Source organism: Spea bombifrons, chromosome 10, assembly GCF_027358695.1.
Source record: "Spea bombifrons isolate aSpeBom1 chromosome 10, aSpeBom1.2.pri, whole genome shotgun sequence".
Taxonomy (NCBI): domain Eukaryota; kingdom Metazoa; phylum Chordata; class Amphibia; order Anura; family Pelobatidae; genus Spea; species Spea bombifrons.
Genome location: NC_071096.1, coordinates 25,872,416 through 25,944,504, shown reverse-complemented (window position 1 = coordinate 25,944,504; position 72,089 = coordinate 25,872,416). Strand labels below are relative to the sequence as shown.

Below are 72,089 nucleotides of genomic sequence, written 5' to 3'. Positions count from 1 at the left end.
AATAAATGAAAATTATTCTGAATGTATGTTATTGGTCAGCTATCTGTGCATAAATTAAAGGATTTTACAGACTGTCCAGTTTGTAAAAAAACTAACCATGATCATAGATTTCTATCTTAAATTGGGTGCGTAGGACAATAAAATTAGAAGTTCCCACTGTAGACTGAACATCGTAACTTTTATGATTGATGATAAAATCAAGGGTTATATGAAAGCCAGCACTCTAATGACTCGAGCTCTTCTGTCTTAAAGTGCAATTGTGTAAAGGTGATAGTCCCCGTTTGACTAATGAAACTAATTGTTCTCCTTACGCTAATTAAGACTGACCAAGTTCATCCATCTTAAAAATATTCAATAATAGGCAACCCATTGAGGAAGTGTGTGTGTTATGTATAAAGAGATTTAATGTCCACATGCCACAGGAGACGAACAAAGCTTGAATATTTAAATCTACCAATTCAAGAGAACAATTGTATTTTTATCCAATAGAGCCCCTTATATTTAACCCAGCATTATATTTATTGGATTGACACACAAACGTGTGTCTGAATCTGGGCATAATATAGCACCATTATAACACCGTTAATCACCATTAATCACTATAAATGCACGTAGGAACCTTAATTAACGTGATCTTGCTTGCTAAGGATATGCCATTTTCTTGCCCTAGGCGTTCATTACTATAAAACTATCGATAAGGATCTCAAAACCTTACCCCAGCCATTGTTGACTGAAGTGATGGAAAATACTTCTAGGCAATCCAGGTATTTTTTTCTTTAGCTCAAGATGTCAGTAATCTAGTAAAAGCAAAATAAAAAAAGTAAAAAAGGGTTAATGTAAGTCAGGTTAGGGATATCAAAGAAACAGAAAATGATTACTGAAACAATGGAGGAAAAATTACAAAAATGGTAGCGGAAAGATACAAAAAATGTTAGAAATTAAAAAAAGAGAAACACAATTAGAAGAATGGATACGAATGAGATAGAAAACAATGGTATGGGAGGTTGAAAGGGTCAGACAACAAGAAGAATAAATCCTTCTTGCAAGGAGACAAGGGTGGAAGAAATAATCCTGACTCAACCATCCATCCACCCACAAGTCCCCTAACCTCTCATTTACTTCCTACCTCCCCCAAATAGTGTTTACCTCCTCTGCTGTCTTGCAGGGGAATACAGAATTCTGCTTCTATACCCCACTGCCAACCTTTGTCTCAATGCCTTCCATTACCTCTCTCCTCTCCGCTTTTCATTTTCTACAAACTCCCTTTGCCCTCTTCTGAGCTCCCTTTCTTCCCACCCGCTCTACACTGTGACTGAGGGAACAATCTGTTGCTGAGACTCCAAGTGTCTTTGCAGGGTGGAAGTCCTGCAATGTTATTGCCCTTTTGTTCCCAACCTAACCTCACCCCCTGCACCTCCTTAACATCCCACCACCGGCGACAACCTCCTTTCTCCCACCCCTGGAATTGAAGCATCTTTTGGGTCCATTGAAATGTCTTCTTCCATAGCAACAGCAGTGTGTGTGTGTGTGTGTGTGTGTGTGTGTGAGAGAGAGAGCTGTAGAACGCAGCTACACCTCCCTCCCTTTCTCTCTCCTCCCTCTATCAGCCCCTTTATTTCACTATGTGTTCCTTTCATCCAACCAGCAGTCAGTCCGTCTGTCCATTTGCTTGTCTGTGTCTCCATCCAACTATATTCCCTTGCTTCTCCTTGTCTTTCATTGTCTACGCTTCATCCTGTTTCAGTGATTTCACCTGTCTGCCTCCCTGCTGCAGTGATAAAATATACACAACGCACACTGCCTCTGCATTTTAATAACATTACAAACATCAGGCTCTAGGGTTACCCTATTCAGAATCCATTTCAATGTACAGGCTTCCATGAAATCAAGGATCAGGCTACCCAGAATGCGAATAATGACAATATTTAACTACTCACCTTAAATGTCCAATTATAACAATGACCCTCTCTTGCCTCAAACTTTGACACACATTTCCCCTCCTCTGTCCTCCCCAGCCCTCGATTACATCAAAAGGTCTATTTCACAATCCATATGTGTCAACATTTCCAGCTGAATTTTGAAAAACCTTAACCCTTCCATCATTTTTTTTTTGCTGCAAATATAAAATTGACACCTGTGGATGAAGAGACAACAAACCTTTAGGTCTAAACATCAAATACGCGGTACCGGTACTGCACCTCTAGATCTGTACTGGTTCTGAAACTGATCATCTCTAATACAATATACATAATCCTGGTAAACCATCACACATAGGTAGGGCTTGGCACATTATGCATGAAGTGCTGGAGAAAAAAGGTTGGACAGATAGACCTATCATAGTCTTCTGCTTGGGTCAGATTCAATGAAAAAATAGTCCTATGTCTGTCAGTCTCACATGGTCCTTCAATACCTTGGGTTTTAGATTTCTAAATAGTTCTTTGGGGTCACTCAGCATGTGGGAAAGCCAAAAAACAATCACAATTGACTCTTGATTTTGGTTTTATTTTGTTCTGCAAGACATGCAAGTCCTCAGAGCTATAATCTTTTGTTACTCTCTAGTGGCTGAGATAGACTCATAGCTGTCGCCTATCTACGTCATTGTCATTCTTAAGTAAAACCGTATGGTCCCTTCTCCCCATTCTGCTGTGACGCTGTGTGGGAGGTGCAGACAGGCACCGTGTCTGCCTCTGTAATATATACTATTACTGAAAAGGAGGAACACATAGCTTCTTTCTCTCAATGAAAGGACACTCGGCTACATAGGCTCATAAATTGATATGTTGTTGTTGGGCTATATGGCTATGAAAACAAGTCACCTAGCTTCTTGTTCTGCTGTTTACTGCTGACATATGTATAACAAAACAGATAGTAAAATGCATAAAGCAGCACTAGTAAGAAAACTATCATTAACAACTTACACAATACACGTTGGGTACAGCCAGACTCTTTATGATATGGAATGACAATAATTCCAGAAGGTGTTAGATACGCTACCTATGGCCCACACCTTGGCATGGCTGATAAAATAAAGAACTAAAATTAAATGAGCTTAGATCTGATGAAGCATAATATATAATCAAAGCAAACATAAAGCAGGCAACATATACTGTGGCAATTGCAGTCACTTTATTTTCTATATAACAAGTATATTAAAATATGAATCGCTGGGGTCAAAACCTAATGTGACCCCAGCAGCTGAGTCACACTTGCATGGGCTTAAGGGTCAGCCTAGAATGTCTTCTAGCTTTTCTCCCCACCCCACTCAGCTTCTGGTATGAGAGCTTCACAGGGACATTACAGTAGATGTATCCTGGTTTACAATGCTCCTCCTCAGTGATAGCTCAGATTTTGGTGCCCATCGCCAAATCCCATTCTCGGAAAGATTGTATGGCCACAGCTAGGCCTTGCCATACAATCAATGCCTGCTTCTGGCCAAAAACCAAAACCAAACTGGGTATTATTTGTTGCTAACCTAGGGTGAAAGGAAGACTGCATTACCTCCCATTACAACCCAATGGACAACACTGTCCATTCCAAGGCTTCAATGACAGTTATGGGTCACCCTCTCATGTTTCTCATCCTAACTAATGGGGGTTTTGAAAGCCTAATATTCAGGCTACCAGATGACTTCAGGAGGTCTTGGGGGCTACGCATCTTAATGGTACACATTTCCATGCAGCCCATCACTATTTTTGTGTCAGTGTAACTGTGTGAGCGAGGAAATATGTCTACATACAGCAGTGGGTTGTATGTCCACATGGATGTTCCAGGCAAGTTGATCAACGCTCATACACATGACGCCATTCTTATACAGTTGTATAAAATAGACTTGGTTCACATAAATAGAGGCATTATGATGTAGGCAGAGTTATTTATACCAACAGAAAAGGGCAACAATGTTACCAATATTAATATAACCAGTTAACAGTAGGGCATCCCAGGCTAAATGACAAAGTAACATAGCTGTTCAGAATAGATTTGACAGACGACATACTCACCATCCACAATCTTGGCATTTCCAAGAACATGGTCTGCATAGAAGTACCTGGAGCAAAGACTGGATCCAGTACAACTGTAAATGCTGCCTTGTTACTCCACACACCCAGTTAGCTATGTTAGAAAAATAAAGTAAAACGGCTAATAATGGTAGCAGTACTTAGGCTGGAGTCTTAAGAAAATGCAATAACCGTGCCAAACAGAAACCAGCCATGGGCATCTCAATCTGCGGTGGGGAAATCTGGTCCACATGGAACGGTTTCTTTGTGTACACAGAATATTTCCTTGTTGATTGGTACACCTATACGGAGTATACACTGAGGTAACAGTGTCTCCCCCTCCTTTCACTGCTCTCGCTCTCCCGTCTCTGCTCCCCTCCCCTACATATTCTCTCCTCCTACTCTTACAGTTTGGATTAAATCCCTTTATTTCACAATTAGTCACTTTGTTTTGTGTGTTAACCCTTCCTGACAATAATGAATGCTAGGTTTTTTTTTTATGGTCCATTACCGTTACTTTTTCTTTCCTACTAGAATAATCCTGAACACATCAATTATATGTGCAAGACATGGCACAAGTGGCTATCTGGGCCTATCGTGATAACTAATGTAGCCCCACTTTCATTATCATTCATTTGTGCACAGAAGTCCTTGGATTTTCTAATTAATTTCTTGGAAATAACAGCCCATGAAAAGTAAATACATATTTTAGATGTCATTTTCAGAAACCAACTGATTTCAAGCCAATACTCAAATATTTAATAATTTGAATCACTATTCAGATGGAAATACTAAATCGGGGACACCAGAAAGACGTCAAAAAGCAGAATAGTTCTTCTCGGGACTGAGTGAACCTCTGAATTAGCCCATGCACAATTACCCCAAAACTGCAGCCAAGGCTCTGATCTCTTAATGCTGACACTAGGGGGCGATATAGACCCATTTTTTTATCCATCCAATCATATAAGTGGACTCATTTTTGGAATATTTTCTGCAGCAGTTCAGGGCAATGGAAGGGCAAACACTTACATTTAACAATGTAAACGCGTTCATATGTATACCGTATCTCATACTTCCATGAAAGATTCAGAAGGTAACGTGAGGCTTTTTGAATATCAAGGGAGTTGAGCACAGCTTCTAATGTAGATTTATCAGTGTGCAAAAACACTAACAAATTATTATATATGTAAGTATATTACACAGATAATCAATGTATATATCAATATACATTCATATGAAACATCTACACCTCTTCTCACCACTTTTCCCAAATTCACTCGATCCCCCAGGCTGTATGATGCATTGCTTTATTATGTGGGAGGTGATCATTCTTGTTAACCACCATTGTTCTACAATTTCCTTATCTGCGATCATTGCCAGGAACGTGCAATCTTTGTCACCCCAAGCGTTGCGTATAACAACTTCAAGTCAGAATCCATAACAGCCGAAGAAATTAAAGAAACGTTGCAAGTAATCACTTACCCACAATGCCTTTTAAAATGCTATAATTCTAATTGCAAAATACATAAGAAATATAAAAATAACAGTTCAGAGACCGGATATGTCTTCTAATGAAGTCTCATAGTTGAAAGGGCTAATGGTACATAGGGTTGTATAAAACTACTATAATATGAAAAGCTGAAATAGTGTGTAAGCACACTGGTAGCGGCGCTATGAAGACCCAAGCAATTGTGTCACTTTATTAGTGTAACGTTACATCTCCATAACATGTTAGTTAGATCCCTCTCTTGTCTCACAGATGGGTTCCTTTAAAGCCCTTTTCTCTGGGCCCAGAAAAACCTACACCCGCTTTCAGAAAATATCAGAGAGGAAAGTGCCCCATTACGCTACAGTATTGTTCTCATATAGAACTATAGATTTGGCACCCTCATCTTCAACACACTGAGCAACAATGAACATGAGTTCAACACAAATGGTCTTGTCTTTCTTCATTTTAGGTGAATAGTAGCACAAAACCTATAGTCCTCTTGTGAAAAAACCTTAATTACATAGATCAATAATAAAAACTGCCTACCTTGGTAACAGCTAGGGGGTCTTCAACATATATAACATATATAACATACATGTAAATATAAATGTAGTTTGGAGACGCTTAGACCATCTAGCTGGCAATGCTACAGGAAGAAATGGAATAGGTGGGCAACCTTTGTGGCTCCAGATTCTCAGCTGAATAGTCTTACCAATTTGCTTTGTTACGTTTAAATTCTTCTAGGGCGTTCCCCAAGCCAGAATCAAAATGGCTTTATTAGCAAGTTCTTTGTATAGCAAATTAAAGGATTTAGTGGATCACACAAGGAGGCTTGTGATTGTAAAAGTTATGAAAGGTTGGCGGATTTCCAATGGGACAGATAGGGACAAGAGGCAACCATGAAAATCACAAAAGCTGGTTCAACTGTATTAAAAGATGTTTGTGTAGATAATTATGAAACCACATTATTCGTGACAGCTTTTACGCTAGCATTCCAAAAAGTCAGTGAACTGGTTTCCCCAGCAAAGAGTGCAACATCATATGGCCTACTCTTTAGATATATTCAATTGTCGGAGAATTGTTGTTTCAACTCCCTCATTTCACTATTCATTATGCAGGGCCAATGCTGGCAGGTTTCTCAAGTGTGAAGGGCTGAGCTTCCTCTCAATAATGTATAATTCAACTTTGAAGGAATTTCACTAACTTAACTATACATTACACGGGGCCAGCCATGTGCTTCTTGCAGCAGAAGCTCACTCTTGGTGTTCAGTTTCACCATGATCATGATTAGGCTGTGTTTCACAGGAACATTACGGCTTCTCATTTAGTTTACCAGTAACTTCTGCCTGCGTCCTGATGGGCAACAGCTCTTGGACTATGTATGCTGAGGCATTTGGGTGTGGGTTCTTGCACTCTCCTAGCGGAACATTGAGGGTGGAACCCTGGTGCCATTTGTCTGTCTCAATAACGTGCCATCAATCTAAAAGGGAGGATGCAAAGTGGCTTTGTGTAATCTTTCAAACAGAAACACATTGTTGAACATGAGGAGTTGAGAGGTACTGTTAGATCTAAAATAAAGAAGAATTACAGGACTAACCTATTCCTTTAAATTAACTAGTTGGGTCACCAGGTCAGCACGGATCACCAGCTTTAAAATAATTTACAATGCATTTTGTGGGACTTTTATGAAGACCTGTAGAGTTAATTTACCATAAATGTTCATAAAATGCCCTGTTTTGTCAGTTCTGTATAATCTAATCACATCTCTTGGTTTCAAAATGCATTTATCTAAATTCACATACAGCGGATTGTAAGGATTTCTACCCCAGAGTTAGTAAAGCGGTCACTGAAAATGGAATCATATTGCACTGCGTTGTACACTGAAGCCCACGGGGGCCAGAATGGACTAGAGTGGGCCCTGACAGAGTGCTGAGCAGGGCTAGGCCAAGGCAGGAATTGTGGATTTTAAGGGAGGAGTTTTGGTAGGAGGATATTTAAGTTTGGTGATCACAGGTGTAAGGATCCATTTTGTTTAACCCTCCCTCTCCTTATGTGGTTGAGTTTGTGGAGTGGTGTTGCTGCATTAGTCACAGTCGTGGGCGGTAGCTTGCCAGGTATCCAAGGGGTTAATGTGGTTGTATGATCATTGGTCGTCATAACCGGTGGGAGGTTCCTTGCAAGGAGTGGTGCTCGGAACCTCAGGTCCGGGTTGGGGCATCCTGGTATGTCCCCTCCCAAAATTGGTGTGTGGTATGGTACCTGGATAACTTGGCAAGCTAGGTTGGTTTTGGTTACGTCATTGTCTCTGTTAACGCATCTATGTTTATTATTTCAGGTTTTACAGGACAATGACTGTTAAATAAAACGGCTGTGGCCTTTTCAAACCCATCTTGCATGTTGGTGTTTTATTTAATTGAGCAACTGAGCTGAGCCTGGCCCGTGAGTCGAAGCTACATCATGCTGTATGTGTGCATCTGTATATACACGTGTGCTGACAACCGCTTTGTGTTTGTCACATGTCCTGTGTTTATGTATCTCTACTCCACCTTTTTTGTTTGTGGCGGTGTTCATTTACTAAACGTATAACGACACACACTATTTAGTGAATCCACCCATCTTTCTTAGTATATTATTTCTCTTACCTTGTTTAGGTCCATTTTCCTACACCGGCAGTTTCTCTTTGCTCTGCATTTCCAGCCAGTTTCCAAGTTAGTCTAAAAATTCAAAGATGGCAGCTACCAGTAGCACCTGTGATGTCATCAAACTGCAACTTCTGGGAATTCACCATTAATTATACATTTTTGAATTGCTAACCCTGGTGATGTTCTGCCACACTAAAGGTGAAAGTGGCATGCATAGTTACATCTCTGATGTAATATTGAGTAATTTAGAAGAAACTCTTTCCTCTGGCTAGGTCTAAGATTAACCCTTCCTGTACCAGTTTTTTTGGCCATTTTCATCATATGTTGACTTAATCAAAATACTCCTTTTCTGTGTTTGAAGTACCCACACAAACTATACATCCTTTTTTAGGATCAAAAGTGGTCTAAGGAAGGAAAAGCAGTGAATCAGCAACAGGGTCATTGGCGGCCAAAGCACGTAGGGGGCACCTAGGGGGCAAAGGACGGCCTGTGTGGTAAAAACCAACAGACGAGCAACTGTTATGCTGGTTCTAATAGAAAGGTGACAGAACACACAGTGCATCGCAGTTTGTTGTGTATGGGGCTGTGTAGCCGCAGACCAGTCAGGGTGCCCATGCTGAACCCAGTGTACTGCAGAAACGCCTACAATGGACACGTCAGCATGAGAACTGGACCACGAAGCAATGGAAGAAGGTGCCCTGGTCTGATGAATCACCTTTTCTTTCACATCATGTGGATGGCCGGGTGCGTTACCTGGAGAACATCTGGCACCAGGATAAACTATTGGAATAAGGCAAGCCGGCGGAGGCACTGAGACGCTTTGGGCAATGTTCTGTTGGGTTCCGGCCATTCATGTGGATGTTACATTGACATGTACCACCTACCTAAGCATTGCTGTACCATGTACACTCTTTCATGAACATGGTATTCCATGATGGTATCAACCTCTTTCAGCATGATAATGCACCCTGCCACAAAGCAAAAATGGTTCAGGAATGGTTTGAGGAACCCAACGAGTTTAAGGTGTTGACACACACCGATCAGCTGTATCATGTGCTGTGTTATCTGGCACTTAGAACTTCTGCAGGTATAGGTGCCACTGAACAATGACACAATTTGGCAACATCCCCTTATTACAGACATACCCCACATACATATTTTTATCTTCTACAGGGCCACATCTATCCCTTACATAGTACTCCTGATTAATACTTCTGCTCCTGCTCCATAGCCTTGCATTGCCCGAGGGAGATGTCCCTGCCACTGTGAAAAATACATGCATACAGGTACATCCTAAGCCTAAGGGTAACCTGTATGTTTATAGAGCAACGAAAGGGTTAAATATTTTACCCTACTTTAAAGCACATTCAACTTCAGCTGAGAATAGTCCCCACTAAATGCCTAAATAATAGAATCTCTATTTTGTTCATATTACTGATGTGACTTAATCTTCGCTACTGGCCTGTGCTTCTATTTGATATGCGGTGTGTTATGTCCCCCAACTCTTCCCCCGCTACAGTCCGAAGTAGTGTGCACGAAACATATACACCAGGAAACTGCACGCTAAAGCAACGCGGTTGTGGGACTGGGTCCTTTTTAGGGACTATTGAGATATCAGTTTAAAGGGGAATTCACATCATGAACTGATTTATATGCCACACTTCTGACATTAAGGGGCCACAGTAGCCTGAGCTGATGTCGCAAGTGCTAGATGTGAAGCCAGAGTATTTTGCTATTTTTGCGACAATACGTAGTTGGACACCATATGCAATATATTTACATGAGTATGCAGTGTGCTTTGCCAAGTATGACGCAACTGATCGTTGTCCTCTAAGACACTGACGTGAAAATTATAAAGTTACTATTTATGCAGCAATTATTATATATTTCTTACAGTCACAGGACAAAAAACCCCACTTTTGCTCAGTGCAGTGTGTCTAATCCCAAAATGATGTGAGCTATCTTGAGATTTGCTCGAGCAGATCAGAGTAGATGAGTACTTGTGTTAAGCTTGCATGGAACCAAGGCTACCACAATACCACGTGTGAGTTCAGATTGTGGAATTTAAGGAAAATTGCTCTTTGTTGACATTGCAAAACTATCTACAAGAATGGTAAACACCACTCACGCTTTGGATGATGCGCAGTAATGTAAAAATGTATTTCTGTGGCTATATGTTAATTAAAGAAATACAAAAACCCTGGAAGGATTACAGCCCCGAGGACAGGTTCGATCATGACAGCACTACATGATGTTTTGCTTCAGCCAAGTGTGCAGCGCTTGTCTGGAATGGTTAATTGTATTTGGCAGTGTGATCAGGACTATTATGAAGTTAATTAACTTCCAATATTAAGCACATCCATTGTAACCTTACAGAGAAGGCATTGTTACATAACCATCTTGCATTATGCAGATTTTTTTTTACACAATTAAAAACAATGAGTGAAAACAAATACTTGCTACATCACGAAATCATATAATGATACTTGAGAACTTGCCAACGTTGACCCAGAATCTCCAAGTAAAACTCTGGGTCTCCAGACAGGTTCCACCTGTGACCTCAGCAATCCCTACCTTGACATGTATCTAAACCTACACCTTTTCTCCTGCCTCTGATGACTTTGTATCTTTTTGTGACCCTGTTGGTTTTGGACTTTCTATATTCATCTTAAATATATGCTAATTTAACAAATCCCTACAGTATATCAAAAATGCATTATGTATTTGGTTTTTAACTTGAACCCATTATTTTCTTAAATTAGATCATAAGGATCTAGCACAAACCCTTACTGTGACCGTATTATTACTTGAGGTTTTAAAATAATGGTAATCACAGTAATAACAAAAGTAATAATAATTGAATTCCGTTCTTCAGCTTCTCCTCTCCTTTGTTAGATCCTCAGACTTTCTGAATGCAGCACTGAAATAAAACAAGAAAAGTAATTACCAAGGCATATTAACAATAGAACGATGTGACACGTTACATGTCATACTGCTGGGCTACATGGATTACCGCAGCCCTGTGAACTCTTTCCATGCGCAGCTGATTACAAGGTTGTGTTAATCACATAATTGGATTATTTGTATGTGTTTTATCGTTTGTATAACTGCCACTGTTAAATAATTTCATGTGTGTCGCCATAATAATTAACATTCTTATCCCACAAGCTACCCCGAAAGAGACAATATGAGGACATAAGGAGAAGAATGGCATAATAAACAAAGGCAGAAGTAGCTAAAAACCGTGCTCGATGAAGGCTGCTAGGGACCCTAGGCTTGATTAAGGATCCAGTGCTCACATATCTGCCACCCTTCCAACCCCAAGGGTTGGTGGGTTTCTAGATCCTTACTGTACAGAGCATTGTATATATAGTTTTATACAAGGTTATGGGTAAATATTGGTATGTTCTTGCTGTCAGACACTCCTTATATGCATACCTGGAAGCCTAGGTTTGACCACGAGTCTCAGGGATTTTGCCCCAATCTCAGGGTGAATGGGGAGATTCCCCGGGTCACGCTGTCTGGAACTGACTCCTTCCTGTTCTACACTGCTGTAATGATATATAAGACTCCCAACGGGTGCTTTTGCTACAAGTATGTTATGGTTGATAACCCTGCTTGAATACAGGCGACTCAATTAAATGAATCTTCTAAATAACCACAAGTCAAACGTTCCATGATGCCCAGTATTAGATTAATAGATCTGCCAAGTCAATACATTGAATATTCACAGTGGCTGTAAGAATGGTCAAAGTTTTATGCCATTTTATGTAAACTTACAGAAATTCCACAACAGAAGCAGGAAATGACGCCAGAAATGATTCCGATTCCAATTCCTATGTATTGTATGATGAGAATAGAGAAGGCAAACAGATACATGTTGTTGTGGCACATCCTTGGGCTTGAGCTGTATATCCTGAACACCCACACGCTACCTGTAAAATCCAAAAGATATTCCCGGACATAAAATATATGCGTGGAGAAAAATATGGGCATCAAGCAGAGCCGTTCCTTACGGTCAAGTGCTAAGAATAAAACAAACAGGTTTCATACATGTAAATGTCTCTGGCATTCATAGCTGTCTCACTTGAATCTGGCTTTATGTGACAGTAACACACATGTATTGTATATGAATAACACCAAGCGAGGGCTGGCACACTGGGCAGGGGATTAACCAAAATCTCAAAGATTTAACATAGTATCAAAGTTTTTTGTTTTATTTTTTATTGGATGAATACATTTCTTTATTTCTTTTTTTTCTTTTATTTTACTTGCAAAAACATAATTTTCATGGATATCATTTTTAAATTATGGGGAAATAGGTTTTTGATCCAAGGAGAGATCTGACTGCCATTCTGGGGTCAAGAAGGATTTTTTTCCCCCTAGTTTGTTGCAAAGTTGGAAACAGCCACAAACTGGATATTTTTTGCCTTCTTTTGGATTAACAGCAATTAACACATGTGGGAAAGGTTGAACAATGATAGACGCATGTCTTTTTTCAGCCTATGTAACTATATGTAACTATGCACATACAGCTAATTATTTGGGGTTCCTAGTGTACAAAGCCCAATTTACACTATAACTGGATCCTGTCTAGGCCTCTTATTTGCAGTCATTTTTGCTGATAGTTTTCTGTACGGGGATGCATGTAGGTTGTGTTGATTATGTTGGCTGCCATATGGTTTGTGGGCCATTAAAGTACTGAATGACCTACAATCCTACAGTGGTTAGAAGAGTTGCAAGATCGAGTATCCTCATGGGAGGGGGCATGTAATAATGAATTGTGCCGGGATATTGGGAATTATTTTGCTGGTGCGGTATGTACACAAATGGGGTTTCTAAACCTTGTTATTGGATGCAGCTTAACCTAATATTAAATTATAATGAGTGCAGCATCACATCTTGCTTGTTATGTCGTTTTTCTTACCTGCAATAAACCATGCAAAGCAAAAGAGACCAATAAGACCACTCAGGGTTTTTCTCAAAGTAGGAAAATAGAACTCCAGAGGCAGCAGAACCCAGAACGAAAAGCTGAACGCTCCAGCCACAATCATATATATGGGGATGTAAGGTTCAGCAGGACACTCGTTTATATGCATGGCACCTATAAATAACAATAAAAGTTAAACTATATATTTGAAAAGAGACATTAACATAAAGCGCATCAGAGATTTGCTTAGTGCGTCGCTCCCAATATTTAAAAGTTCATCTGGATAGTGGATGTGGATTTAGGACCTATTAAAAAAAATGATTTGTGTAACTGGGTAGGCATTTAGAAGAAAAATATGGAATCGTCACAAAACATTTGAATTCAATTGCCTCGTAGAAGCCACCAGTTTTTGAGTTTTGTTTTGATGTTTGACTTACCGACCACAATCATAGCAATGCCAATGGCTGTCCATGCTAGACCAAAAATGATCTGCACCGCTAAAATACAAAATATAACAATTAATTCACTGTTCTAAATCTAAATCAAAAAGCTGCACAGATATTCACTCGCTCATGCGGATTACAAAATAATATATGATGCAATAATGATGTCAATTATTAATGTACATACAAGACTAATGCTGTTTGCTACATGCCATCCAAACAGAAGGACTCTTAAATTATTTTAACAGTACATCGTCAGCAATTATATTTTACAAACTTGTTTTTTTTTTATCAAAGGCATGTGTTAACACCAAAAAGGCTGATTAGTGGAGCCGTAACTGGCGATTCTAACTAAATAATAATTTTGTATATTTTATGCATTGCTTATTTTATACTTTTCTTATTTATTAAGGTGTATGTACAGTATATACAATGGCCAATCCATGTTAATACAGAGTACAAATGCAAATAATAGAAATAATCATCTCAAATAATGCTACTTTTAATAAGATACTTACTTAGCGAACAACATTGAGTGATGCCTGTAAAATCAAAATAAGACAAGGTTGAATAATTGCTCACTAATGTCACTTATGTTTAGTAATATAACCTCTTTTAATGCATTAACTCTATTTTATGATTCTTTGTATAATCCCTATTGCACTCTTCCAGATACGCTTAAATAATTGATTTATTAATAGAAAAACATTCAGTTTTACCCACTATGTCCTCACTCCTTGAAGTTTCACCACAGCTTAGGAAACTTTCGTTAAATATATACTTACTTTCAGTTATTTTTTGTGTGGTAGCTCCCGACATCTTGTTGCCAATTCGTCAGCAATTTTGTGTTGTATCTGGTGGAAACATTAAAATGTTAATTGCATCAAGCGTAATACTTGGGCGTATATGCATGTAGAACTTCAGCTTTCTCCCCCTTTTTGATTTTAGTACAATTTAATCTATGAGTTCTTTGGCTTAAAACTTTTTAAGGGAGCAAAGTCAGTATTTCTCTATGATTCATAGACAGAATTTGTGGCTTTAAATTAACATTTCAATGTTATCGTTCATCATGTTCCCAACATTTTTGGGTTAATCCGGTATCGGACACCACTGTTATTCCCGTTCTTAGTTTGCTATGTATATGAGGGGTGTCCAACCTGCGGCCCTCCAGCTGCTGCAGGACTACATCTCCCACAATGCTCTGCTAAGGGGCTGGCTGAGGAGTACGGGAGATGTAGTCCTGCAGCAGCTGGAGGGCCGCAGGTTGGACACCCCTGGTGTATATGAATAGGGTGTGGGTAATAGTCAACCCTTTGGGTTTTTGAAAAGTCATTCAAAAAGTTGATGGCCTTTCACCTTGTGGTGCAACCTGCAATGGTGTTGTCTGGTGATCCCTCATCCCATTTGATTTGAATATTTGCACACTTTTGTACGTAATTTATGTTGTCTGTACATTCAATTTTCATTCTGTGAATATTACAAGTTGAGTTTTATGGTAGACACACACTGGAAATCATCTACTGTAAATATTGTTAGATTAGTTCATTGTTCTAAATATAAATCAAAATGTTATTCTTTCGCTCATGAGATATACGGTGAAATAATTGTGTTAATTATTAATGTAAATACAAGACTGATGCAGCTTGCTACACGTTAAAGCTATCCAAACAGAAGGACTAAAACTATTATAGTATACCGCCAACAATTATATTTTACAAACTTGTTTTTCTTATTATACCACATTCTTATGTTGACAAAGGCATGTGCTAACGCCAAAAAGTCTGATTAGTGTAGCCGTAACTGGTGATTCTCAGTAAATAATAACTGGGTATATTTTATGGAATGCCTTTATTTGACATTTATCTTATTTTTAAGGTGTATGCATATACAAAGTAAATGTCCCGTTTTCTTTAAATGTCATTATTCTGATAAAACAAAGGACAGTTTTAGTAAATAAACTGATGATAGTGCTCTGGATTAGACAGAGTTGACCATTGTTATGGACAAGTTCACAAATGCAAAATATTTTTTACAATTACAGAATTTGATCATTAAATATATAGATATATATATATATATATATAATCCTAACCCACATGAGAGGTGCAAACATAGACTTTTTGTTTTAAAGCAGTATGTATAAGGCAAGAAATGTTATCTTGGTTTGTCTGTAGAGGACATTTCCAGCTGTCCTCAACGGTGGAACTTTTAAAAACTGTGTTTACATATGAGTTTAATTTCATAGTATATTTTCTTTTATTAGGGATTTATTGCCTAATGTAGAATCTAGTTCCACTAGTCTGCTTACTGCATCATCTTAAGTAATGTTATTTTGTCTTTATTACTCAACATGACCTTATCATCAACCTAAATGACTGCAAAAGTATCTTAGACCAATATAGATGCCGGATTCCCTGCAACTGTGATATATTATTATTTTTTTTCTCTAAAAATGTATATGTTAAAATCGAGATAAAATGTAATCCTATTTATTCCAGTCTAATTTTGCAATCATACAAATCCTGATCAAAATAAGCTACCTGTCTTCGATAATACAAAGTATTTATCATTTATATATAGAGAGTTTAAAGAAAACCAAAAAGTATTTTTTTCCACGATACATCTTGTAAATGGACCATCAAAACCTATAAATGACCGTGTCTCCTTAAGAAAGGTTAGTAGACAATAGAAATCACATCGGCCAGTTGGGAATATGGATTCCAAAACATTAATGTCTTGTAGCGTTATATATTATATATATATTAGATAGATAGATAGATAGATAGATAGATATACACACACGGTACACAAGATACAAAAACACCTAATTTTAATAAGAATTATAGGATTCTTTCTGTTCTGTGTTAAAACACCTATTTGGAAGCTTGACACGAACGTTTGTTCCGCTACTAATGTATTCACAGCATGTCAATCTACAGAGTACAATGTTTCTCTAGAGTATAAATTAGAGCCAAAATCAAATAAAGTCAATACCTTTTCTGCTCAAAATTGTAAAAGTCCTGGACACGGCAGTAAAGCACACCACTGGCAGTCTGGCATCATGCAATAGTAAAGAACTCGCTTCTATTTATATTACTCCAACAATTATCATTCTACTAACATAGCAAGGCGTAGTCACCATTATGGCATGATAACTAGTGTTTCAGGAATTAAAATAATTCCTGGATTGTTTACTTTTATTTCAAGTAAATTATGCCGTGAATTCCGTACTTATAATAATAAATAAAATACTAGTTTATACAGTCACCTGAGGATATCATATGGACATGGGTAGATAATAAGTATGACTTCATTTTCAACAGCTTGAGTGAGGCTATAATAAAACGAAAGAGAGCTTTGGCTTAAGCTAATGAAAGTCACGCATTATCTGGATGGCATTGATTGGAATATTTTGAGTCTGCGTTTTTCTTTCAGGTGTGATATTGAACTATAGTGGTCTGTCCATACACTTAAAAATAACAAACTAAAGACTGGAACGTAGGATTGCGCAACCCGTTAATAAAACGGCACTGATCTACATTGATTCCTCCAACAGAATGAAGCCTACAGTCAGGAGTCAGCTGCTCCACAAACCAAACCTCTAAGTTGTCTAAATACTTAGAAGCGCCAACTATGAATCCAGAACTGACCGGTTTATTCACCTATTCGAGTTCAAAGTAAGCTGAGAATGAAATGGACCAAACACAAGTCAGTAAGTTGTACATATTTTTGTTGTGACCATTTACAAACAGTTCATGAGTTGCCTTTATGGTACGCATTTATATCCTGGCTCATACTCTACTTCCTACTCTACCCAAAGAGTATATTATTCTGTTCTTGGGTGCTCCATGTTGTTTTTGTATTAGTAAGCATCAAACCCAACATATCATTATGAACTGTCTCTACAATTCTGGAGGTGAGTGGTTATTTTCTTTACTTTTTACTCCTCGTCTCTATAGGAGTGTTTTATAGAGGTCCTTTTGAGTATTTTTACTTTATGTTTATCACTTTGATTAAATTATTTGAGTATATATTTTTTGTTTTGTGTATAATTATTGTGTTAATTATTGTTTACTTTTGTATTGTATTGTTTTTTTATTGTGTTGTGTATATTTATTTATGTATTTATTAAAATGATCTATTTTTATATATTATGTCTTTTGAGTGCTTTTTTGCTTTTATAGGTTCTCCCTATTTTCTAGGGAGTTTCTTATTTTCAGGATTAGCTGCTTTGCTCTATACTGGTTGTTATCCATCTTTAAAGTCCAATTTCCTTCCTTTTGTATTGTTGGTAATTATAGTTTTTTTTTTGTTTTTTATACTTCACATATAATAATTGATTATTGTATATTTTTTTGGTGTTTTTCTGTTCACATTTAAGCGCTGTATCTTCATTTCTCTCTCAGGCCCTGGTTTTTCAACCCTATTCTAGAATCCACAATCCAGTTCTCCCTTTGGCGATCATAACACTCCACCTGGATAATCATCATAAATCAGAAAGTCCAGTGCCATCAAAAAATTGAATTACGGGCCTGCTGTCTACAATGAACGAAATACGCTGAGAACAACATTTCTCAAGATACACCTCCAGCCAAGTACGAGAAGTCATCAGCCATGGTAATATTATTCCATGTAGCAGAATGGGAATACTGACACGTGCTTTTGGTTATATGGATTAAAGTATTAAGATATTAAGGTATGGATCAAAAATAAAACAGGTCTTGCTTGTATTTATATAATGTGAAAACAATGTTGAGTGAAATATTTTTGGGCTGGTAACAAAAAGAAGTTGTAACGTTAGAAGTAGAATATATGTTTCCCTCTTTTTTCATTCCCTCTTTCTGTTATTCTCAATACTAAACAGAAGAAAACAATCTTAGCAATTCTTGCTACTTATGATTACGTACCTGCCTTGACTGATGTCTTTATTCCATGGGTGTAGATATTTCATTTTCACCTCAGACCATAGCTAGGGACACTTAAAATTAGGACAGTCAAAATGTTAAATCCATACGGCCTACAGACACGCATGCTTTTCATTATTTTTTCACAGAAATGTTACATAAAACCCCAGGCAAGATAACCATCATGGGATTTATATTTCAACAAAAAGCAACAAGTTTTCCTTAAACTGGGGCCTAGTCGTCTTGTAGAAATCCTTTGTAAAGGGAAAAAATAAAGCATAAGTGTTTTATTTCCCAAGGACATGTATTCTATTAATATTTGATTTTCATAATGCCTTTGAAGGGCAAACTGATTTTTCTCGTGCTTTCGCATAGCTGCACTGATCTGTGTGGATCATATTTGGATTGTGGTTTTTTTTTGAAGTGATAGTAACTAAAAGTTTGAAAAATGGTTATAGCAACCAATAGTGACATATTCAAACACGAAGAAATAATGTTTTCGAATATAGAAGGAAGTAACTAAAACCCAATACATTTTTCTTGTATATCATCCTGGATTAAGTTTGAAAATCCCTTTGCTGATAACAATGCTGGCTCCTTAATTTAGATAATCCACCATATCAAATCAACGATTAAGAATTTATCAACGCTCTTAATATGACATCTGCAATACTTAAAGGATTTCATGTAATATGATTAGCTTGCATTCCTTAGCTGTTTGTTCCGCTATATTAATGTATTTTTGGAATTTTCATTTTCAACTTTTTGGCAAAAGATTCCAAGAGAAATCTAGGTTTTCAGCAATTATAGCTAATTACAACTAATATATGGCAGCCTATAAGGCACCAACGTAAAATGTGCAAATGGCTCAAGATAGACTCAAGTCATCGCTGGCTTTTCAAGATATTTTGTTTGTTGTGTACTAGAAGGTTTTTTTTAGACCTTTTATTTAACACAGTTTCTGAAATAGTATAGATTAATAGTGTGAAATCCCACAATAGTTTCCAAACAAAGGCTCTCTTTTAAATAAAGTGAAAATGACATGAATCCATAAATTCAGCCAATCTGAGATATTATCCCTATTTGCATTGCCCTGTATTAGAAAAAAACCTTTTAAGCCCATGGCATGTTTGTCCAAAAAGGAGGGACAGTTCTTCATTTTAAACACACATATCTGAAAAAGAATAATTAACAAGAGTTGTGATCTCCGAAGAAGGTTGGTAGCTTTTAATATAACTAATATCTCTTTCTGATCATGTGATATAACTCTTGAAATATTACCCCTTTAATAGCCCATCATGATGACTCTGTGTAGTGACTTTTTAATGGCTCTAACACTGCTCCTCATTGAAACATTGGCTTGTCGTTATTTAAAGATACACTTAACAATTAAGCCCACTATTCTGCCCATTTTTCCACCTGTAAAGACTGAAACCTTAATCAGTCCTTACTCTTGTCTTACATTCAGGATAGTCATATGCCTATCCCATGCATGTTTAAAATCACTGTACTAACCTCTACAACTGCTGGAAGGCTTTTACACTTAACTTTTACCCTCCCAATAATGTAAAACTTCCTTACATTACATCTAAGCCTCCGATCTTCTAGCTTTAGACTATGACTTCTTGTTCTAACATTTCTTCTCTATCAAATTGAATTTCCCTTCTGTACTTAAATTCTTAGGAAATGAGATGTTACATCCCCATCTCCATTCCATTCTCAAAGCTATACTTATAGAGATTGCTTAGCCCCTTCAGGGTTAATTGATGTTTTGACCAGATAATCAGGAAGCATGAAGTCATTTGTATAATGACAGGGTCTACCAGATCATATAAGTGACCTGCAGCTGATTAGGTGCAAACCCAGTTGAGAGGGTACCAGGTGCCACATTTCTGACCAAGCTGATGTTGGCGCCATCTGGCTTTGCTCCATATTGTGATCTTGAACCAAGCCAGTTTAAAATCCTCTTCACTGGCTGGCATGTCGGAAGAGAGGACATTTAAGTGCTCATCTGTTATTGTAACTATTTTTTCCTGCTCTATTGATTTATGTCAATATTTTTGTTTATGTAGCAGCATTATTTTGAGGCTATTATGATACTTAATATGTTTTCATTGAATGTAATTGCAATGTTATCCCCTATAATCCACCTTTATACATGAATGCCAAATGCAGGTGAGATGAAGCAACCAGGTGTCAATACCCCAATCCATGTGGTGTATTGGTATGTAGAAACGCAAAACTTGTGAACTCCGCTGGCAACATACTTTTGGTCATATAATGTACAGTCCAGACGGTAAAACATTGTCTTAAATATGCAATCAGTTTGGCTGTACAAAAATAAGTACAGGTATCAGTGCAAAAATATATGTACATTCACAAAACGTATTGTAACTGGCTGGTTAGGTATTTGTAGTAAACACAAAACATAAAGTAGTAATGAAAGATGTAAATAATTAAAACACAGTCGCTCCCGAATGCTGTTTATATTGTAAATCGGATTTTAAAACCTGGTAGAAATGCATGAACAGCAGGCTAATCTGACAGGGGGAACATACTATGTTGTGCCATAGAAAAACCAGGAGAGTTGGCAGATATGTTCCTTATTTACATACTGTGTTCAATCCAAAATGTTGTTGTTGGGATGTTTGTGACGTGTTCCCTTATTCTCCGAACAATGATCTCATTGTATCAGTTTTAGCAGCCGGATGGGTGTAATCTAATTAATGCTAAGCGTTTGTGTTATTAATAAACTGATTAAGCTTTATCCTTTTTTCTGCATTAACTGTAAGAAAATGATTTTCATGAGTCACATGAATTATTAAAAACGGGGTGAAACGCACAAGAGAGGCCCTCGGTTTATATCGTCACACTTACAGTATACCTCATGTTACATCGTGGCATACTCACTAAACATGGAGGCTCTGATCACAGGGAAGTCATTTAAGATATCGTCACCCATTCAAATAGTTTTAGGAAAGACCACATCCTTGTATTCCAGGCTGAGGCCATTCACGAATGGTGAATAACTCATTCCAATTTGCACAGAGTACCTCGTGTCGTGTTTATCCCAAGCCTAGGAATTCCATACATGATCTTCACGAACAGAAACCCTTTACCTTGGCTAGCTGACAAAAATAACTTCCGGTACAAAACTGGGCACTTGGTAAGTGGTTGAATAACCAGTCATCCCTGTACAGCATAAATAAAAACCTGAAAACTAAATATTACGAGTATCGGTATTAAATGTAGAATTTTTAGGGAATTTTGAGATATAGATCCGCACATTAGTTAAAAAGCATTGCCAAAAAGGGTAAGAATCAGAACATTGTGCAAAAAATATGATATTATTTATGTTCTAATTCAGTCGAGTGCAAAGGAGAGATGAGGTAAGTATCTTTATTCGGGAAGTTTGTGTGGTAATAGTTTGTCACGCATGTGTCCTTTACATTTACATCAATCTCTTCTAGGTCTTCACTAGGAATGGGTGCTAAAAGACATTGCTGTGGAGATATTTAAACCCTTATAGTACTTCCATCTTGAAACTTCTTTTTAATATAATGATGTGATTGTTGTCTTTTAATTATAATCAAAAAATGTACTTGAAGAATTATTTTTTTCCAAAATAGCTCAAGTTAATTAATACTGCGAGAAAGGGATCGGGAACCGACTCTGTATCCTCGGTGTAGTAGCACCTCAGCCCGCCGTAACATAATACGGTTCTGTCCTGAAAAGGACAATGAGTGATATAGCCACGATGAGACTAATGTCAAGGTGAACAACAACAACAACAGTTTATTGAGAAACACACAGCCTTTTATTCACCATTCTAACAATGAAAGGACATTAACACAACAATACCCTGCCCAGACAGCCTGGCGCCGTACTCAGCCCGCCGAGCTCAGCAATGTCCGTAGAACCTTAAACCGCTGTTTTCAGGGTGATCCCGCTGGAACAGTGGCGGTCCCGGGGTAACGATGGACAGCTCGGGGTTCCTAGAATCTTCTGTCCAAAAAGTGCCACGATCAGCTGTTGGGACCCGGAGCGGTAGCATTTTAAAGTTTCCCCCGGGACAGACCGCAATACAGCCGGGCGTGCGCTCCATGACCGTGCCGGCTGAACCCTGCTCTCCTGTAAGTCATAGAAACTGGGGTTCCATAGGAGGCTCCATCTCCTAACCATCCCTTGTCTGTACCCCACTACCTGTGGGTTAACTACAAAAGAGCGCCCTGGTTGGGCTCAATGGTGTCTGGGTTATGAGGGGGTTAAAGTCAGTGGGCAAGTGCTGAGGTCCTAGCCGAGAAACAGTGCCAGAGGATTATGGCCAGGACCCGGTCAGGCAAAAGGGTATGTGTGATCCGGGCTCCAGTGTTACAGAGAGGTGATTATGCTGGTGATATAAAGGGAAAGACAGGAACCACATAACAATAAGTAAAGCAAATGGATCTTTGCAACCCAGTGTGTGGAGCAATTTAATTCTTCTAACTAGATGCACAACGATGTGCCAACATTCAAATAAGCTAGAAATGACTATATTACCACAACATGCGCTGTTAGAGTGGCAAAATCACCTAACCACCAATGAGATCAAATGAAAGAAAGCAATATTGAGAATGTAGGGTGATTATAGCAATAGTAAAGAAGAGGTTGGGCCAGGGTAAACAGGTTTATCTCACCGTTTATGGGGCTTATTTCAGGGGTAACAAAGGATGAATACCATATTAATTATACATCATTACACGTATTACAAAAAAAAAAGCATAAAAATGGTTTATTACAGAAATCATTTCAGAACACAGATGTAATATTCTTTACGTTCTGTGTTTCCTATGGTCCCAATGAAGTTTTTGGTTGACTTAGTCTTCCTTTGCTTGCTACAGCAGTGATGGCTCAGATAAGTGAGGCTTTACTAAGGCTCTAGAAGAAAATATACACAAAAACAAAACCACCACAGTGAAACTTCTTGAGGTATTTACTTTGTGTGGTATGATACATCAAAATCATTAAACATCAGAAGACAAATTGAAGATGCTTAACATTCCGCTTATGGACCAATGGTCATGGACAGACTCCCTTCAAACATTGACCAGCATTCAAAATCGCCTCCCAATCATTTAGCTTAACATAACGTTTTTTTGCAACTTTGATCAAGGCTTCCATGTGGATTTATTTTTTTACACTGAATTTGTTGATTGAGGCTTGTTTATGATGTTTCTATATAGTTTTGTACTAGTCACAAAGCATACACAAGAACAAAGTGGGTGTCAGGGAGATTGACGTAAGAGAGCACGGACCAATACAATACAACAGATAATGTGCACATTCCGTTTGATGGAGAAATATTTGCTGGTATAACAAATATGAGAGAAAAGTGATCTGTAAGGGTTACGCTTGGGGATGGAAGCTATCATTTTTTCCATGGTCATGTTTTTAAAAAAGACAGTGAAAACTAAAGGAAAAGCTCGATCGATAGAAGGAAAAAAGGAATACTTTGAGGTGACAGGCTTACCCTTACTCCTGAGAAGCAGATAACAAGAACCACTGTGACCAAAAATATAGCTAGGTATGCATACTGGAAAATCAGAATCCCAAACGAGAAATTGTAGAGGTCACGGTCGCACAGCATTGGGTATGTGAGGAAGTATAAAGGAAATATCCACAAACTACCTGTGGAGAAGAAGAGTATGAATTAAGCACATAGTATTTTCCTTGTTCCAAAATGGGTCAGATTCAACTCATTTATTATGCTGGATCTGTTTCTGAGTGCGATATTTGCTGATCTGTTGCTGGCGGTTGATACTCTTGGAATTATGATAATAATGAATTTTGAGTTTTCCATTACTATTTGATGTTTTGCTGTCATTTTGTTTATTTTAGGATTAGAGGATGTGTTTGTTAGGTTTTGTCGCCTGTGGCTACTGTGATATCATGACATGTGCTTTCACATCCATCCACTTTCTAACACACTGACTTGATGTAAAGGTAATATTTGGTCATTTCCAATGTTTTGTTTTGTTCACAGTTAGTCCTGCTTCTATACACGAGCAGAATATTTATATGTAATAAAAATGTATGAAATAATAAATCTATTATATATACAATACAGATTGATATTTTTTAAACTTACCAGTAATCAGCCAGCAGAGGCTGAAAAATAGCAGAAATCCCTCTATTATTCCAGACAGCAGGTGGGACAAACTTTTCAATGGCAGGCAAATTATGGCTGTTAAGTGGCATATTCCAGCCACAATTAAATAGACTGGTATTTGAGGCTGAATCACACATTTATCCAGGTATTGGACTCCTACAGGTGCATTGAGAGGAAAATAGTCTCATTTCTGTGTACAGTCAAGTATATTAAGAACACTTAAAACACCTATGGCCATTTTTCAGGGAAAAATAAGAGAATGCAAGAACATCAGTCAACGTCAGTCACAGGAAGCAGCTATTCAAAGAGGAAGCCAATAACTAAAACTTCATTGTTTAAGCCTAAAATATACAAAGAAAATAAAGAAAGTCATGTATGTACCTAAGCACAAGTACTAACTCCTATACAGCGCCTTGCAAAATTATTCACTCCCTTCCTTGGCATTTTTCTATTTTGTTGCATTGCAACCTGGATTGAAATTGATTTTATTTGGATTTCATGTAATGGACATACACAAAGTAGTCAAAATTGGTGGAGTGAAACTCATAAACTTTTTTTAAAAAAAATATAGAAAATAAAAAACAGTTAAATGGTGTATGCTATGAAGCCCCTAAATAAGATCTGGTGCAACCAAATGCCTTCAGAAGTCACATAATTAGTTAAAGTCTACATGTGTCCTCAAGATTGTAAGCTTGCGAGCCGGGCTCTCTCCACCTAATGTATCGGTTTGTCTTAGTCTCTCAATTCTCGTCTTGTCATATCCCTTGGATTTATGTATTGTATTAAGCGCTGCGTAAACTGTTGGCACTATATAAATAAAACATAATAATAATAATGTGTGTAATCTAAGTGTCACATGATCTGTCACATGATCTCAGTATATATACACCTTTTCTGAAAGGCCCCAGAGTCTGCAACACCACTGAGCAAGGGGCATCACCAAGAAAGAGGCACCATGAAGACAAAGAAGCACTCCAAGCAGGTGAGGGACACATTTGTGGAGAAGTACACATCAGGGTTGGGTTATAAAAAAAATATCCGAAATTTTGAACATCCCACAGAGTACTATTAAATCCATTATTAAGAAATGGAAAGAATATGGCACCACAACAAACCTTCCAAGAGAGGGCTGCTCACCAAAACCCATGGACCAGGCAAGGAAGACATTTATCAGAGAGGCAACAAAGAGACCATAGATCACTCTGAAGGAGCTGCAAAGCTCCACAGCAAAGATTGGAGTATCTGTCCATAGGACCCCTTTAAGCCGTACACTCCGCAGAGCTGGGCTTAACGGAAGAGTGGCCAGAAAAAAGTCAATGCATAAAGAAAAAAATAAGCAAACATGTTTGCTGTTCGCTAAGGCATATGGAAGACTCCCCAAACAAATGGAAGAAGGTACTCTGGTCAGATGAGACTAAAATTAAGCTTTTTGGCCTTTAAGAAAAACACTGTTTCTAATTTTCCAATACTACTTACAGTTGATGGTGGAATATCTAGCAGGGATAACATTTCACAAACTGACTTATTGCAAAGGTGGTATCCTATCACAGTACCACTCTGGAATTCACTGAGCTCGTCAGTGGGCCTGATTGAAACACCTGAATTCAATAATTAAGTCCCAATACTTTTGTCCATATAGTGTATATTGGATAAGTTGTTACCTTTTAATGAAAGATTTTTCATGCAAATCTATAGAAGGACGGCCAAACGCATCTCCAGCACAAATGCAAGGTACTCACCTCCCATCTGCTTCAGCAATTGTGTAAGGTTTCCTGGGGGTCTAATGAGACTCACCTTGTGGAGGTGCTTTTGACACTCCCACAGATTTCAATAGGAATGCTTTCCTGCCAGCGATTGGCGCGGTAAGCTAAGACTAAAAGTGACCAGACGGTTGATTTGATGTTTCCAACCAACAGGCAGAAACTGACATGCTATTAAAAAGATATGTTCAAAATTAATGTTGCCATTTCAGATTTCAGAAGGCAAACTCTACAAAGTCATAATCCTCCAATTTATTAAATCCGCTTCTATACATTGATACTGTACATGTCTACATGTTGTCTTTTATGACATTGAGTGCTGATTTGCATTTGTGTCAAGTTGGCACCCTTGTTAATTAGAATGACAGTCTTGCAAAGGTTACAGCTCAAGGACATCCATGATTTTTTCCGCAACCCAGCTGGAGACCGGCATACGGTTGTTCGTCGTCATGTATCAGACCACCGTGTGCATGTGACATCAGTGAGCAAGTAGGGAGCAAAAGTCTATTGATCACCGGCAGATGGTCCCAAACCTGATTACGTCATAGCTTTAGTTCTAGAAAATCAGCTGATAACTGATAAATGATAAATGACCCTGGCTGTGCACCTATTTTAAGACATATAAAACTATTTATATTTCTTCTGTTTAAAATATTATCTTTCTACACAATCTACATGTATTTTTAAAGAAATTGCTTTTTCTTATTTCTTTTATTATAGGTTATTAACTGTTCAAAATATGTGTGTAACTAGATATCTGGCTTCCAGGTGTCAACCAGAATATAGGCAGTGTAACACATAATGGAGATTTAGGAAGATTTGTTATACAGACCAGCATGCTTTGGTTCAATTGTAACTGACATTTCAAATACAATTCTTTTATACACAATACTGAGACCTTTAGTTTGAAATGTTAATCGAAAAATGTGTTTTTACCTACAGTACATTGTTTATATTTGTTGTCATTGAGTACACACACTTGTGAGCTTTGAACATAAGATTCTTAAAATATTGAACATAAGATGAACATAAGAGATGAACATAAGATTCTTAAAATATGAACCTGTAATACAAATTATCAGATGACATGCTAATGGTGGTGTCCGAATGGTTTTAATAACTAAACTTATAGAAACTATTACTTGTGTACATCAAATCGAGTCACCTGAATTCAAATAGGAGTTTCAACTGTGATATATCAATAAAAAAAACACCAGTTGGCTCGTCAGATATCATTCAATAGGAAAATGAGTCAGCTTTAGTGTAATCCTGAAAATTATCTATCTATCTATCTATCTATCTATCTATCTATCTATCTCTTACGACATATAAAGAGCATTGATCTTTATTGATAGACTCCTCTCCTGCTCACCAAAGACCAATCAGTGTTATCAATATACAACAACCGGATTAAAGATTAATGTCATAGAATGTACATAGAAAATGGAAAAAAAATATTTACATACCCATAGTTATCATCGCTATGCTTATTCCAGTCCATAGCAGCAAACTAAACATTTGAATTCCTGAAATAGACAAAAATCAATGCAGTGAATGCAAAATACTGCCCCATTTTTTAAAAAAAACATCAAAATGAGTAGGCCTGTGACCTGTTTTATAGTCAGGGGAAGAAAAGCAGCCCTGGCACTTTAACATTTACATACACTGCCCTTACACATGCATATACACATACACTGCCCTTACAACCGCCTGCCCATACACACATATACACACATACTGCCTTTACAAATGCCTGCCCCTACACACACACACACTCATACACTGCCCTTACAAGTGTATTACACCCCTGATTTGGTACTTTATTTGTTTTTTTGAGTTTGTATGGTGAATGTACACATCATGATTATTGTAACCCTGATCTAATAGGAGAGCCTTCATGAAAAATGACAGGGAGCAATTATTTTAAAGAATTAAAGCATGATAATGTGACAATACATCATCCATTTTCTTAGCACGTAGACCACACTGCTGAGAACTGGATTTTGAGCAAGCAAATCAACAATCACACAGGCGTTTGATTTGTTTGTCCACTTCTTCCTGATGGTACTGTTAGTAATTTGTGTGCTTTATCCAGAAACCCAGAATTTCTTTGGAAGATTTCCTAGGACTGCAAAAGCAGCTGGTGGAGGGTGTATTGTCGTTAGAACATGTAATTACTGTGAGATTATACACAAAAAGGGAGGGAGCAATTCCTTACCAAAAACTTGAAATTAATGCAGGTCGAAATTGGACAATAAAATCATATAAGTTACCGTTACATTAAACTTTTAGATGCCAGCACCTTTAACACTTGAATCTATGGTAGAAACTTGATTGCACTCCAAAGCTTAAATAGCACTCGGCCAGTGATCACTAGGAGCATGTTCCAAGGAATTGCATTATTATTCATCATTACATTATTCTGTGCTTTTAAGAGACTGTCTTTAAGCAATCATATGTATACGTGACCTGCCACAATCACTATATGCATAGACTCAAATGTACAACAACATACTGTGCAAATGTGTTCCAAGACTCCATCACTTAGTATTTTAGGTCATCACAATTAAGCAGCAGGATTACTGTTTGTTCCGTGACTAGACTTTAGAGAAGTTATCATTTCCCAGCTCCAAAAAAACCCAATAGTCTATTGATTGACTAGGAGTATATTTTTTGGTCAGTAGTTTGGTAGCATTAGGTAATCGCAGAAAATAGCATATAATTTAAAGAGGCAACACAATTGGCATGAAATCAGTTTCATGCTCAATCAGCACCATGGACAATACCTTGAGTGCAAATTCTAAAGGATTCTAAAGGATCCATTGATCAGACATAACCCTACTTGGGGTACCTAATAGTTCTAGGAGGTTGCTAGATTTGTATTTATTCATTTTTTGCAAAACAAGTTAGCCCCATCCATTTTACAGAATATGGAGTACAGATAGAGAGAAGAATAGGTGACCTCCACATCTCCCCCAAAAGGGCTAATATTCATTGTAACCCCTCCATCTGAACATGGGATGCGGATGTTTGCTTTCTTAGGATTTATTTACACCATATTGTACACCACTTCCTCTCTATAGGGTGGCCAACCATCTTTGAGAGTTGTAGCTTGTGACTTAAGACGAAGTCAAGCTTTGTTACTAGACTCCATTATGTCAAAATGTAATTTGGTTTCAATGGAAGGCCAAGTGCAAGTGCATCAGTGACGTCCTGCTGCTCCTGTGTGGGCAGCATACCTAAGTACATTTCAATGTATACATTGTACAGCCAATACACTGTTTCTTGCAGCATGCTTACACCTGTTTGGTAGGCCTCGTATTACACATTTGTATTATTTGAGCCTGTGACTATCTTAGCTCACCGACATTTTTTCTTTTCCCTGTTTGCACATATTTGAGGTTGTTGGCTCCTCATCAGTCTGGTTGCAGCTTGCTGTCCAGGGGTTAATGGGGAGGAGGTTTAATTGCACCTCCCCCAACACATTAATAAGGTTTTGGTAGCAGTATAAACTGCTTTGTGTGCCCACTACGTAGGAGGTGAGAGTAGGTTCTCACCCTATTGAGAGTGTGCCTTGACGTGGCGGGTGAGCTTAATTATGCTTTGGCCAATTCAAATTCAAATCCAATATAACCAAAACCTCTCATTTATATTATGTTTATATATTTGTTGCCAACTTTATTAGGGTAAGAAGCGCAGACAGTTTTTGTTTTTTTGTATACATTTCCTACAATAGAACCAGACAGGGAGGAGGAACATACGACACAAGATCTTCAATGTGCATCTTACAACTAATTATGTCTGGTGTTTACCTTTACTAATACGTTTCCAGTCGCTGTAGTTTCTCTACTTTTACCCAGAACACATTATAACAGATTAAACACATCATCTAAATAAACACAATGTGACATTTGTCATACGCATACTATCTTATTTCAAATCCACTAACTGACAAAACATTTAGAAAAAGCTGTTTATATGTGAAAACACAACATCGTGCCTTGCAAGATTTAAGATGAGAGCGGCTTCTTCTATTTATGCTAACGTGAAGTCTTTTGGCAGACGCCCATCATTTTTTTTAGTCAGAAAATATTACTCTCAGTGTGATTTTTGATTTTTAATTTAGTGAACCATAGCCACTAACTAGTAATGGCAGAACATCCTTTTCTTGAATGTACCTTTTTGTTTCCTTTGTATATATATAATTCCACATACCCATATCAAGTATCAAACAGATTTTTGGTTACATTTTTCAAAAAGCTATAAATTGAAAGCCCTACCATAGAAGTGGTATGTCATGAAGCATGGACGTTTAGTAGTATGTACTGAATACTTGAAGTCGGTAGTAAGTAGAAGTAGACTGTTTCATCACATAGGGCTTTGTCACCAGTTCACTGGTCACCAGTTGACAGCTAGCCTAGTGGTTACTTCAAAAAAGGAACCCCCTTGGGTGTCTTCATCCACCTTCCCATGTGTTTGGTGCTGCCACAACCAATTGCTTGGAGTCAAGCCAGTTTGCGCTATTTGACTCTCCTGATCACCCACCTCCACTCCACATCTTGATCTTTAGCAATGTGGCCCTAAGCAATGCTGGACTACCTTTTTAAAGATTGTTCAGCAGGCTGTGCTCAATGCACCCGTTTCATACTCTAATACAAGAACAACGCATTGTCCTGGCATCCCCCTAATTTAGGTACACAAAGGATCTGCCTGGGCCACGTTACACTAAGACCCTGGGTAGCAAATTATTGACATTATAGCTGTTGTGTTCTGCAGTACCCATCGTGATCACTCAGACAGTACAAGAATAAACCGTATTTTGCATGCCCGTTAGGTAGTCCATCAGAAGACAATGAACTGTTAGTTGCCGCTAGCACCATTTTCAGCTGGAAAATATAATTATGTTTCTGCAAAATCTTGGCTAGCTAGCCATCTGCAGGCCACTACAATGGGTGAATGAGTTGCCTTTGTTTTGCATTTTAGACATTAAAACTACATGATTGTATCATCCTGGGAATGCTCCTCGCTGCCCATACAACTGTTGCCTAAACCAATCAAGATCAATTAGAAATGTAGCAATAGGTGAGAGATAACATAATTTCAATCTGTAAATGTATTTATTTTTTGTTTAACATTTTGTGTAAAATGTGCAATTTGGGAAAAGTGACATATTTGCTTCAACTACTTTACGACAATAGGATGTACTATTACCTCCTATAAAACATTGTAACAGTCCTATGGTTTCTGCACCATCAGGGATGTTTTCTTGCTGGCATACGAGAGGTCGAGACCCCTGAAAGAGGTCATCTAAGATTAAGGAATGGGAGTGGTGGAAACTGAAAAGGCATTGAGGAGAGAAAGAGTTACTGGTAATATGGAGCAAAATGGAAGTATTCAATTGAATACCTTTTTTCTGGGACTACATGATTTGTAAGTCAACGTATTTTGAATGCTCCTGCTGGGGTAGGGTGGCTTGACATTTAACGGGTTTTATTTCTCATAGCTAACAATCACTATAAAATTGTATGGTTGCTATCCAAAGATCTACAACTTCATTCCTTGGTTTTGTGCCCTGCTTTGTTCAAGACTGTTATTGCTAGTGGCCGATGATTATACACCAAGAACGTTCTTACAAATATGAATAAAATATTGTTCACAATGTCAAAAAGAAGGTTAAATCAATGAGTATTTTTAGTCTATCTATATTGCATATAAAATTGCTGTGATGTACTAGGAAGTATACAAAGCTCTTGCTTATTTTGAAAGATGCCAGACATCTCTAACACTAGTGTCAGATCTCAAAATGTTCTCTTTAAGAATAATTACCATGAGAGAGGCTCTAACTTCTGTGAGCTGTATAAATGCAGAATTGTCAAGAAATGGGCAAACAAGCTTAAGAAAGTTGGGGGGAAAAGTTAGGGGGTTAAAAACAGATAAAAGAAGAAAAAAATAGTTGAAGAATAATACAAACGTTGTGTACTTAAGTGTATAAGGAAAAGAAATGTTATGTGAACAAAAGAGGTTACTCTACACAGAAAAGAAAGGTAATTGTGGAGTGGAGTGGATGTGGAATATTATTTCTTAATCATGACACATACCAATTAATTATTATTAGACACGAGAAAATGTTCTATCAATTTTGCTTAGTTTGATGGAAAAAGATTTAAAGTCTCAGATGCCGCCATCACGGTGTTTTAAAGTAGAAGTAAATCTTTTATTTTCTCTCTTAAGAAAATAGTTAAGCAAACTTTACTTATATTAAACGTAAGGTTTGCACCATCATTCTCTTAAAGGAGTAAGTGGAAAAAGCCTCTTTACCATCGATACTTACTTATTTTGAGTTCCCTTGCGCTTGAGGACGTGCGTTATGGATAATAGTATGCACAGTTCAACTTTGCATTTATGTTAGTACACTCATCTTCTAGATACATTGTTTTACTCCTTATGAATAATCCTAATTATAATCTAATTCTTCAGGGCCACTGCTAAACTAACAGAAGACTAGCAGCTTGGGGCCATACTAGTGTCATCAGATTCAATACACACCACAAGCAAAAATTAAAGAACCCAACATACATTTTATTCTTATTATTATCTCAAGTGGCTGTGACAGGTAGACGGCACTGAGACGCCTAGCTAACCAAGCCACCCAGTGGGGTCATGAAATGGCCATTATGTGACCTCACATAATTCATGTTACGTGACACAGATTATGAGCTGCACTGAAGACAGAACTGTGTGTAAGGTAAGAAGTAGAGTGATGGGCCGGGTGCATTGAAAATGGGAGAGGGAGAGAACCTTTTTTGTGGACTAATCAGTGGCGTCTCCAGCTTTCATATTTAGGGGGGGCACATGGGGGGCCAGGGACCAAAGTAGGGGGGCCAATTATAAAACGGTACATATACACTATATATATATATATATATATATATATATATATATATATATATATACACACACACACACGTTAGACGTGCATTTTTAACTACATAATATGCACTTATCTCTTTGAAGTTAGCCCCTGCTGACAATATATATAAATATTAGACCCTGCTGCCGATATATAGAAATATTACACCCTGCTTCTGATATATATTAATATTAACCCCTGCTGGGGATATATGTTGATATTAGCCCCTGCTGTGGATATATACTTATATTATACCCTGCTGCTGATATACATAAACCATTCACTAAACCATACCGCTCTTTTACTTACACCCTGTAGTTCAGGTATAGATCAAATAAACAACACATGGAAACAGCACATGCAACTGAATGAGATATAAAAAAAACAACTTGTATTTGCAGGTATACATAAATAATGTATGGAAACATAGCATTGCAGTTATAAACCAAAAGAACACACAAACCCAGCATTGCAGGTATAGATCAACTGGAAATCACATGTACACTCAGCACTGAAGGTATAGATCAAATAAACAGCACATGGAAACAGCACTCCAGGTATTGATCAACTGAATAAGACATACAAATCCTATATTTGCAGGTAAACATAAATAATTTATGGAAATATAGCCGATACAGATGAACAGAATGACACAAAACCCAGCTTTGCAGGTATAAATCAATTGGAAATTACATATAAACTCTGCATTAAACGTATAGATAAAACCCCCTAAATTACAGGAATAGATCACTGGTCACACACCCCAAAGCCAACCCTGGTGTCCACACTGCCCACATAGAACCCGACCAGCACCCAAATTACATATTGTGTCAACTTTGTCCCCAAACAGCTGAACGTACGCCAAGTTTGTCCCATAAACACTTCTTCCTCCTAATCTATCCTATCTACCCCCTCTCCCTCCCAATCTATCCTATCTACCCCCTCTCCCTCCCTATCTACCACCTCTCCCTCCCTATCTACCACCTCTGCCTCCCTATATACCTACTCTCCCTCCCTATATACCTACTCTCCCTCCCTATATACCTACTCTCCCTCCCAATCTTTCCTATGTACCCCCCTCTCCCTCCCAATCTATCCTATCTACCCCCCTCTCCCTCCCAATCTATCCCATCTACCCCCTCTCCCTCCCAATCTATCCCATCTACCCCCATCTCCCTCCGTATCTATCATATCTATCCCATCTACCCCCTCTCCCTCCCAATCTATCCTATCTATCCCTTCTCCCTCCCAATCTATACCTATCTACCCCTTTTCACTTCCTATCTACCTCTTCTGACTCTCTAACCCCCTCCTTTGAAGTTCACTTACCTTGGGCTTGTCCAGCGGTGAGATCGCGAGGTCTCTGTATCCCTGGTTCTGCAGTGTGCGCGGCTTCACTGCCGGGCGCCGGATATGACGACATATACCGGCGCCCGGCTTGAAACGCCGGCACTGCGACCAAGGCAGAGGCCTCGCGGTCGCGGAGAAGAGTGAGAGGCGCCGAACGGTTGCTGAGAACTTAATCCTCAACGACCGCTCGGCGCCTCTCTTTCTCTCCTCCGGGTCTATAAAAAAAAAAAGCCGGCGTTTCAATTGGGGGGGCACACCGGGGGGCACAGCATGATTTTGGGGGGGCCATGGCCCCCTCTGGCCCCCCCCTGCCGACGCCACTGGGACTAATCGATTGAAGTTCGTCGGTCTACCACGAGCACTTATAGCACTTTATTTCTAAAGTGCAATCTTTTTTTGTGGAAAGCCAGATGTAGGTTTTGGTATCACTCAAGGATATTCTACAATATTTATACAAAAACTATGCTGCATTCTCTTTGAGCGCCATATCGTGATCAATCTACGAGTGCAAGCTGTGAAGATGTATAAACTAAAGACTAATGTATAAAAAAAGCTTAGAGTACCCTCTTGTGGTAATATGAATCACTTTACTGTACACACATCGATAAGATTATGCACATTTAACATATTCTGAACATCAAATTATGTGACATTAACACAGAAAACGTGATGACTGCTTGTTCCATACAGTCTGTCTACCTGCTGTAAAAGCGCCTTTATAAATGAGTTGACTGTGGGGATCTTCACACATTCCCCTTTAATAATCTGTCTCAAACATACTAGTGACGTGCTGTGTTAACCAATCGGGTCAAATAACATTTTAGATAATTAATAATAACGGCCATTGTTTATGAAGACATTGTGCAATATTGATAAATAACATGTACTGTGATGGTTATTGTATTCCAAATAGCCACCTCCTGGCTGAATTTAATAGCACAAGTCAGAACAGCCCCGGAGGGAAAGAATGGGACGGAGGGGCCACATGAATGAAGTGCCGGACGAGATATGTGAATGCCTGTGAATGCCTGGTTTAAGGGTTAAGGGATGACTAGGCAAAATTTGGGCACTGAAAGTGTTAAGTTTAGTGGCACGTGCAGGGCCAGATGGGAGGGGGTAATCACCCTCCCTGAGGGGTATATATTAAAGAGGCTTTCACTATAGGGGCAATTATTTTAAAGAACATTTCCCCACCATCCCTCCCCTATTTTTCGGCATTTGCCGGGTGCTCAGGTTTTTTACACTGGTACGGTGCAGGAGTTAACCATCTATAGGTATGGTTACTTGTGGTGCACAGAGGTGTAAGTGCAGGACACTCCAGGGGCATTCGCCCCTGTGAATCGTATGGTCATGTGACTGCCGCGCTAGGAGTTCCAGCAGGGATACAGGTGGATACGCCCATACCAGCAGGTTACTTAATTGATTATTAATTGGTTACAATTGGTTATAAGTTTCATTTTGACGATAAATATTTATATACTGTGTCAAAATGTGTTTGGCTAATAATTGTTGAAGTTTTGTATAACATTAATAAAGGTTGAGTGTTGCGGTGCTGTAGTTATTTGCAGTCCACACCGCGGACAAATAAAAATCCATATCTGACGATTAATAAAGTTTTGAAATAAAGAAATGTCTCTTGTCTTATTTGTGAGAGGGACCGAAAACTGGACGCTACTTCATTCATGTTGGCGTAATAAAAAAAATATATATATGATGGATCTGAGAACATTTCGTTCATAATGTGTCAGCCTGTCAGGCACATCCATTGTGTCAATGGTACTGGATAAACCAAGTGTGCTATCATTGCACACTATTAATTAAATAGGTTCCGGTCCCCAGGCTGTGTTTAATTGTACTATGTGGCCCTAAAATATCAGACAGCACTGAGCTACAGTGTAACATGCAGTGAGGAAAGGCAGCCATCAGAAATGTTGAGGCCCAGGACATACCTTAACACTGGACCTCCAGTCCTGTCTCACTCAATACCCATCACAGGGCCCCAAAGTCCAGAAGGGGACCACTCAGCCCCAAACCGCTTAAGGGCTCAGACACAGGAGCAGGCCCTAAGACAAATGAGGAGGCCCAGGACCAGGGAGTCTGGGTCCTCATTCTTACCTCATACAAGGGTAATGGTTGTGCCCACCTGTTGGCGGTCCTGCAGTGAAGGGAGATATTAATACATTCACTTTAAATAGGACATGTACTCACCTCCACTAAGTGTTAAACCCATTGCACTGAAGATTTTCTGAAATATAGAAACATTGGTTGAGGTGGCACTTTCCACATTCTGATTACTAGCAGTGCTAAATACAATTTCTTCAAAAATAGAAAATAAAGCCATTTTTCTAATCTAATAAACTATGAGCTATTTCGTGTGAATTCTGCAAACGATATAACTTTTCAGACTCGTGGTAATATCCTGATTTTGGATTGAATTATCTTGGTACCAAGATAGTCCTGAGGTGAACCACCTTCACTTAACTGGAGAAAGTATAACTTTTCCAGGCCACAACTTGAACATTTTATTTGCATGGAAAAACTGGTTCCCCCTATGAATTGGAAATATACGATATGCATTTTGCACGGTACAACCCCAGAAGGTAGAAGCAGAAGGTGTAAGGTGGCATTACTGTACATCATGCATGGTGGTTCATAGACCTGAAATGTTCAGCTGTCCTGCGTAAGGCCCCAAAATACCATATGTTTTTTTTTTTTTGCATCCTTGGAATCAAAATTTTCAAGAATCATTTTGTCAACTGATATTGCTACAAGTTTAGTTTATTAAAGAAAAATCAAATGCAGCACCTTTGACACCAGCATACAGAGAAATACATAAATACTATGCAGCCTTTAAAGAATGAAGTAGAATCATTTTAAGAATGAACTGAAGAACTATATTCCTTTTTTGACAAGAAACATTGTTCATCAATACTCAAGGGAGTATTCTGGCTGCCCTTGGGAATCGTAAAGGAGGATTCATCTTTCTTTTGCACTGGATCAATGCACAAAGCGGCATGTACAATATAGTGTATATATACACATAAACATACGCAAATACAACACTCTAAGAACCTAATGAAACATTATATGAATATTTCACATATATATTTCAGTCCTCGTCCTATGTAAAAAGATAACAAGTATATACATATTTCTATAATGCATATGTGTTGTACTTTTCTGGATTAAATTAGTATTTTAAGCACTAGTTAAAATTGTTGCCGAGGGTTTTTGAACGCTTATTGCACTAATTTCTGTTTTACGTAACTTTACCTTACTTTATACAATATGGTTTGTGTTTTCCTCATTCTCATACACGCCAAATATGGAATGATCAATATATAATATGTTAATGTATATAGATATGTGCTATGGTGCGCTGGTCAGTACTAGAACCATCTCATTTGGACTTCCAGAGTATACAATTTCATAAATTCTAGTGGTGACCTAAAGAGTATCTTTTCTACATCCCGATGAACCATTCACCCGGGCAAAAACCTTGCAGCCATTTGGACATTAAGCCTACCTGTTCAGAGGTGTACAGGACTGCGATTTCCACTATAGACTCGCCTAAATCTTAATCCTCCTATTTCTCTCCCTCATCATTAAATCAGCCTGAGAGTACAGACCGGATTCAGGATCTATTTAAAAATATTGCTAGAGGGGGAGGGGGAAGGGACACACGTACCTAATAACTTGGAACTATATTTACCTGAGGTAGGCATTTTTAACCCTTTTAGGATGCAAAGGGGCGTAATAATATGCCCTTATAGAACACTCCACACTGAAAAGTGCAGGATTTTCTTTCACGGACATCTCAATGTTAATACACACATCAGGCTGTCTGACAGCCCAGTTTCTTCTCTGTCAGTAAGATCCAGCATGGTTCCGAGCTGACACTGTAGCAGCACTTAGTACAAACTCTATTACATTAAATAAATAGGGCATTCTCTATCGCCAATGTCAAGGCAGACATTCATCGGCCACTATAACACATATCTGCAGACCATGATGGGGTCTCTGATGCTGCAGAGGTCAACCTCCTGATCACTTTGTGAGCGTTTAGTGAGAACAGAGCGAGAAGAGAGAGAAACAAAGTAGAAAAATGCAACATAAAAAATAATAAAAAAATAAAAACAAATATTTACAGGGACCCAGTTCCGGCATGAAAACATCATCAGTGCAATCTCTAGTTATGAGAAAGAGAACCGTACAGAAAAAGTGAAAATGTAAAAACATTATAATTATGTGAATTATATACAGTATATTAAAAGAATATGTAATTATTATAATATAATAAGATGTCATTTAATAAAATGACGCTATTTAGGTTGTGTGCTCCGCTTCTTTCTTGTATGTTTTGTGTTGTGCATATTTGCAGGCTCTGATCAAACCTACATCCAGTAGGTGCCTCATTAATAGGATTTAAATTGCTTGAGAGTCTCATTTGGGATTAATACAGCGCAGTTCCACTGATTCAGCTCCTTGCTAAGCAATATAGCCATACAAATTAGATAGGACTCGCAAAACTTGGGGTACTTTAACATTGTGGCGTCTAAGCACTATATGGCCATTTAATGTAAGCGAATCCCCAATATTCATGTCTTAGATGGGTGTTTTTATTATATATTATTAACTGGGTATACACTGAATTCTTGCTTTGCTTAAAGTTATATAGCATATGATAAATTTAGTAACACTCTTCTGAAGTATTATACTATTGAATAGTTCTATCATTTAAAGTCTGTTAGACCTAATTATCTGGAGACATAAGAATGGCTTGGACCTGGTGTCAATGGCTAAATGTTTCTCAGTAGATAGCTGCCTAAAATAATGAACCACGCTAAGCAGATCCAATGGAACCTGTCCGATCTCAGGATATTTCTCTGACATCCTTCTGATGTCAGACACAAGTATGGGATATTTCCCAGCAAGTTGCTACAAAGGTTTCGCATGAACTAACCACATCAAAACCCCTTTATTGCATAACTTGCTACAATGGAACAATGTAAAAAAGTACAATATAGTTTGATCAATCAACACGTTTACTGGCATAAAGTCATTTTTCACATTATATTGATTTATTTTGATACTTTTGTAGCACTGCTGCCAAATATCCCAGGAATTAAGACATTTTGAGCTAACAGTAATGTTTTAATCCAGTAAAATAGCGAGGCTTTAGAAAATAAACCCTGCAATGCTGGCAAATGTTTAATGCTTGAAATGAATTACATAAGAAAGAAAACAATTTCTAAACATTAGCTTTCCAAGGCACTAGCATTGCAGATTATATTAAATTAAGATATACAATGCTTTTTGGCGTAATATCCCCTTTTCACTTATTCAAAGGTCCTTTTGCCAATATTGGTATTATTATTTAATAATTATCAAATTGAATTTAAATGATTACACTAAATTATATGTATATGACTTATACACACATATAAATTACTATTCATACATGTATGCACGTAACTAAATAGATAGGTTTTTAGTGTAATAGGCAGCCAGAGACATAAAGAATGATTATATTTGATCTATACAATGTGGGCTAATGTACTATCCAAATCCATATAAAATACATTTTTAAACCTCTCATTATCGTCCATAATTTATTGCCTTTTTCCCCAACATTACATTATTAAGCAATAACATATGAGAATCCCCTAAATTGATATTGTAAACTCTGCAAGTTAGTAATGCATTCGCACATGCCCTTTAAGCTTATAACGTAAAGCAATAATATACACTCTGCTAAAGCTATATACAATATAGATTAAAAACTCTGAAAGCAGAGATGGATACATATATTTTTGTATCTATTTGTAACAATATATAGAGGATGTAATACTAAACACAGGATGGAGTCCTGTTCAATAGATAATAATATGTATTCGACCTGCGTTTATAATGCCTAATAACTAAAAAGTGCAATTTGACATACGATTTACATTGCAGAAAAGCAGATACAAACCGGTTTTATATGTTTAGGACCCTAACTAACAATATTTTGAATGCATCATTAATAAACATTTTATTTTCTGAAATCTATTTGTAGTCTCTGTCTCTTTTTCACAAAACCCCACGAAGATCCATGTTTACTTTTGAGATTGCCAGGCTTTCCTGCCCATATTGTGGCACCAAATAACACCCTGTGACCTCCAGAATATTTTGTTATACTTGTACCTTGTTGCTTGGTTAAAAAATAAAATCATTAGTGGCTATACCAACATGATACGCATGCTTAATGGTCCAAGGGACCACTCTTGAGGAATCACTTGCACTACCAAGATTAAGCTACCTGGTTTCCAATCTGAAGATGAGGCAGTTTTCCCAGTCAAGATATGACAAATGCAAGGATTTAAATTACAGAAAAGACCACTTTCTATAGGGGAATAGGTAGCAGCTAGATAAACCCTGTGTGTTGGTAAGGCAGACATCATCCTGGAGGCCCATCTGTCCATTGTTTGATCCTAAGTAGAACAGAACTCTGCTCAGTTGTAGAGAAAAGTGTTCACTGACAACGTGGTCTAACATGGGTATAGCTTAGCAAATAATAAAATCCCCAACTCATGTGCATCAAATTCAGAATAAATCCATTCAAATGTTATTGATGGTTATATTGGTGGCTAAAACCTAAGCTCTAAGAAGAGACACCCTGACAATTATGTCCATTTGACTCCCTCAGCACCAATAAACACAGTTGAGAACCTAGTCTACCTGTGAGTTATTGATAATTCACAATCACATTTCCATTCCTGGTTTCATCCATAGCAACAAGGAGAATGGTTAAAGAACAGGATATTGTTTGTAATTTGGTTCTCTAGGGAGATCTTAGCATATCCATAGGCTATCAAATTCCTGCTCCTTTCCTCTCAAAACCATACACTAGAGCTAGCTTCTAAAAAAAAAATCTATGTGTTATGTCACAATTGGAAAAATATTCGTTATTTTGATAGCAGTACGTAAGCTCTCTTTAGATTTCCCAGCAACATTAGGCAAATTGAACATTGATTACGGTTAAGAAGTTCGTTGGTCCATGGTACATAGAGAACCTGGAACCGGGATTAATGATATTCATAGAACATGTTTTTAATGCACAAGAGACAGAATCCTAAACCATGGTGGAAGGTATCTAGTACTCCATGGCTGTTGGCATTTCATTGATAAGTCCACAATAAAAGAGAAGATTGCAGTGTCACTGGCGGTCAAACACAACTCCAAAAGAATTTTATTTCAAGGCTTCTTCATCATCCGGTGATCTGCTTATGGGTGGTGTTTGTGTGTCTTGACTTATTCCCTAAGTAAAAGAATGATTAACAAGTGGTTATTGATTGAAATGATTATTGACATTATTATTAGTATTGCTAAATATACAACATGAATTTTCCTTCTGCACATCCAATTACAAGTATCTAAATCAGGAGCTAATAGCTAACAAAACTCATTTTATTATTGGCAAACAGCATGGCCCAGTGAAGCTCCCTTTTTTGGTATATATATTATATAACTCCCCTTGTAAAAATATAAAGAGCCAGGACATACATACTAAATAATCAGTTACATTTTCCCTCTAAAATGCATTTATATATATATATATATATATATATATTATGCATAGTATTTGCATAGTATAGTATTTCTTACTATCGATATAAATATGTGACCCTAATGCTTGGATTTGGATAAGTTTACACCACTTACCATCAGTATGCCAACACAGAATGTGCACAGGCAAAATACTGCCACAAGAATAGCTAAAAAAATGTACTCGAAAATTAAGATGCCGAAGGCAAATTTATACACCATATCATTACAGTGCCTTGGATTGTACTGGTAGACCCTGAAGACCCAGACACTACCTGAAAAGAAGAAAAAGAAACACATTTATTGGTCACGACAGCTATTTTCTTTCATAGTGACTAGAACATATACAAGCGGACTTGGTGATATTCATATATTGACCTATGGACCTGCTAGCAAATTTACCAGTCTTTTCTTAACGTGAGATTTAAGTACAGTAGGTTCTACCAGCAGAGTAGATTGCCATTGGATTGTGTTTGCCATTCTCTTTAGTCAGAGGCAGTCATTTCTGAGATGCTTTACCCGCAAGATAACAAGAGCATGCACCTGCTTTTGAAAGTAGTCCATCAATTTCAACAGAGCCATTGGTGGTAGACACCAAGAGCTTCAAGCTGCAGGGACTTCTGATTCTGCTAATTAATTGTGACTTAGTTGGGTCTGCCTTACGGTTTTATCCATTTGCTCATTTATAGGAAATTAACTTAGAAAGCACAGAAGTGAAACCCATTCAAATGAAATAACGAAGGGATGAGTTATTCTTCATCTAAAGGTCATAGATTTAAAATCCATGGCATGGTTTGCAGCATATACCTTTTTGAAATGTAGGGAGTAGGAAATATAGAATAAGACTTGGAAGAGTCAGTGGATGAGGCTGAAGTAGACATATTTATCACTTTACCATGTCCACTTACCAACTATGGTCTCTTCTCAACACCATAGTCAATTGTACAATTAAAATATAATCATGAGGCTGCATGGAGAAGTTGTAAAGGAAGAAATACAGGAGATCACATGATGAAGAAGGGAAGGATAAGAAATAATAAAGTAAACATGAGGGTGAAGTATGCTTTGGAGGCAGGCAAATAACTGAAGAATTGTACCTGCAATGAACCAGCAAAATGAGAACAATCCTAATATTGCCCCTATGGCATACGCCACTTTTTCCTGAACCAATTTCAGCGGGCTCAGAGCAAATCCCAATAAGTGAAAAGTACCGCCAACGATTAGGTAGATTGGAATATTTGGTTCAACTGGACAATTGTCTATATGCATTGACCCTGGAAAAAAAGAGACAGAAAATCCATTGTTTGGAAAAGTACTTGGAGCTAAAACGCATGTTTGTATGGTGCAATGTTCACTTTTCCTACCTATGATGACCATGGCTATGCTGAGTACTGTCCAGAGAAACACAGTAAAGATCTGGGAACCTAAAAAAAATAAAAATATATATATATAAGATTATTAAAAAAGTATGTCCTGCTTTGCAAAGCAGTGATGGCAATATTATCAACCTCAAGCCTTTGTTGAACTATGACTCTCATGATCCTCAATGTTTGGCAAACATGAGAGCTCTAATACAAGAGCATTTGGCATCTTTTATTTGGGCATCGATGTGTTTTGAGATATTAAAATGAGAAAAAAAATAGACCAGATGAACAGAACCTTTATTTTAGGCCATTAGAAGAGATCCATTATCTTCACAACCGACTCTGCTCCTCAGCAGCAGGTAGTCCAATCTGCCTGTAGAGACAGCTGGCAGGGCGGCAGACACCGCAAATTGTAGTAATTTAGATGTGATTATGATTGTATGCATAACATGTTCTACCATATGGTCATGTCTCCTTCATGTTCTTTTGTTTTTTTAATTTTACACAGCTGTCTACACACATAATGTTTCCTCAACTAGGTCCAAAATACCACCAAAAAAAGTATTATCAGTGTGGTTATGGTTAATTTATGTAACTCGTGAGGTGACCTCACTTGTGAACTTTTCATGAGGTCACCTGTGGAATGTTCCATACTTCACTTGCCATGGAAACACCCATACTGTTACTGACAGCAAAAACAGTAGACAGCTGCTGGAGCTACCTCCATAATCAGAGATTAACACATTGCCGGGAAACAAATTGTGAAACACGTAAACCCATCAACAGTACAAATCTTAAAAATCAACAAAACTTATTATAGCTGAGTGTTCAGATTGGCAACACATATATGAGAGTCCTGCTTAGCGGTAGAGGCTAGGGTGTGTACAATGTAAACTTTACCTGAAGTTGCCGAAGTTGCCATTGTTGCAATTCCTGAAACCCAAAGAAAAATAAATGTGATTGGCAAGATTTCTATTTACATTTTCTAGTTGGAAAGATGTCAGTGATCGGATTAACATACCCCCCTTGATGTTTTTTTGACTCATATAGGCTATTAGGGAACCTTCAGATGCTCAGAACTACAAGAGTAACTTTGGAGGTAGTGGGTCTGTTTGAAGCTCATAATGGACTGAAGCTAACGTATACACCATGCTCTGGCAACATTGGGGTGGAAGGAGGTAGAGATGATTGGAGTGTGTAAGGAGTAGCATGCCAAGGCCATTCTAATGTTTGTGGACATCTTTTAGCTGGAGGAGGAGTAGGATACTTGACAAGGTGGAAGTTTATAAGGTGGTGGCCACAGGGTGGAAAGTGAGTGCTTGAGAATTAGGAGATAGGAAAACACATGGTCCATCTAGTGACCATCATGGTGTGTGGGGGCTGGTGGTCTGAGAGACGAATACAAGTTGAGAGCCATAACAGTCAGAAGGGGGAGATTGATTATTGATGTGCATTTTAAAGTAAACTAGGATTAGAAGAGTGAAAGAGAGAATCATACAACAAAGTAATCAATAAACCAGCAGATAGAGGTGGGCTCCCACAAAAAGTCTTATTGCCATAAGTATTTTTGACCCATAGCTCCCCTTTAAATTAACATTCCCTCCCTTGCTTATACATGGAGGATTCATCCTTTGCATTTGTTCTCTCTCTCTGGCCCCATCACATTTGGATAAATAAATCTCCTGCTTGTCAGTGTGCATTTAGACTATCCAGCTCCAGCATTCGTGCACAAGAGTATCGCACGCACAGAAAGCTCTGAATTAATGTTACTAAAGCGTCTCGTAGATGTAAGTGTGTGTGTTTTTTCAGAATGCATATGAACGTACTCACAAAGTTCAAAGTAAAAATGCATTTTTCACTGGCGGAGCTGCTTGGGTCACTGGAGTACCTTAAAGTTTCTCAGTATCTTATATACCAGCCACACAACCTTTCCTGTTTTCTGGTATTTGACTACATCCTTTTCCTGAATTCTTTTCCTGCCCCCCCAAAAACTGCTTTTTAATAAACTTGAATTAAAAAAAATGCTGAAAAATATTATAAAAAGTTAAAAATCAAAATGGTTATCTGAGTGGAAGCAAAAGGTAGCTGTAATGGCATCATATACGTCTCACTAATTAATAGGGGATCACCTAGTTACCTAGTTGTGTAGAAACACTGCTGATGCCCTCACCACTCCTAGACTGCAGTTCACTAACAATATTATCTGAATCTTCCTGCTGTACTAAGCTCCCTAATTGAGTTGAGATATTAGAAGCCTTAGAACATACGATTACATCTTAAGGGTTGCGTACAAGATAACCTAAAGTATTTACACTAACTAATCCCAACACTAGTAGGACAATACTAATGGAATTAACATAATTGAAAGACAAAAACAACTCACGTGTGTTAGGATGTCACTGTTCAATAATACATAGTATTCCAATAGTATAGTAAACATTTATAAGCAAATTATGTCTGTAAGTGTGTTAGTATAAGTATGTGTGTGTTAGCGTGGGCCTATAAGTTTTGTGTAAGTGTGTAAATATGTATGCCTGTGTGTATGTTAGTAACTGGAAGAGGGCAAGGGGCCTATGGCTCTCAGGGAAAAAAAAACAACATACAAACAAGCCCAAAATATCACAGAAAAGTAGCATGTGCCAGTAAGACTATGTAGACCTTTCCTCAAGGACACATACTACAGTGACCACAATATGTCAAAATTACTGTGTTCCAGGCTCCAATTTCCTAGAGTATAAGCAACGTAAAAAAAGTACACATGGTTAAATGACTGGTAAAGTACAGTAAACTTTAGTAACGTTTTAATTAAAATAATATACAGATATACACATTAAATGTTAGCTACTGAACTATTCCATAACTATTATCACAATGTTTATTATTTGGAATGTATAGAGATATATTGCACCTTTAACAAAAAATCATTTATTATAAAAAAAAAATATCCTATCAATATCTACTTTGTGCCGCATGACAATTAACTATTTCCAGCAAAAAAAGGAAAAGAAAGTACAGGACTAAAGTGTCCCGCCCAGGTAGATGTGTCTGGATAAGGATTCGAAATGCAGAGCTGGTATCACCTGATGACCACAACAAGGTACAGGATTAGCAGGAAGATCGTAGAAGAGTCCTAGCCAAGGCAGGTCGAGTTCGGGTATCCCGGAGCAGGACTCAATACATCAGTACACATGGATAAGGCAGGGACGAAGTTCAAGGCCAAGCTGAGGTCTGGGACACGGTTCAGAATCCAGTAGCGACAGTAGAACATGGTCAGGGTAAAGCAAGGAACTGGAAACCAGTGCAAGACCCAAGACAAGGCAAACACAAGGAATAACACAAAGAGACTAAAGCTAGCTCTTGCATGGCTACAAGTAGAGTGAGGCTATATATAGGTATACTCGGCACACACTCAGTAATTAAAACTGGGTGTGTATCCCGTTGAAAATATAGAGCAGGTGTTGCTACTTAAAATTTTTCTGAGTAGCGGTCACCCGCAACTACCATAGGAGAAGACGATGCCGCTGGTACACGGCAGGGCAAGGTAAGAACAACCCTGCCGTGATTTACCAGGGACAGCAAGACCTGGGGGACCTGCTGAAAAAAGGACTGGGCAAAAAACAATGCTCTTAGTGAGGTTTCTAATGCTGCATTTGGTTAAATACAACATTGTTGGTGGAATCGCAAGTTTAATTTGCCGGACTCCCTCCTAGTAAAATAATTCATATTTCTACTCTATCAAACATCTACATATAGATAGATAGATAGATAGATAGATAGATAGATAGATAGGTAGATAGATAGAATCTAATAACACTTATCAATCATCATCTCAATCACTTATCATTGGGCATCACTGGAAATACAAGATAAGCACATTAAAGCGAGGTATTTCAGTGCTCTACTAGATTTTTCCTGGGAATCTTGCTTTAAAAAGTAATACGTGGTCTGAGAGAGGAAAATAGCAATTGATCTAAGACAGCAATCCCGTTCTGCAAGCCTCTGGCAAGGGAAAGTTAATGCGAAGCATGGCTGCAGATGTACGTTACAGATAACAGTTCTGCAGATTCTCAGCCGGTCCCTGCAGGTCTGCGTCAGATGTCTGTGAATCTTTTTGCAGAGAAATCAGCTAGTTCTCACCTTTTTCAGATAAAGCTCTCGTCTTCCTCCTGGTTTCTGACAAACCCAAAGGTCCCTCCCTTCTGCTGCTCTTGTCCTATTTCTTCCAAGCATAACATGAACAGCTGCCAACCCTATCCAAAGACAGCCTTCTCACTGCAGTGGGAGGGTTACAGTGGGACATGACTAGGAACGAATCCAAGATTTTTTTAACACTTTCACATTAGGTAAACAGATGCTTTTCACATAATGAAAAAGAAAGAAAGAAAAAAGGCTTTTGTGAAAAAAGTCACGGTTAGCTCATGGGCAAAATCTATCAAGGTCACTGTTTCCATGTCTTCTTCACTTCTTTTTGCTCTTCCATGACATGTTGAAAAAAAGTTGGAGCTCTGTAGGTGGCGGAGTGGTTCAGAATGAGTGTAAGCGTGATTTATTTACTGGAAGCCACTCTACTTTACTTGCTACGGGGGGGGGGGCTGAAGGTGCCAGCCCTGCCCTGTACAGTTTCCGCCTTGTCACCCATGTAGGTGACTGAACAGAATGTTGGTTACCTGGCAGAACGTGACTGGCCACCAAGAGCCCTACCCTCAACCTCATTGAACACGTTTGGGATGAGTTGGAAACGAGGTTGCGAGGCCTTCTTATCCAATATCGTTGACGTCAAAAACGTTCGACTGGATGAATGTTCAAAAATTCCCACAGAAACTCTCCAAAATCTTGTGGAAAGCCTTCCCAGAAGAGTGGAAGATGTTATAGCTGCAAACGAGAGACCAACTACATACTAATGTCTATGTATTTAGACTGCGATGCCATCAAAGTCCCTGTTGGTGTAATGGTTAAGTGTCGAAATACTTTACTCCAAATAGTGTATGTTACACGGTGATCTCAAAAGGGATGGGCAGGTAACTGTTTCTTTCTTCTGTGTATTTTTATATTGGCCATGGTAACAATAACTTCCTCATTAAATAAAATAAATGGCAGGTGGGGACTGTTTTCCTAAATTAAAAGTGAAACTACAATTGCAATTTTAAACACTGTCCTGTGGCTTAGTTCCTCTGAACAGACTTCCTTTGCTAGTCTTCTGGGACCCTACTTCACTGATTTGGGGACATTTCACAGGTCCGTATACATATAACTCATGCGTTTATTGTCCTTTATGATTACGTGTGATTTAAATGCTGGTCCGTTGTGTGTATAGCTGCCCCAATTAGTACATATTGGTGTAAAGTGTTTTTTTAATGTGATTCAGCGCTCTCTTGGTGCTCCTTTATGATTGGTTTGGGTTGTCTCGTGCATCAATAACAAAATTCTTCATAATGGGAGTTGTTGTATCAAGACATGTATCCTTATTGGTATAGAATCACTATGTCTGATGTCCACTGGTCGTGTAATATGTGGGTATGAGGTGTATCTGGTTTTCTTAAGTTTTAATTAAAAGAAAAGTGGACAAAATGTGGAAACAAATCAGAGAGAGAACACCTGAAATAGAAAGAAGAAACTAATGGCTAGCAATAGAGACTAAGAACAATAGATGAAAAGGGGAAAAAACAGCAACAACAAAAAATGGATGTGATATAGAGAAAAACAAATAAATGTAAATAAAAGGGAACTAAAGTATCTGACACTTTTATATGCAGGGCTCCTCCATCTGGAGTCCATCAGCCGCTTACTGGGCTCTGAAGAAGACTCCCCCCTGACCCAGTACCCACAATCGTGACATACTGTATATTTGTGTGTCTGGCTTATTTATACCTTTTAATTTTGGAGGGGTCTTGGTGTTTTGGGGGATTCCAGGTAGTAATCCAGTTTGGCAAGTTTTGGGTTAGGGCAAAGTTTGTTACAAGTGAGATAGGTTGTAGGACGATCCAGGTTTCTCTCACATCACCTGCGGGGCCCTGAGCACTTGCTGTTGGTCAAGGCATGGTTGCACTGGTAAAGGTTGTTTGACTTTTTGTTCCCATGATGGTAACCTGTGATACTGTGTGGACACCTGGAATGGTTGGGTTTGGTATGTATGATGTTCAATGCCAATGCTTACAAACAGTCTAATTCCCACCCCATTAGCAAACATGTTTTGTCATGTTTGTGTGATATTGTTCTGTTGCAGATACAACCTTTCATTTCCTGTAAATGTTATTTAACCCTGTGGTCACTTCACTAACTATATTGTCCCATGTTATTTTTTTAACCTTAAAATATGAAAATCTTTGTGGGGTCCTTTAGTGGGAAGAAGTAAAGTGGTTTAGATAATCATATGAAGATAATTGAAAGGAAAAACGATTTTAAAAAAAAACATCTTAGAGTGGGTATAGTGTCTCTTTTTGTAGCTCTCTGAAACAATTCCTCATGAAACAAAATTCAATTTCCTTTTTCCAGGAATTCCAGAAATGAGTGGGTCATTTTCAAGTAAGTACAATGCAACATTTAGAATATGCATTAATGAAAAAGTAGCAGTTTTTCAGTTATTTTTTACTTTTAACTGTCATCCCTATAACATACTCTGTATTGCATCTCAAAGATACGTATCTCAATAGTTACATTTTGAGTTAGGTTATGATAGAATAATAATAATAAAAAAAAGTGGTGGATCAGAGAAGAGGGATATGGTAATATTATATAGGAGAAATAGTTTTTGGGTCTCAAAGGATTTTTTTCACACTGGGATTGATGTTTAGTATGGGCCTTTTATTCTACTTGCATCAAAAGCAGCAACAGCGATGTTGATTCGATTTTTATCCTTGTTTATTGCCATTCTCACAAACACTGCTCACTTTTACTTTTACTACTGTATGTAGTATAATGTATCAGCAGGTGTCACATTTAGGTCTTAGATTTAAACAAAAAAGAGTCATGTTGATGTCACTGACAATAGAACCATTCACACTTCACTGTGATATGGTACATTGTGCTTAATGTCCTTGCCAGTAAATTACTTTCCATATTGCTTTTATATATGCTAAATTGTTGTATTTTATTGCAGTTTCTGTACTTTCTGTTTCGTTTTGGTCAGTACTCAGCATTGCTATGATCATCATGGGTAAGACATTTACACCATTAAATTCCAATGTACATAGCTGTGTGCCCGTGTTTTTTTTGGCTTGCAAAAAGAGCGGGAGTACGAGCCACAGCAGATCCAACTCGTCCTCTTATCAGGAGCTTTCTGTTGAGGGCTTGTTTGGCTCTGCTCATGCACAGCTTATTGAGTCTTGACTTGTGTTTCAAACTGGCCAGCTTCCCCACCTCTACCAATGTACTTTCATATCTAGGCCACAGACTCCAAATGGATATGTTAGCACCTACTTTACCTCTCAGGCAAAAAAACAAGGGGAGTCCAGATCTTCTTTACTCCCCTTGAAAGAGGGGAACCACTGAAGCCTTCAAGGGGTAGTGGGAGTCAAAGATCTCCGGCTCCATTGTGACATTTCCAGTGTGTATAGTCTTAAACTCAAACAAGAGGTGGGACACATTCACCACAAAGTGCTCCCTCACCTCAAGTGCTCCCTCACCCAAATACCACAATCATAAGTTCCCAGGTTGCCTTAACCTGGGGCTCGGAAAAAAATTGACAGCCTTTGCGCTTTGTGATGGGCAGCCAATGAGAAATTTAATAGGCAAAGCTTAATTTATGTTTCATAATCCTTATGAAGGAATTCATTATTAGTACTGAAATATGCTGTATACATACAAACATATAGATTGGAAATGTATAACAAAAAAAAACAAAAAGCACCTATTCTATTTCAATGGTTATTTTCATAATACCTTGTTGTGTTTTGTGCATTGTTCTCTGTTTCTTGTTGTACTTGATAACTACTGTGTAATTTCTTTTTGGTTAACAGGTGCTTTGTTTCTTGATAACTGCAAAGTTGAGCCGAAGGTCGCAGTTTACCTGATCGTCTCTGGTGCATTTAACATATTGGCGTTTACGATCCTACCTCTAAAACGTTTTGCTGAAATTCCGATCTATGTTATAGAGGGGGTGATTGGATTCTTTCAATTTTGCTGGTTTATTGCAGGTAACTTTGGAGATTTCAATTTGTTCCCCACCCCAGCATGTATACTTACTTATTTCTATTTTATACCTCAAAAGAAACTTTCAAGATCACTGCCTATGGACACATGTTAACACAAGACATCACTTTTACAAATATTACATCTAGTTTTACAAGGTGTCTACTTACTATCACTTGACCCCATTGAAAAACCCTTAACATCAATGCTTCTTCATGGGCATCTGAAGGGGGGCAATAGTATGTCAAAATGAGATACTGAACATATATATAAAATAAGAAGAGACTGAGAATTTGTCTTTATTTCTCTCTGTCCTCCGCAAAATGGGTTGATGAACAGTATATGACATGGCGTGCTGATCTGGTCCCCTCAACTTCAACAAGCAACATGTTCCACAGTGTCACATTTGCCCCAAACAGGCTTTGAGTGCCACATTTACCACAAGCAGCTAATCAGTGCCTTTCTAAACCCCAAACATGCTGCCTGTACCATGTTTGCCCCCAGCTTCAATGTGCATCCATTATCCCCAAACAGCTTATCTGTGCATTCATTGCTCCTTGCTGCATACACTCACAAATGTACTCAAACGAACACACACATACACACACTCCCTCTCACACCTATCATATATATACATCTATATGTATATAGATATATATACACACATTTATGCTCACAAACACAACACATACAAATCTTACAATGCTAAAACAAGCACTTAAACACTAATGCTAACACACACTCTCACTCATACTACTGTATGTACTTTTACATACAAATCTATGAACATAAACACATCTATGCTAACACACAAACACTTACACATTCATGGAAAAGAAAAATGTTTGTGCGCTAAGTGTGAAGCCCACTTACACATTTATGCTTGTATACAAATGCTTTCACATACAGATTCATGTTAACACACTCTTATACATAGACATTTATGCTCACATACACTTATACATTGACATTTATGCTCACAAATACATCCATGCTCACATACACATATCCATCCATGCTCACATACACTTATATATAGACACCCATGCTCACAAGCATACAAGCATACATACAAGCCACTGCTGCAAAGCATTACATTGACGTTTTTAATTGAATAATGATTTCTAATTGTAAGTGTCTTCTTTACAGGCAGTGTATGGGTTTTCACCACCTACAGGGAAAATACCGGCGTGTGTAATGATGCCCTTTTAAAATTTGCCTTTTGGATTTTGATCTTCCAATATATCGCTGTTGTCATTGTAGCAGTTGTATGTCTATGTATGTGCTGTTGTGGTTGTATGGTAAGTATAATAAAGATATCATTACTTTGGTTCAACTTGATTGACCTATGTCTTTTTTTTTTATGTAGCACTATTGAACTCTACAATAATCATATCCATATGCATTACATAATCTAATATGTAATATATCATATATAATGAATACTAACTATATCATAGCAGGGGTTGATGGAAGCGGAAATCCGTAGGTTCGCCGTCAGGGGTTAAGGGGCCATGTGAACGACTCTATTGGTCGCCTGCAGGGTCCTCCTCTGGCATCAACCAATTGGTTAATGCCAGAGGAGGACTCTGTAGGTGACCAATAGGCTCCTTCGCACAGCCTTTTTAACTCCTGACGGCGAACCTACAGATTTCTGCTCCCGATAACCCCTGCGATGCTGCGTAGATATCGGGAACGGAAATCGCCGTCAGGGGTTAACTTGGCCAGCAGAGACCACTGGTCTCCCTGCTCCAACAGTTAAAAAGTCCATACAAACGACCAATAAAGTCGCTTGTACGGACCTTTAACTGCTGGAACAGGTAGACCAGCAGTCTCTACCGGCCAAGTTGCTGGACCAGGATTTTAATAGTTTGTATGAGCGACTCCATTGGTGTATAGGTGTACTTCATTTGTTGATGGCAGAGGAGGCCCCTGCAGGCGACCAATAGAGTTGCTCATACGGACATTTAAACTCCTGGCCCCAATGCTGCTGTGTAGTCCGTACCGCGTTAACTCCGTATTAACCCCTTCTACAAAAACAAAGAAAAAAACGAACATGAAAAATGCACACGAATATTCGCCCGAACCAAACTCAGGAACGGGTGAATATTTGCAGAATACGAAGATTTTTTTCCCCCATGAAGACGAACACGAAGAGTAAGTCTAATAGACTTATGCGCCGGCCGACTCTTCGTGTTCGTCTTTCACAAGCCTCATTGTATCAAAAGCAGTAACGTTACATAAATCCCTTTTTATTTTTTCATTTAAGACATAGATGACATGGACACTACGCATCTAAATATTAAATCCTTACATAGAGCGATCTGACAGATTAATACAGATTAACAGTGCTGTTCCACTTTGTTCCAGTACGTTAAGCAAATAACATAATCATAACCAGCTTTAAGTACAACTATATCAACATTTAAGATGCTTTTCAGTTTCTATGGCAACAGGCTATCGGTGCATTCTTTTTGTCACATGGCAAGTGTTCCTGGAACTTATTATGAGTGAGGCAAAATTATAGGTAATTAAATAATTATTTCTAGGAAAGTTTGGGGAATTAATCTTTACTAGGATCGATGCTTCTAAAACAACATTTACTGACAAAAGTGTTAAATTCAGTGGAGCAGATGGAACAGCATCTTAAAAGGAACAAAACATGGAAATGCATAAGAAAGCAAATGTACTAAAATCAAATTTTTTGGGCAACTACAGACACAGTTTAGGTGTCAAAGTTAAATAGAAAATCCTTTTTGGGGGGAATCACCCACATCTGTCCCTCGAAAAAGTTATTATTATTAGTAGCTCTGTATATTGGGCTAACAATGCATATATAAAGAGGCTTATTCACCACTTAGTAGTAGAGGAAATTCCATGTCCCATAGCTATGTTTTTAAGCATATCGAAACCTCTAATCCTTTCAGATTGAATTAAAGGGAATTAATGGTGCACCGCAAATAGTGAAGTCGTGAGATCAGTTTGTGTCTTAATTGGCTGAATTTGCAGTTACCCTGTTTGAAAACTGACATACATGCTCTGGTGAACTTACTATAATAAAAAGTGCCAAATTATCGGCTTTAAGGTTGTCCTCCTGTACATCATTATATTTCGTCATGCTTTTAAGAAACTGAGATGAAGTGTATGTCATGGTTATGATCATGCCTGGGAACTCTCCGGGTTTGACCCGCCCCAATCCCCGACCCATTTTTTCCATTAAATGGGGGAACTCCCCCGTCATCAGCGGGACCGCCCACCGATGTCAGCGGGACCGCCCACCAATGATAGCGGGACCACTCACGGACATCAAAGGGACCGCCCACCAACATCAGCGGGACCGCCCACCAACGTCAGTGTGACTGTCCGCTGACGTCAGTGTGCAGTCCTGGCCGCGTCCCGCAAGGAAAGGCTCTGGGTAGCCGGAGCCCAGAAGTTCCCAGGTATGATTATGATGATGAAACGTTTTGTCTCCTTGCAGCTTGTGGTTAAGTGAATAATTCCCATATATACAAAAGATACTAAAAACTGCATCTCTCGTAGACATTAAGGCATTAATGCTGATTTGTGCTTCACTTTAGGCACTGTGCTCATTCGGAGATTCTCCTACAACAGACCAAAATACAGAAGAGCAAGTAACCTCTACTCCAAACACAGCGTAAATTATGAGCACATTTATATTACAACAATGGAAGTGAGGCAATTGTTGTTTCTAATGAATTTCATGGGTTTCGATGTTTCCTTTAAAATAAATATGCATCTTTTAGCCCATCTTCACAGATAATTTTGTTCATTATTTATAAGAGTCAGAGACTGATGTAGTATCATACTGATCATATTGAGCCGCAAGGCAATGTCCTTGTGGTCCCATCGAATACTAATACAAACTTTCACTGCCTTAACTATTCATCATATCTAAGGTAGCAGGGCCAGGCTGTCCAGAGAGTTGCCTTAAGTGCTTGAATCATGAGGGCGCTAATGTGCATGCTGAGGCAGACACCTGCTGTCACCTAGGTTCATCCCAATCATTTGCAGAGAAGGGCTTAGTGGGGACATGTGGGGACATCAGTTGACCCCTCAGTAGTAGTGTAAGCAGCTCACACAGCTCCTTTGAAGGGAATCTCCAGAAGAGGTAGAGGTATGTGTTTGGTGTATGGTTGGTGATTTTTGGTTTACAACATACATCCTAAATTAGCTGTTTTGCTTTACACACACATTACACACACACATACATATATATAAATAGGTTTAGCCGTATTAGTCCAGTAGACACAATGCACGATGCGATGTCGTTGCTGATGGTAGGGTTCTCTGGGAGAATCCATGGAGGAACATACTTTGCTCTAAGATCTGGAGAGGCTACCCTCTGGTAGCTGGCTTACTCTATGAGGAGGGAGACGGCAATGGCCAGGGATTCCTGGTCTACCTGGTTCCGTTTACAGTTTGTTCAACTATAATTTGCCTCTTGGCTGCGTGCTTTTGGGCCAATGGAATTATTAAAAATACAGGGGCCTGACACTTCAGTATGTTTTCCTATTTTTTGTAAATATATTGTGTCCATTGTATTGCTGTTTTTTGTGCAGCAGGAACAGAGACATATCAAAAGATCAACACCGTCCATGATGACATAACTGGAAGAAATGTCTAAGTGCGAGTTGCACATACAATTAGACAGAGATTAGACAGAGACACATACAGAATACAAAAGCAGACTAAGCTCACACTTTTTCAATAATAAAGATCTCTGTTAAACAAATTCTTGAGAAAAAAAAACAAAACAAATTGATGAGAGCGCAACAGAGTTTTATTCACTCATATCTGTTTAAATCAACATGTAGATTACATATACAATTGCAGGATTTGAGATATATAGCACTTTTCAGGGTATTCTGAAATTGAAAAAAATACATTTTTATTTTGAAAGTTGGAGAGAAAGTAAAAACAAATCAGAAATACAGTGTGTATAATTAAATCAGATAACTAATACTGGATTATTAAACTTATTATCTATTGAAACTATGGAAAATGTGGCTTTTAAGAAACAGGAGTGCCAAGTTGTGCATTATGAGGGACACTTGACGATCTGTAGACAAAGAAAATATTAGCGATTAGGACATTGGAGCAATGGACTCATGAACAAGGTTGTGATAAAAACTGGACTGGGATTTAGAATACACCCATACATAAACATTAAACATATACTTTTATAAATGTTTTCTTTTTCTGAACTAGTGTTTGCTATTTTAGATCAATAAATTCACAAAATGGCCAAAACTAATGGTAACAAAATTATTTTGAGATATTTTCTGAAATAAGCTGCATATAACTGAGTTGGGGGTATAACATGATATGGGGTGGTTTAAGGAGTGGGTGCCTGCCAGACAGAAGGCATGACCACTGCCCACCTTAAGCAAATAGCCACCTAGTGATGGTAGTCACATGGAAGCTACAATGGAGGTCCACGCAGCAACAAGAGTTCAAAGGTTCTCTCAAAAAGGACATTGATCCTCTCTGCCCGCAAGGGTGGGACAACGAGGCAGCTATCTGGGACTGCAGTACAGTGGCTAAAGTTTAAGACTGAGAAAACTGACTTTTTGGAGGTATGTAGATGGAACACATACTTACACTTACCTAAAAGAACTTTAGTAAAAAAAAAATGCAAAAGGAAAGATATCAACAATGCAGTCAAGATCCCAAAGCTGTCCAGGTGACTCGGTGGCATTTCCATGAAGCCTGTTCAAGAGGCAACATTAAAATGAGTCACATAAAAGAAGTAATGTCAAATTCCCTCAAATGAATTTATATGTTTGTGTAAACAAGTGATATAAACATGTAAAACATTTATATATTTTGGTTTTGACCAGCAAGCAAAGTTAAAGCTAATATATAACCTGTAACATATTGAAGTATAAAAATAAGATATATACCGTACATATGTCGGATAAAACGCATACACTGCTTGACATGTATGCATAGTTTACGTATATGCTTTGTTGGAGGTCTGCACCATCTGCTCCGCACAGGATTGAAGAGTGGGTGCCACTGGGTTTGACAGTTAAGTTTGACCAGTGTTGAGGGTTGGGGGCTACCTGCAAATGGGTATGGTAGAGGCAGCCAGAACTAGAGGAGCTGGTGGAGCCACATAAATTTGAAAAAGAAATTTCTCAGAGGCACTCAACAGCACCCCAAAGGCCTGACAATCAGCTGTGATACCCAGCCCCTGGGGCAAGTCTGAAGACTTCTTATGCGTAGATACATTTATGTAAATAAATACAAGATACGGCCAGGAATGTATTAGATGATAAAACCATCACATATTATATATATAGATAAGGTAATAATTGAAATGAATCACCAAATGTGTTAGAATTTATGGAAATTCATATAAATAATCTGTCCCCTGTTAGCTTTCTCATTTTACATTTTGCTGTCTTTTTCAAATACCGGTATATCATTTCTCTTAACATCTTCCAATTATTCATTACCCTTTACAAGCCCATAGACTGTAATCCCTGGCTTCCATAGCACAATATGCCCTTATTCCCTACGCACATTCTGTCCAAAGGACTTGTTCCTAATTCACTAGTGATTCCTTCTTTTTGTTACTTGTTTTTTACTTGCCCTACACCATATCCGCTTCTGAATCCCCCCACGCAAAGGTGGCAAGAGCCACCATTGACTGCTCCCATTGAATGTTTATGGATATCTTTAAAAAAAAGGCTGATGAAATCGGCCCACATTCTAGAAATCAGGGAATCCTCTCATTTTATACATACAGATACAACATAGCACCATAAACGCTATACACATACCTTTCATAAGATGAATTCCTTTGACGTGACTTTATAGTCAAATACAAAAGAAGAATCACCCAACTCCCCCAGAAAGCACACTGAAATATTAACAGTCTAAAAGCAAACTTGTACAGATATTCATCACAATATCCTTGGTATATGTTTGCTATTGAAAAAACCCAGACACATCCTGGAAGAAAGAAAAAAAAAATTCAGAAAAATTATTTCAAAAAGTAGGATATATTTCGTAGCAATAAATGTTTTCAGTCTATATAGTCAACATACTCAGATTTATATACTGACAGTGGTTTGCTTGATATACAAAAACTCAAAATCTGCATGAGCAAAGTTTAAGACAACATAAAAATTCAAGATTTAATGTAAAATCCTTTTTTTTTATGAAATACAATAAAGCTTTTTAGAAACAAATGAATGCAGACTGAAATAATGGTAGAGGGATTATTCATAGTTGTACCATTGACATTTTAAGTGCGACAAAATAACATAAATGTTATAGATTATAGATTTTGTTGACTGTACGCACCTGCAATGAGCCAGCAAAAATAAAACAATACCAATACACTCTGTAGAATAAAACTGGGGGTTTCGAACCAGCTTCGTTTTAGAGGTTGTAGAATTATAATCATGAAATGTACAACTCCTGCCACAATCAAAAAAATCGGAACATTGGGCTGGATGGGACAAAAATTTATAAAAAGCGCTCCTGAAATATACAGAAAATATACATTTTAGCAAGTCAGAAATATACAGAAAATATACATTTCAGCATGTCAGAAATATACAGAAAATATACATTTTAGCAAGTCAGAAATATACAGAAAATATACATTTCAGCATGTCAGAAATATACAGAAAATATACATTTTAGCAAGTCAGAAATATACAGAAAATATACATTTCAGCATGTCAGAAATATACAGAAAATATACATTTTAGCAAGTCAGAAATATACAGAAAATATACATTTCAGCATGTCAGAAATATACAGAAAAGATACATTTTAGCAAGTCAGAATATATCCACATTTATTTTAATATATATTTAAGGCAAATACGGCTGTAGTAGATTTTTTTCATTATTTTTAGTTTTTACATGGTATTATTAGGAAAGGCACCTACCCCTTGAAGACATTTACCCCTATGAGTTTATTATCATGGGACTAAAGCTTAAATAGCTGAATCGGTAGCATTAGCATGGCGGCTTTAACATTCAAGTAAACTTTAATACTTAATATCTTTCCGGGGGGGGTCTCAACAAGAGAAGACCAACGCCAGACTCTTATAAAGCGCCTGCTGTTCCACTGATTACATGTGAGTGCAATTAATGCATATTACGAAACAGAGTTTTTTTAATATAATACACTATATAGCCTTCCCTTTGTGTTTTTTATGAGATCTCATGAACTTTTCAAAAGTCTCTTTTACAAAGTGAAAATACACACAAGACCCTTTGAAGTGCCTGCTAATCTTTTGTAATTATTGTTTATTTGACAAAGCAATACAATATATATATTTTGTTTCTATTTGTTGTTTGTCTTTTCTTTTTCTATTTTTTATTTGGAGGATTTTTTCCAGAGTGTGAAGTTTGATACAAGCCACAAGTCCATCCACACGTATGTATTTATTGTCTATTACATACTTTGTGTCACTTCTTTATCACCTTGAGCGCATGAACCACTTTCTTTTGCTTCTTGATTATATCACTGTATATGAAAGTGGCATAATTTGATTTAGTATCCAGCTTCTATGAAGTGCTTCCATGAAAAGGGAGCTAGAGAATTCTTACAGAAACACCATACAGAATGCTGCAAAAATTGTATGTGACTAAAACGTTTCATTTTATGTTTTATTTAATCATTACAATATGAGTTATTTTAAGGCGAATGCCTATTTTACTCCATGTAGTCTATCGACTGCTTTGAATATGAGTCTCTACACCAAAATATTTCCGTTCAATAAGTAGTGAAAAAAATCTATAGTATTTGTGGGCTATTGCTAGGTTCAAAGCAAGTACTATAGTGATTGTACAAATCGATTGTATGGATACTTGTAGAAAATTCAAACGAAATAACACGTAGAATTCAATACGTAGAACATCATTTATTAATACTCACCAAAAACTGTCATCACAATGCTCAGCAGAATCCAGGCAATGTAATAAAAGACCCTACCAGCTGATATTAACAGGATAGAAGAATATATGTGTTAGTTCTAAGAACAAATCCCCAATAATCAACAAAATAATCAACCACTACTGTTAGCTACAAATCCATCATTGGACTAGATCGTTCAGAACTTGGGTATTTAAATAGGTCAAACTATTCTACCTTAGGTAGCATTACCCAATATTTGTGCTAGCCAGCTTGAATGCTAAACACAAACAAAATGCTTTGGGAATTCAAAACTGTGTTACATTTATAAAACATATTTGTAACTGTCGCCCCCGATGTCGGCGAGACCACCCAATTATGTCAACAGGCACTCTTGGCTGCTTCCCGCAAGGGTAGGCCCTAGGTAGCTGGAGCCCACAAGTTCCCAGATACCTCATATATAATCTCATGCCTTTGTGTTGTGTGTTAATTATGTTAATCCTTTTCTGTTTCCTGCCTCTCTTTCTCCTAATAAATAACATAAACTATGCCCAGTCCCAATACAGTGTGCTCTCTTGTGTCCTGACTGGTGTGTCATGTCGTGACAGTTCTGGTTTCTCAGAGGAGATTGTTTACTCGAGAACAGGGGCAGCCACCCACCTTGTACCCCGCTTTTGCAAAGAGGATGTTCCGTTAGACCCCTGGTTCCCGCTACAATATTCATATCATATTTATCAATCGTACATCTTTGCAACTCCGGCTAATCATTAACATAGTTTGGTTTAAGGAAGTGTGACATATTTCTTTCATTTCTACTTACTGAGAGTTCTAGAGCACTCCATGTTTCAGTTCCTGAAAAAAAAACGTTATTTTATTATGTATTTCAGGACAAATAACTGCTTAAATATAGCTAACACGTTACATTACAACAAATATTATACAAAGCACTGTTTCTCATGGTTAATTCTCAGGATATATATCAATTTAATTGTGTCCATTGTTCCTTGAACTTGCACTTTATTATTATTATCATTATCTTGTATTTATATAGCGCCAACAGTTTACGCAGCTCTTAATACAATACATAAATTCAAGGGGTATGACAAGAAAAGAATTGACAGACTAAGACAAATCGATACATTAGGTGGAGAGAGCCCGGCTCGCAAGCTTACAATCTAGAGGGAAATGGGGTGACAAACATAAGGCACAGAGAAAGGGTGAGAGGTAGTGTGGTGGTTGTACCGATGACAAGGACGTTCTAGCAGCTAAGATCGTGCGGCTTCTCAGAAGAAGTGGGTTTTTAGATGTTTCTTGAATGTCGGGAGGGAGGGTGAATGCTGAAGGTTCCTCGGGAGTAGATTCCAGAGATATGGGGCAGCTCGAGTGAAATCTTGTAGACGGGAAAAGGAAGAGGTGATAAGTGAGGAGGAGAGCCTTAGCCCATGGGAAGAACGTAGGGATCGAGTAGGAGAGTATTTGCTAATGAGGTCAGAAATGTACAGAGGAGCAGTATTACAGATGGCCTTATATGTCAGTACCAGGATTTTAAATTTAAAATTTAAATTTTTTTAAAGGTAATTGGGAGCCAGTGGAGGGTTTCACAGAGTGGGGAAGCAGAAGAGGAGCGACGTGCAAGGAAGATAAGCCTAGCAGCGGCATTTAAGATGGACTGTAGAGGAGAGAGTCGAGACCGAAATGTTTGAATGAACCAAAGTTTTTGTGGATTCTTGGATATGATTTTTGGATATGATGTCATATCCCGATGCTCAGCACTGAAGCTGCACACACCTCGATGGACCCTCAAAACAGGGGTTTGTAGGAACAGACCTTGTGTTCCCACCAAATGAATTAAGAAAGGTGAGAGATGGGGAGAAATAAGAAAGTAAGAAAGGGAAGCAATAGTAAGAAAATTGAGAAATAAAGATATAGAGGAGAGAACCTTGCACCCATCCTGTTTAATTTAAATATATTGTGACACAATACCCCTTCACTTGGTACTCTGTCCGGGAATCTTTACTTACACACAGTCTTCCAGGCTGCAGAGACGGCTCAGACACGAGGAGGGTAAAATAAAAAGGCTGGGCCTGTTTTTATTTTATCATCACAGGCATTACAGAAAATAAAAAAATCAAAACAAAAAGCCTTGCTCTCGTGAGCACTAACTAATACACGGATCTCCAACCTAACTACAGTTGGACGGCTTATCCGTTCCCAACAAACAAAATAACAAGTTGTATGCAATAATTGCGGCAGTCAGTATTCTTGGCAGTTCTCTCCCTCTCGCTCTCAGGGAGCCAAATGATCTCTCCTGCTCTGAGACCAGGAGGCTACTTAACTGCCTCTCCCGTTAATTAGTTGAAACAGGTGAGTACTAGGAGAGTATCCGTGAATCTCCGGACTGGATTCTCACCTGCTGGACTTTGGCTGCTCATAAACTGTGGAGTGGAGCACTGGGCCGCCCTACTCTCCAAATGCTCCACCCCAGGGACCCAAAACACACAAATAACAACAACAGACGTTAATAATTCCATTATTAACAATACATCTCCCTGGGGCTAGTAAAACTATTGTGGGTAACCACCCTGCAAAATATAAGGGGATATATACACTCCCTCCATTATCATCCCCTGTTTTCTGTCACAATGTTTATATACATTTAGATGAAACAGGATGGAACCAATGTGCTACTGCTGCCACTGCCATTTTCTTCCTTAAGATACGGAAAAAAACCAGAATTAAACATAAAGCAAATTATTCCTCAAAATGCTGCATTTAGCCCCCCAACAGAATCATATATAAATAAACCAATGAACTGTATCTACCAAGCTGTGTGATGTATGTAAGTGTGTGTGTGTGTGTACATTTATGTATGTGTGTGTAAGTAATGTCATGGAGGTCATAGAATCCAATACGGCACTAAATATAAGTAACAAGCGTTTGTATTTTAACTTTTTTCTTTGGTTGAATTGGATATTCAGGAAGAGGCTGAATCCTGATCAGAAAGTATATTCCTAGGCAAGGTAAACTTCCTTGATACAGGTAACAAAGGTCCCTCTCGTTGCAGGTTCTAATAAACACGGAAACAAACCTTAATGTGAGAACACAGATAGGGTGTTGTTCAAATATTATAAAGGCAAGAAAGCCAGGCAAAGAGTAGTTCTAATAGTTAACCCTTCGTATGTTACAGTGTTTGTGTGTATGGATGTACGTGAGTGTGATTATATGCTTATATGTGTGTTGGTTTTTTTTCTGGTGAAAACAGGTCTGGAACTTAGTTTTCATGCAGAAACTGTGGGAAAACGTTCACTATCATTGGTCTACTCTATAAGCTTGTCCAAACTTTTTGGGTATAAAATGAATTCCAGTAAAAGTAAACCCTAAACATGGGTCCTGAGGAAGGCACAGTTAAACCCTTAGCTTAACATATTTATTTTTTTGAGAAGCATACATATCTGTGATTTCTTTGTGCATGGGCAACAGGGCACTGAACGCTTGTGCTAAAGAGGCATTTCACCAATAGCGTAGAACTTGTAATTAGCATGAATAAAAGCACATAACCTTCACCAGATGCTGAAAAAGCATCCTCTTATTCCTTATCAAATAAGGAACCTACAACTTGGCAGTTTATCCAGGATTAACCAAAACGATGACTATGCTATGCCATCAGGAATTCATTTTTCGAAAAAGACCAAACATGGAAAAGCTAAGCAGCAAAGAATACCACTACCCCTTATTCATTCTAAATCGATTTATCGTCCTTTATAATCTACCTTTCTCTATATCTATCTCCTGGTTATCCACATACCTTTTTCCAAGAGGTCTAGGATCCAATATAAACTACACAGAATGCATTTTTTTCAGCAAATTTGAAATATAAAGGGGCAAGGGCTAAACTTCCTCATGTATCTTCCCCTTTTCTTAGAATCCTTAAAAAATGGGTTATTTGCGTAATACCAAGAATGTAAATTCGTGCTGTCCCAGACTAAAACGCTGATGCGCTCAAATTCAGTGAGTTATAAGACAGATATTGCAAAAACTTCTTATAAGAGAATTCAGCGTAATTGATCACATGCTTTTCAGTTCTAATAAATGGTATCGAGGATAATTGTCGGCCATATTCACTAAGCGGAACGTTGCTATTTATTATTTAAATCTAGATTTAGCTAGTGTTTTACAGGAAAGTGCTCTGGTGCTCTGCTGTAATTGTGGGAAAATGTGGAGTTCTTTGTCCATACATAATTATTAGTAATTTATATATATATATAATATATTAATATTAAGAACTAATGGCAAGTACATAAATGATTTCTAATCATATGGGAACAAAACAAATGTTCAATATCAGGTGAGGTCTTTTAATGCCAACTCTTGTTTGTAGGTAGCAGGGCCGGACTGGGACTGAAAAGCAGCCCTGGAAACATTTGGAGAGCAGCCCCATATAGTTTATCTCGCGGTCGAGCTCTTATACCCACAAGCACCCGTTATACATACCCGAGTCACAGTATTTGCCATACAAATAACTATAAAACATTCTGTTTATCACATTATTTGTATTATAATGCCAGAAAGCAAAAGTGTTAAAAGGCCCTAATAAATGAAATACATTAGACATAATGGAATCAAAACATTTGCTGCTGCAAACATTTTTACATGAAAAAGTCCTATTTTATTCAGTGGAACAAAACAGCGATCACATTATTCTTCACGATATTCTTGTAAGAAACTTTTATTTCTTTATTACCGTATTTGCTCGATTATAAGACGACCCCCCAAAAGCTGAATATTAACTTAGGAAAAAAAGAAAAAGCCTGAATATAAGACGACCCCAAAGGAAAAAAGTTTTACCAGTAAATGTTAATTCATGTAAACTATTTTTTTTAATAAAAGCTATGATTGAGAAAAAGATTTCTTTTGTTTTTATTTCTTGTATTTTCCAAACTGTCCCCCAGTTACGCACATCTGCCCCCAGGCTTGCCACTCCAATATGGCACTGTGGCCCATGATATGCCTCTTAACCCTCTATATGCCACTGTGCCCCATGGTATGCCTTTTGACCCCCTATGTGCCACTCTGCCTCCAGAAATGCCTTATACCCCTATATCCCATTCTGGCATTTAGGGGGTTAAAATGCATATTATGGGGCAGAGTGGCACATAGGGAGGTATAAGGCATTTCAGGAGGCAGAGTGGCATTAAGGGAGTTAAAAGGCATTGTATAGAGCACTCTGCCTCCAGAAATGCCTTATACCCCTATATGCCACTCTGCCATTTAGGGGGTTAAAAGGCATATTATGGGGCAGAGTGGCATATAGGGAGGTATAAGGCATTTCAGGAGGCAGAGTGCTCTATTAAATGCCCCCTTAACGCCACTCCAGAAATGCCCTATGCCCCCATTTAACACACACACACCCTATAACCCCATTTAACTAACACTCTCTCTCTCTCTCTCTCCTCTCTCTCTCTCTCTCTCTCACCCCGTCTCTCTCTCCCCCCCCTCTCTCTCTCACCCCCCTTCCCCCGCTCTCCCCCCTCTCTTACCGGTGCTTCCAGCCGGGGCAGCGGGTTGACGTCGCCTTCTGCTGCAGCCGGAAGGAGGTGTGGCTAGCAGCGGGGGTTTGTATGCGTCCGTCGCGTATACTTTCCCCGACTCTGACAGTCGGGGAAGGTCTATGCGACGGACGCAGACAACCCCCGCTGCTAGCCACACCTCCTTCCGGCTGCAGCGGACGTTGTCTACGCGCATCGCGTAGACGTCAACCCGCTGCCCCGGCAACAAAGCAGGAAGCACCCTTAAGTGTGTGTATGGGGGGGGGGGGGTGAGACAGGAGGATCCAGGTCCCCTGCAGCGGTGCGGGGGATCTGGATTTTAGTCTCCTAATCAGACCTCTATTTGAGGTCTGATTAGAAGACGACCCCGATTAGAAGACGAGGGGTATTTTTCAGAGCATTTGCTCTGAAAAAAACCTCGTCTTATAATCGAGCAAATACGGTAATTCATGTAAACTATTTTTTCATATTTAAGAAAAGCTCTATATGCCACTCTGCCCCATGATATGCCTTTTTATATGCCACCCTGCCTCCAGAAATGCCTTATAACCCCCTATATGCCACTCTGCCTCCAGAAATACCTTATACCCCTATATGCCAAGGGCATATCATGGGACATAGTGGCATATAAGGGTTAAAAGGCATATCATGGGACAGAGTGGCATAAAGGGGTTAAAAGCCATATCATGGGACACTCTGCCTCCTTAAAAGCCTTATGCCCCCCATATAACACCCCCCCCCGACTTACCACTGCTTCTGACTCCCTGGTGTCCGGTGGGGGCAGCAGGTGGAGGCCGGCATTCATGAAGTTAAAGGGGGCGTCGTGCACGTACCACGCCACCCAATGGCCATGCCTCAGCTTTTCATCCCACCCCTTTTAAGACATGGGACGAAGTGCTGAGGCACAGCCATTGGGCGGCGCGGTGTGTGCACGCCGACCCTTTTAACTTCATAAGGACCCGGCTGGCTAAGAAGGCGGCCCGGCTCCCGCTTTCAATCTCGCTCGCTTAGCGGCTGTTTTGAGTGTTGGTCTGCCGGCCGTCTGCCCGGCCCACGGACCAACCAGCCCACCAGGAAATTTTCCCAGTATCCCGGTGGGCCAGTCTGGCGATTTTATACACTTCAACACTCGGCAGTGCAACTCTGTGAATGTATGTGGTCTATTGATTTGTGGCTGAGCTGTTGGTACTACTAGACACCCCCTAATAATGGTTACAGTGAACCAGGCATATCTAGAAGGGCAGAAATTTCACAAACTGATTTGTGGCTGAAACACCTCAACTCGATTATTAGAAGAGGAGTCCACATACTTTTGGTCATATCATGTAAATTGAAAAAGATCCTTTAAAGCCATGTCCATCTCATTTAGAGTTTGCTTAACATACATTACAAAAGGAAATGGGCAATCCATGTCTGCAGTGGTCAAAACCATAACCAATATAACCATTGTTTTTGGGCAAATGGCCAGGATTAGAATTTGCCTATTCCAATTTGGCTGAGAATTTGCCTATTAACTATGCAAATCAAGTAAAGAGTCCAGGGCCATGTGCTGCGAATTTCAAATATCTGTGCAAAAAGGGAAACAAGAAGATGTGGCGGTATTCATTTTCTGGATAGACATTACACAGACATAGAGGATTAATATTTAACTGATACGTATTTAAAGTGAGCCTGGCATCTTGAGAAACGTATCTGTTTCCCCTTTTATCTTTTTCAGTGTGCAACTTCTGAGCTGGGGTTTGGTCTTTGTGCTGTAAAAAGAGAAAACATATAATCAGTACCTTTTTAGGGTCCTTTTTATTGTGGTTTAACAGTCTGTAGTAGGGTAAACAAATAGCTTTCAAGTTGCTGTTTGTATTGCTATACTGTCATAGAACAATAGCTATAACAAAACGCTGACCTAGATGCTCTTGTTTACATGGATCGTGTTTAGGCATGGGCAAGCGTGCTCCCACCTCAGACCCTAAACTTAGGAGGGCTCCTAACGTAACCCTTTAAGGGCCATCAGCACATGTTATGTACGGTCAGCAAAAAAGGTCCAGAGTGCTACAAACGTATCTCATACTTAGGCTTGAAGCGAGTGAGCAAAAACTTTTCTGTAGCCTAGTGAAGGATGTTAAACACAGAGGCTTCAAAATCGGGTGCACCAGAGGTAGACAAGCATTTTCTACCTATATTTTGTTTCTTTAGCATGATTTAGAACTGAATCCCTACAATATGTCTATCCTGCGATATGTTGTATGCTGTCACCTGTGTGCAATCTATATGTATTCACAACTACATCACATTTGGGTACAGTTACATAGATGAGAGTGAAAGTTTTTAAATAAATTGACCTGTTTTCATAATTTGATTTGATGTTTATGGAGATATGCGGTACAGTTATCTACAACTTTTGTACTTAATAAACCAAAATACTCAGTTGATCAACCTTTTCCTAAACTTTTCGTTCTAACAATTAGCTGCATAGCCAAATACAATCCTGTCTTCAATCGTGGAAAAGAAATATGTTTAATTTTGTCATTATTATACTTAGACTGACTTTATAACCAGTAAGATCATTCACAAGAAATATAACATTTACATCTAGAGAACCCTAGTGCAAAAATACTTAATTGAATTAAATACTTAATAATTTAAATACTAATGTATTGTAAACTCCATCCGATTCCACCCTAATGCACCAAAATGATTTCCACTTTCCAAGCGGTGCTGTCACAAAGATGAGTGAGCCTGAAAAGCACGATCATGTCCCCTTGAAAAATCCCTTCTTATCTCAATTCACCAGCACACGGCCATATTTTGCTGGGGAGGTTACATTGGGAGCACGTAAATGCGCATTTGTAATACCTGTGCAGGTATATTTGGAGCTAGGAAGCCCCAAAAGGAAACAATGGTGTTTCTCCGAAAACAATGCAATTTAAAAAGCCTGTTATATGTTAGATGTAGAGGCATAGTTGCATTTAAAAAAGATGTACAGTATGATTTGACTTACCTTCTGCAAAGGTGAAATATGCGACGGCAACGGCCAAACTTCCAAATAAAACAATGACAAAGCACTCAATTATCAAAGTGCCAAAGGCAAAGTAGTAGAGATCGAGGTTACAATTTATTGGCATTAAACTGTGTTGACTAAACACCCAGACACCACCTGTCAGTGAAAAATAGGAAATAAATATCATTTTTTAATATTAATAAAGCTGAATGTTAGTGAGTGAGGCTATGATCTACTGATGTGTGTGAATATGTTTTTTATTTTGTGGACCGGTTTTGTTCGGGGCGCTTCCAGTGTTCTATAATAAATGAAACTGTTACAACCCATATATATATATATATATATATATATATATATATATATATATATATATATATATATATATATATATATATATATATATACACACACAGCATATTTGTATATTTCTATGATATACTTTCATCTATATATAGCACTCTTTAATTCTGTGTTCTGTCATTTTTTTTATTGTTTCATAAAGTAAGAATTTCATAAAGAATCATTATATCATTATTTATAAACGTAGATTACTGCCACCTACAATACATTTCCAGTGGCATCTCCAAAACCTTAGCCATGCCACCCATTCCCGTCCCATTTCTGTTGCCATTTTCAGCAATACCTGGCACTCTGACACAAAAACTCCCATCATGTTCATCCAGATATCATCTGAGCTAGAAGCTGGAGTGCCAGGGACAGCCAGTCCCTGTGCCGTTAGTTACAACTCCCATCTAGCTCAGCTTTTGGAACATTTCCTTGGGATGTTACTGTTTCCTTAAACTCACTGACCTGTGATGAGCCAACATAAACCGAAAAGACATAAAATGCCTTCAACAACCATGGCTGCTTTTTTGTAAAAGAGCTTGAGAGGTATCAGGATGCATATGGCTACACGTGTGGCTCCAGCCACAATTAGATAAATTGGTATATAAGGCTCAGCAGGGCACTTATCCTTGTATATCACACCTGTAAAAAAGTTACAAAAAGTTAGGTTGTTTATCAAGTACGATAAACACATAGAAGTAAATCATGATCATTTCCAAAGAGTATATGGAACTTAGCAAGATATAGAGCAATGAAAACAACTGGGAATGCAAGTTGACTCTTCTAACCAGATACTGGCATTCTACACCAATGACCCTACATCAGTCCTGGGCTTATTCAATGTATGCGACAAAATGACAGAATAAGTGATTTTGAGTAATATTTGCAAGTGGAGTGGGCAAAAAAATATGAACCTATTATATATATATATATATACAGCATATTTATATATTATATATGATATACTTTCATCTATATAGCACTCTTTAATTCTGTGTTCTGTAATTTGTTATTGTTTCATAAAGTAAGAATTGTATTGTTCTGTATAAGTAAAGATGAATTAATTCATTAAATTCTCACTTTTCCTAAATATACTCGCTTACTCTTTAATTGAATGTGAAACCCATTCACATCAAGTGAAGAAGAATAATTTCTTAATACTTTATATGGAAAGAAGGTGAACCCATCAGAACGTCTCCTTCCATTTTGTTTTTTATAAACTCACGCTGGTAAATACATGCCAATTTCAATAATAAATATTGAAAAGCATAATGCAAGGTGTATTTCCATAAATGTACACTAATAAAAATATGATGTGTCTTACCTAAAACGGTCATAGCGATGCCAAGGCAAAACCATAGCACTATTAAAATGCCACATTTGACATCATCTGTAAAAAAAAAAAAATCATATATATATATATATATATATATATATATATATTTAAAAATAGGTATGGCATCAAATATTTAGGCTACAGAAATAGTATTTTGGTGTGTTTATATACAAGTTAATGTCTTTGTCTTTTTATTTTTTACTATCTTGCTGGTATTCACAGTTGTAATGTAGGATGCCTATATATCCTATCGATGTACAATGGGTACAATGATACTATGGATAATCAGGATGTTTGTATCAGCTTTTGCTTATGATTGAATGTATTCTACGTCATAGTAATTAAATAAAGATGTAAAAAAAAAATAGTATAAGGCACTACAGATTTTAGATGCCCAAAAAACTTAACACTCACCAAAATCATAAGGGTCCATAACTCAGTGTAATGTAAATAGCTGAAAAACAAAATAATAATTTTATATCTTAAAGATAACAACAAAAATATGTTTTTTTTCCAACTAATGCTAACATTTGATTAGAAGCAAAATGATGCTGGAGAATGTGAATTCTTGTTGACCCATGTTGATTCGTAATTCATTTTACCACCATTATTTAATGCTGCTCTTCTCCCCAGTTCTAACTTAATCCTTTCAGGCATTTCTTCAATATTTTAACATTTAAGGCAAATAAGTAATTTTCCCACAGACCGAAAATATCATTTTTTTTACTGACCTTTCACTGCATGCACACGTGGATGAATGGGTGATTTTTATTCTGATAATTAGCATATGATTCAATAGTTTTATAACTAGTTTTATAGTTAATAAGTCAAAGAGTAACTTTTATGGTGGCAATAACTCTGTATTGCACATGTTTTTTTTCCCTTATTTGTGCATTTTTTTATTTCTTTGTATGATTTTTTTTTCGATCAGAACGTCAGTTCTAAAAAAAGACGTTATACATAGGAAAAATATTACAGAAAGATGCAAGAAATAGGATGGAGGGGGTTTATTCAATGAACAAAATGTCTAAATATCTGGAGAACAAGAAGCTGTAAGTATTCAATTAGGTTAATAATGTCTCCATATATTATTCTAGCATTTCCACCCTGCTAGCCTGGGCTACGTGATAATTTTAACAATGTCATGTCTACCTGCAGCCACTAGTGGGCACCCTTCCCTCTCAGGAGCACCCCTTTCTAATTAGTTGGGACAGCTGAGCCACGTTACCTGAGTTTAGACTTGGTCTTATATACCTGCTCTGCCCTTCAGTCAGGACCTTTGCATTGTTTGGCTTTGGTTCCTGTTAGTCTGCTTGC

At 38.1% G+C, this 72,089-nt stretch overlaps 4 protein-coding genes across 5 annotated transcripts in view; 1 reads left to right on the top strand and 3 right to left on the bottom strand.

Moving 5' to 3' along the window:
- LOC128466935 (transmembrane protein 272-like) overlaps window positions 1–788 on the bottom strand; it is a 5,457-nt gene extending 4,669 nt beyond the window's left edge. Inside the window, exon 1 of the mRNA XM_053448400.1 lies at window positions 716–788. Within this exon, the coding sequence (XP_053304375.1) occupies window positions 716–724 (9 nt within the window). The 5' untranslated portion in view covers window positions 725–788. The remainder of the gene's footprint in view (window positions 1–715) is intronic.
- A 38,981-nt stretch (window positions 789–39,769) lies between these two features.
- LOC128466936 (transmembrane protein 272-like) lies at window positions 39,770–47,790 on the bottom strand. Of its 2 annotated transcripts, none has more exons than XM_053448401.1 (6): window positions 47,660–47,790; window positions 44,423–44,455; window positions 43,523–43,582; window positions 43,256–43,432; window positions 42,276–42,433; window positions 39,770–41,871 (listed from the first exon to the last, which is right to left on the bottom strand). In XM_053448401.1, exons 2-6 carry the CDS (start codon window positions 44,442–44,444, stop codon window positions 41,803–41,805), a joined length of 486 nt encoding a protein of 161 aa, XP_053304376.1. In that variant the 5' UTR covers window positions 44,445–44,455; window positions 47,660–47,790; the 3' UTR covers window positions 39,770–41,802. The 2 variants fall into 2 exon arrangements, with proteins under 2 accessions (XP_053304376.1, XP_053304377.1); XM_053448402.1 differs by lacking the exon at window positions 47,660–47,790 and adding an exon at window positions 46,536–46,568.
- A 2,222-nt stretch (window positions 47,791–50,012) lies between these two features.
- Window positions 50,013–55,417, top strand: LOC128466937 (transmembrane protein 272-like). Its single transcript, XM_053448404.1, has 5 exons — window positions 50,013–50,044; window positions 50,619–50,675; window positions 51,478–51,654; window positions 52,799–52,950; window positions 55,228–55,417. The coding sequence occupies exons 1-5, from the start codon at window positions 50,026–50,028 to the stop codon at window positions 55,306–55,308; spliced, it is 486 nt and encodes a 161-aa protein (XP_053304379.1). The 5' UTR covers window positions 50,013–50,025; the 3' UTR covers window positions 55,309–55,417.
- A 1,015-nt stretch (window positions 55,418–56,432) lies between these two features.
- LOC128468002 (uncharacterized) lies at window positions 56,433–71,205 on the bottom strand. Its single transcript, XM_053449780.1, has 9 exons — window positions 71,187–71,205; window positions 70,761–70,799; window positions 69,902–70,078; window positions 69,092–69,247; window positions 60,575–60,634; window positions 58,985–59,164; window positions 58,459–58,630; window positions 57,278–57,379; window positions 56,433–56,729 (listed from the first exon to the last, which is right to left on the bottom strand). Exons 1-8 carry the CDS (start codon window positions 71,203–71,205, stop codon window positions 57,289–57,291), a joined length of 894 nt encoding a protein of 297 aa, XP_053305755.1. The 3' UTR covers window positions 56,433–56,729; window positions 57,278–57,288.
- Between the last annotated feature and the right edge of the window lie 884 nt (window positions 71,206–72,089).

Bases quoted from the DNA above. Each gene is read 5' to 3' on its own strand.
- LOC128468002 (XM_053449780.1), bottom strand. The intron at 70,079-70,760 runs GTAAGACACATC...ACTTTTTTACAG, and splicing joins CATCGCTATGACCGTTTTAG to GTGTGATATACAAGGATAAG. The intron at 59,165-60,574 runs GTGAGTATTAAT...TGTATATTTCAG, and splicing joins CATTGTGATGACAGTTTTTG to GAGCGCTTTTTATAAATTTT.
- LOC128466936 (XM_053448401.1), bottom strand. From the start codon at position 44,444: ATGGCAACTTCGGCAACTTCAG. The intron at 43,583-44,422 runs GTAAAGTTTACA...TATTTTTTTTAG, and splicing joins GGCAACTTCGGCAACTTCAG to GTTCCCAGATCTTTACTGTG. The intron at 43,433-43,522 runs GTAGGAAAAGTG...CTTTTTTTCCAG, and splicing joins CATAGCCATGGTCATCATAG to GGTCAATGCATATAGACAAT.
- LOC128466937 (XM_053448404.1), top strand. The intron at 51,655-52,798 runs GTAACTTTGGAG...TCTTCTTTACAG, and splicing joins ATTTTGCTGGTTTATTGCAG to GCAGTGTATGGGTTTTCACC. The intron at 52,951-55,227 runs GTAAGTATAATA...GCTTCACTTTAG, and splicing joins TGTGCTGTTGTGGTTGTATG to GCACTGTGCTCATTCGGAGA.